Source organism: Humulus lupulus, chromosome 7 (assembly GCF_963169125.1).
Source record: "Humulus lupulus chromosome 7, drHumLupu1.1, whole genome shotgun sequence".
Lineage (NCBI taxonomy): Eukaryota > Viridiplantae > Streptophyta > Magnoliopsida > Rosales > Cannabaceae > Humulus > Humulus lupulus.
In genome coordinates this window covers 172,934,251-173,006,339 of record NC_084799.1, presented here as the reverse complement: position 1 = coordinate 173,006,339, position 72,089 = coordinate 172,934,251, and the positions used below count along the sequence as shown (strand labels likewise).

General features: G+C 37.6%; 1 protein-coding gene across 2 annotated transcripts; it reads left to right on the top strand.

The window, feature by feature from the left end:
- Nucleotides 1-39,406: 39,406 nt before the first annotated feature.
- Nucleotides 39,407-47,165, top strand: LOC133788830 (protein ROLLING AND ERECT LEAF 2). Of its 2 annotated transcripts, none has more exons than XM_062226448.1 (6): nucleotides 39,407-39,600; nucleotides 41,062-42,310; nucleotides 42,753-42,827; nucleotides 43,826-44,040; nucleotides 44,621-44,844; nucleotides 46,041-47,165. In XM_062226448.1, exons 2-6 carry the CDS (start codon nucleotides 41,137-41,139, stop codon nucleotides 46,708-46,710), a joined length of 2,358 nt encoding a protein of 785 aa, XP_062082432.1. In that variant the 5' UTR covers nucleotides 39,407-39,600; nucleotides 41,062-41,136; the 3' UTR covers nucleotides 46,711-47,165. The 2 variants fall into 2 exon arrangements, with proteins under 2 accessions (XP_062082432.1, XP_062082431.1); XM_062226447.1 differs by having other exon boundaries at nucleotides 39,407-39,636.
- The last annotated feature ends 24,924 nt before the right edge of the window (nucleotides 47,166-72,089 follow it).

Here is a 72,089-nt window from a genome sequence, read left to right as displayed (position 1 = left end):
CGGTTGACCAAGAGAAAGGGAAGGCCAAGGCAGCCAACCCAGAGGGAAAACAAACCCCCGGATAAAAATTCCTCCCGTCCAAAAGGCAGGGACCAACCCCCGACCGCTCCCTAGGAAAGATAAAGTGCATCCCATCCCAGGATAGGACCACCCGATCGATCCACAAGGGACGCGCCCGCGAGGTATCAAGCCCAACCTACCCCAGGGAAAACTGGATGGGAACGGTTTTTCTGCCCAAGCGCCACTGTAAGTAAGGACCACCGGGGGCGCTGGCATGATGACGAGCCAAACACCCTTAGCTCCAGGGACGATACGTCCCGGGTAGACATGTGCGCTGGGCTGAACGCTCGAAAGGAACGGGCCCGCAAGGAAAAGATCTGCCATCGAGGAGGAAATTTGAGAAATAATCTGAACGACAGAAGGAACGAAAGAGTTCCCCTGGAGGATGGTATGGCCAAACAGTTCATGGAACCGCTGGCCACCTTAAAAAAAGTCACGGATTACCTGGTCCGCAAGCAAGAGGGAGGAGACTCTAACTCCAATGAAGAAGAAAAGGAGCCATGTGCCAAGCACATCCTGGATGTGGTGCTCCCCAAAGGGTTCAAAATGCTGAATTTGCCCGCCTACACTGGGAACACCGACCCCAGAGATCATCTGTCGCGCTACAATCAGTTAATGACCGTAGCCCGCATCTACGACAACGGCAAGTGCCTCTGCTTTTTGATTACTTTAGGTGGACCTGCAGAGGAATGGTGGAAGAGGCTCAAGCCAGGATCCATCCAATCCTGGTCCGGGCTACAGTCGGCTTTCCGCAAACAGTTCATGGCCGCCATGAGGATGGACATGCAGATCAGTGCCCTCGCCAACATCAAGCAGCTCCCCACGGAGACATTGAGGGCCTACATCCAGCGTTTCACAGAGGAAGCCTCCAAAACCAAGGTGGACGACGGACAGCACCTGGTGGCCCTACAATCTGGAATCTGGGCCGGGTCTCCCCTCTGGGACGACATGTAGCGTAGCAAGGCGGCCACCCTCGAGGAATTCATAAGGAGGGCGCAAGGCTTTATCAACTGGGAGGAGGCCCAAATCCAGGCATTCGGATGGCAGCCGACCCCTCATCCAAATGCCCAAACCTTTCCGGGATACGGGGTGTAGTATTCGGCCCAATAGTACCTAACTCCCCCAATAGCGCTGGGACCGGCAGCTGCGCCTAGAATGACCTTTGCCACGCCTATTGTCTATGGCCCTGCATCTTTGGGGTACGCCCCAGCCCAGACTTTCCCTTTCCCTGGATAAGGACTCGCTCCAGTCGGGTACAGTGTTGCTCCCGGCCAGGGCCCAGCCGTCCCAGATGAGGGGAACTAAGGCAAATGCGAATCCCTCCCGGGGAAAGAGATCCGAGAAGGGAAAAAATTGTTCTGAACCTTCTAAGAAGGGCAAGAGGGGCTACGAGCCCCAGTATTCGAAGTGCACCAACCTAGTGGATACTAGGGAAAAAATCTACCTAGCCACAGAAAGAACGGTTCATTATCGAAAACCAGCCCCCATGTTCAAAGGAGGAAGGAACGCGAGGGATACCAGAAAAAGGTGTGTGTACCATAAGGAGGTGGGCCACACAACTGAAGAATGTCGGCAGCTGAAGGACGAGATCGAAAATTTGATCAAGCTGGGACATCTCCACCAATGGGTCAGGATGCCCGTGGGAGTTCTGGGACTGTCAGCAATCCCCGGTAGTCCACGATCCCGGGCGCACCTGGAGCGTACCCACCTCTCCAGGGAGGATATGCAAAGGGCCTTGGAGCACAGGCCCCTCAGGGGGCCCCCACTGTGCGGGTGCCCGGACCTGGAATTCCTTACCCGGGCGGGCCCCATTTGGGAGGACCGTCCCAAAATGATCAAAAGTGCTACCTCAGCGAACTTGACCACGACCAAGAGGTATGCACCTGGGTCCAAACACCAGCTCAATGCCCGAAGTTGATGAACCTCCCCATCACTTTCACGAAAGACGACGCCTGCAACGTCCATTTCCCGCCTCATGATCCTCTGGTCATTGATGCCCAGATAGCTAACAAGATGGTGTCCCGAGTGTTGGTTGACGACAAGAGCTCCGTCAACATCTTGTTCAAGCCTGCCTTTGTCGCAATTGGCTTGACTGAGGTGGATCTGGCCTCATTCCCAACCTAGATCTATGGCTTTAATGGGGATTCAATACTCCCGATGAGAAAAATCCAGTTGCCCATAACACTGGGGAACGAGACACAAAGCTCGTTCAAATTTTGTATGTTCGTGGTGGTGGACTGCCCCACTGCTTACAACATCATTTTCGATCGACTCGCATTGGTCGACTTCGGGGCTATCACCTCCATCTGCCACCTCTACATGAAATTACCCTGCGATAACGGAGGAGTGGGAACAGTCCGGGGAGATCAGAAGAGCGCCCGGAAGTGTTACCACGTGTCTGCCCGGCCCATTTACATGGTCCGTGAAGAACCTCTCGAGGAGGAAAATCTCGATCCATTCTCGCCCCCTCCGGCAAGACGAGTTTCCTGGGGAGAAGATGATCTGGACCCGTGGATAGGGGAGGACCGCATACTAGAGCCCATGGAGGAAATTAAGGATGTGTGCATCGGCGACACTAACCCGACCAAGATAATCCAAGTCGGGAAGAACCTAAGTGTAGAGGTCCGGGCCGCCATCATCACTCGGGTAAAAGAGAACCAAGATGTACTGGCTTGGTCCCATTCGGATATGACCGAGATTGATCGCAATATCATCTGCCACGCCTTAAATATTGACAAGGATGCGACCCCAGTTCGACAGAAACGGAGAACCCTAGGTGCGAAAAGGTCGGAAGCCCTCAAGCTGGAAGTTGAAAAGCTATACTTGATCAACTTCATCCGAGAAGCTTCGTACCCCGTCTGGTTAGCCAATCCAGTGCTAGTGCCAAAGCCGAACGGGACTTGGAGAACGTGCATCGATTTCACGGACCTCAACAAAGCTTGCCCCAAAGATTGCTTCCCGCTCCCTCGGATCCATCAGATGGTGGACGCAACATCTAGCTACGAAATCTTGAGCTTTATGGACACCTATGCAGGCTACAACCAGATCTCTATGCTAATAGCGGACCAGGAACACACCAGCATCCAAACCGACAAGGGGGTGTACTGCTACGTCGTCATGCCCTTTGGACTCAAAAACGTCAGAGCGACCTATCAGCGGCTAGTCAACAGAATGTTCCAAGCCTAGCTAGGATGGAACATGGAGGTCTATATCGACGACATGCTGGTCAAATCCAAGACCTCCAGGGAACATGCTGACGATCTGGCTGAAGCCTTCACAATCATTCGAAGATATGGGATGAAGTTAAATCCCAAAAAATGCACCTTCAGCGTGGCATCCGGGAAGTTCATGGGGTTCATAGTAAGCTACCGGGGAATAGAGGCCAATTCGGACAAAATCAAGGCACTGATTGAGATGCCCTCGCCACAGAAGCACAAAGATGTTCAGATCTTGACTGGGCGGATAGCCGCTTTGAGTCGTTTTGTCTCGAAAGCCACAAACAAGTGCATCCCATTCCTCAACATCCTTTGGGGAAGCCAAAGGTTCAAATGGTCGGCTGAATGCGAAGAGGCTTTCCAAAGGCTAAAAGAACATCTGGCCCGATCACCAATATTGGCAAAACCGGTGAAGGGAGAACCAGCTCTATTTGGTCGTGACAGAACACGCCATCAGTGCCGCGCTAGTGCAGGAAGACGGGAAGGCCCAGATCCTGGTCTATTTCATAAGCAAAAGGTTAATAGGTGCGGAATCACGATACCCACTAATCGAAAAGTTGACATTTTGCCTGCTAACCACGTCCCGAAAGCTTAGGCCATATTTTCAGGCCCACACGATAAAAGTACTGACTAGCCATCCCATCAGACAAGTGTTGCAAAAACTCGAATCATCGGGAAGGCTCTTGAAGTGGGCCATGGAGTTGAGTCAGTTCGATATTGTGTACGTCCCTAGAATATCAATCAAGGGGCAGGCCCTAGTCGACTTCATCGTGGAATGCTCCGAGATCACTGAAGAGGACGATCTCGCGGATCCCGCAACGCCCTTGTGGAAGGTTTTCGTAGACGGAGCCTCGAATGAAAATGGAGTAGGAGCCGGAGTCATCCTAGTGGCACCACAGGAACATCAGTTGCAAAGTGCCCTGCGTTTCTAGTTCAAGGCTTCGAACAACGAGGCCAAACACGAAGCCATGTTGGCCAAACTACGCCTGGCCCGGGAAGTAGGGGCCGCAAACCTAGAGATCTATAGCGACTCCCAATTGGTTGTCAGAAAAATCTCAGGAGAATACCAAACAAAAAGGGAAAAGGATGGCAACTTACATGACGCAAACGTGGGAGGTACTTCAATCTTTCAAAAAGCACTCCATCCTCCAGATCCCAAGGGAACAAAACGTGTTTGCAGACACATTGGCAAAGCTGGCCACGGATGCTGTGGCAGAACTTTTCGGGCTGGTCCCGATCAACCATCTCCCCACACCAAGTATCCATGCCCCCTCAATCAACACCATAGACTACTCCACGTCATGGATGAGACTCATCATCCAATACCTAACGATCGGGGGGTTGCCCACGAACAGGGGAAGCTTCAGTACCAGGTCCCCAGATACGTCATGATGGATGGAAAACTCTACCGTAGAGGGTTATCCATGTCGTACCTCTGATGCATATCCGGGACCGAAATGAGTGCAATCATGCACGAGGTGCACAAAGGTTTCTGTGGAGATCACACAGTCGGACTTAGCTTGTCCAAGAAAATCCTGCGGCAAGGGTATTTCTGGCCAACCATGAAGAAAGACTGTGTTGATTACGTCAGTAAGTGCAAACAATGCCAAAGGTACGTGAAGATCCCGTGAGCCCCCCCAACGGAAATAACTCTGAAGACGAGTCCCTGGCCTTTCGCGGTATGGGGAATCGACCTGGTAGGATCGCTCCCGACCGGGAAAGGTGGTGTGAAGTATGCAATCATGGCCGTCGACTACTACATCGAGTGGGTCGAAGCGGAACCCATGAACACCATCACCTCAAAGAAGGCCTTGGACTTCGTCATCAACAACATCGTATGCCGGTACAGGCTCCCCTACAAAATCATGTTCGACAACGGGAAGCAGTTTGACAGCATCCATTTCATGGGCTTCTATGAGAGACATGGCATCATCAAAAGTTCTCCACAGTCGCCAGACCCCAAGCAAACGGGCAAACGGAGGCCGTCAACAAAATCTTGAAGGGGACGTTAAAGAAAAAGCTTCAATCTTGCAAGAGCAAATCGCCAGAAGAGTTGCCCCGCGTACTATGGGCATACCAGACCACCGAATGAACATCTACCGGACACACTCCTTACTCCATGGTGTACGGGTGCGAAGCCATCATCCTAGTAGAAACAGTTGTCCCATCCCACAGGAGGGACACATATGATCCCACTCAGAACCGCGCCTTGCTCCAGGAATCCTTAGATCTTATCGAAGAGATCCGGGAAGAATCTCAAGTTCAGTTGAAGATGTATCAAGGCAAGATCACTCGGCATTTTAACTCAAAAGTACAGGGCTGAAGGTTTGAAACCGACAATCTAATCCTAAGGAGAGTCTTCCCTTCAACCCAAGATCCAGGAGTGGGGGTTCTGGGCCCAAATTGGGAAGGACCATACAAAATCCAACAGGAGGTATGTCATGGAACGTACCGATTAAGGCGGCTCGACGGGACCAAAGTCCCAAGGGCCTGGAACATGGAACATCTCCGCAAGTACTATCAGTAAGGAGACCATCTTTCAGATTTTGGTTTTCCTTGTAAACAATGTACGCCTCAAGGCGATTTCATGAATAATAAAATGATGTGTGCAAAACATCAGATATGAAAAAATACACTGGGAAACGATGAAAGTTTTTGTCCACCTCCATAAACAAGTGACCCATGACCAGTCCTTGCTCACTTGGGGGGGGGGGGGGGGGGGGATATGTCCATTCATACAAGCAAATCTGAGAACAAAGTACAAACGGATAGTAAGGGAAGCCCTACTCCTAACGAAAGGACGCAAGGCTAACGCCTAGTCCCAACCCGGACCGACAAGGTCCGGGGGGTACAAAACCAAATAGGACGCAAGGCTCAGGCCTAGTCCCGACCCGGACATACATGGTCTGGGAGTATAAACTCAATAGGACTCAAGGCTCAGGCCTAATCCTAGCCCGAACACGCTTGGCTCGGGGGTTTGAATTACCTAAAAGTCAGTTGACCAAGCGATGTCCCAAATAACCAAATACACATCCACGTCTTCTCTGCAATAGCACAGGACCATTGGAGCGCAAGTCCCAGGTATAAGTTGTCGAAAATTAGTCTTATAAACGGCCCAGGCCGTGGGAACCTAACCCGGGCTTCAAAATAAGCTAATCAACTAATCCCTGATGGTCCAGACCATCAAAACTTGAACACTAGAATCAAGACAAATAAATCTAGTGATAATTATCAACTCCCTAATGGCCCAGGCTGTTGGAACCTGAACAACAAGGTTAAAGTGAGTTAATAAATTAAAACCTAGAAAGAGATTTCTGATGGTCCAGGTCGTTGCAGCCCATATCGTAAAAGTCGGGATAACTCGCTCCAGGCCGTAAGGGTTTGACCACGGGTCATCGAAAGAGAAGCATTTTCTACAACCTTTACCCCCCAATGGCCCCGGCCGTTGGAACCGGGACCAAACATTTGATTCATTCATGCATGGTGGTAAAACACTTTGTGAAAGCTTAATGAATGGAAATGGGAAAATCTTGTGTGAGTAACGAATAAATACAAATATAAATTGTCTCAGACGCATCCGCGTCCATAAAAAAGAGAAAGAAAAACAAATAGAAGACCCAGGCCTAGGCTTCGTCGTGCCCCGATGCCTCCGGGTTGGCTCCATATGCCTTTTCCTCATCCAAGGGTTCCGCGTCAGCTTTCTCCTAGGCCTCAAACTCGACTCTCTTCGTGGCAGGGTCGGGATAAAGTAGGAGGTTCATATTTTTTTCCTGAAGCCAGGCCATGTAGATGGCCTCATCAAAGGTAGCCTCCAGCATGGCGTCCGCTTACTCCTTCCCTTGACGGGTCTCTTCGTGCTTTTTCACCTCCAGTTGGAGCAAATCATCCAAGGTCTGGATCCGGGACTCAAGACCGACGACCCTCTCCCGATCTTGGGATGACTGAGCTTCGGCTACCTCCACGAAAGCTTTAACACGGAGAAGCTCTGCCTCCAAACTGGCCACAAGCTTTCTATGCTCGGCATCTCTCCGCGACAAAGTCTCTTCGAGTTGAAATTTGGTCCGGGCTGCCTCTTCGCGATCCACTTTAGCTTGAGCCACCTCCCTAGCCAGGGCTTCTTTGGCGGCTTCCCGTTGATTCACGGCCGCCTCGAGCTCCAGTTGGCTCGTCTCCAGTTTCATCGCCATCTCGACCACCAATTCAGCATTTCGGTGGGCCAGTAAAGCGTCCTGGAACAAATTGAAGTTAGAAAAATCTGAAGAATTAAAAATACAGAAAACAAAAAGAAGCCTAAAACGGATAACTTACAGCAGTGGCCTGATGGCGGAGGGCCTGAGAGATGAATAGCACGTCCTGGTTGGCTATGGTGGCATATCGCTTCAATTAGAGGTTGGACATAGTAGCCCCCACCTGATCTAGCAAGTCCCCAGCAAATGGAGTCATGCCTGCCCCAGTTTAGGATCAAATCCAGTCTCAGCAACAAGTCGATCCACGATCGGCTGGGGAGCACTGAAGGCTATCGGGCGCTCAGAGAACTTAACCTTGCGACGGATTGTCAAGGCTCGGCAGATCTCCTCCCACTTCTCCCGACCGTTCTCCCACGTCCGGGACACCATTTTGGACCGCTCCTCCCGCAAGATCGCCTCTCCCTCTTCGGGCAAAGCCGGATGGATGGGAAACACGGGCACTTCCGAAAGTTTCTGGGCAGCGAGTTTACTCTCACCGGAGGACTCCTCGGCCAGGCGGGCATCTTTGGTTTTGGCCCTCTTCGCCCCCTTCGTGGACTCACCTGCAGCCGGATCCGCGACTCTCTTCTCGGACCCTCGACTAGTTAGGGGGTCCTCCTCCAGGTCAATCACCGGAGGCCGTGCGGGAAGAGGCGGCACAGTTTCGACAGGGACTGTCGAAGTAGGAAGAGCGAGTGGGGCTTCCCCAACCGATTTTGACTCCCGCACTGAACCCTCAAGTACTGCGTCCAACGCCTTCGCCTTGGACACCCCCTTGGCAGCCTTCTTAGCTGAAGCCCTGGCCTTGGCAGCCCGGGCCTTAAGGGCCTGCTTCATCTTCTCCACCAGGTTTGACATGTCGGAGTCTTCAAAAATGGATAAACAGAAAGGGAAATAGAAAAATAAACAAGCCAGGATAAGTGAGTAAAAAGAAAAACAAAGCTAAAAGCACTCCGGGATGAACCCCTACTTAGAACTCAGATTCGAGTTAGTTCTCCTAAGGCGAAGGAATGGACTCGGTCTTCCATGTCACCGGGTCCAGGAAGTTCCCATATTGAAGGAATCTGGACGAGTACATGAGAGTTTCCTGATCTACAGTGATGGGAGACGAAGGTCTCGTCTCTCCATCAGCCCCGAATAGGGGGCCTCGATAAACTAGTCTGTCCCTAACTAAGTCCCCAACTCGGGGAGCATAAGTCAAAAGCAAAGGTGAATTACCTCGCCCTGATACACTAGCATCGGGGGTCCCCTTGTTTGGTTGGGCCTCATCAAAAAAGGCTTCCAGCTCCTCGAAGGTGGCAATCTCCCTTTGTTGAGCCTAGTCCCTCTTCCTTTTTGCCACATCCGCCAGAGTCGCGGCTTCCACAGCCCTGATGTGCTCAAGGGCCAGGTCCTCCCTTAAGGCCGGATCTTTCTCGCATTGTATGCTAGCATCCCGACCACTCGAAGGTTCTAGGGGCCCTAATCATCTGGTTGGGTGCTAGCATCCCGACCACTCGAAGGTTCTCGGTGTTAACATAGCCCCCTACGTCCAGGTCCTCCACATTCAGCGTGGAGTATAACTTCTTCTGATCCAGGATAAACTGGGTGAGGGGAGTCTTGGGCATAAGGTCCTGTCACCCAAGGCAGTAAGTTGAAAACCGGAAATAGAAAATGAAACCAAGTTAGACTGTGAAATGGGAAGCTACTTACCCACTCGCTGGAAGTCCAACGTCAGAGTGGGGTTCTTATCCAAAAGAAACCCAGACGTCATGAACCAGTAGTGTTTGACATCTGGGGGATGCTTCCATGAGCTGGTGGGGGCCGCGTAGTTGCCACTGGGATTTAGTCTATAGAAGTCGTCCAAGCTCTTGTCCTTAGCATTGAGCTGCGGTTCCAACTTGTAGAAGTACAGCACCTCTATAGGAGTCGGGTCCAGGATTTGCTTCGCTATGCAAAAGATGCGCCATCCCGCAAGAAATCGATATGCTTGAGGCAAGAGCTGGAATGGCGCAATCCCCACGAACTTGAGGAATTGCACTAAGTAATCATGAAGTGGGAGAGTGGCCCCCGCACTGTTGTGGCCCACGCTCCAGGCCCCAAATTCACCCACGGTCGTGTGGGCTTTTTCTTCTTTCCTAGCCAGGCGGTTGTAGAACAGTTCGGGAGTCGATTCCATGCCCAAATGCTTCTCCAGGGCATACAACATTCGGTAGTTTCGAAATAAGTTCTTCACCCCATCCATTTCCCATCTGTTGTCGCTGGGAGCCTTAGATCCTAACAAGGTGAAATGGGATGTTTGGACGTGTTCCTCTGAATGGATGGTGACGCCGAAAGTCATGGATATTGATCTAAGAACAAAAGGAAGCAAAACAAACCAAGCAGTCAGCACCAAAACCCAAAAAGGTCGATTAAGGTATGGGGGCTCTCCTACAAACTGCTTGGAGGAGTCCCATCCGGACCGGATCCAGGATCCGCAGGATCCTGATCGGGAACAAACAGGAAGGGTTCTTGCTAACGTTTTCCTAAGCTGGCCTATTGTCGTTTGTCCCGGGACAGCCCGAACCTAAGAAGATCCAGGATGGCCCAAACAACTTTTTCCTCGCCTACTTTAACGCACCAAGAGCCACCCTAAATAGAGGCACTGGCTCTAGCAACCTTACGGCTATAAAAACAACTTGGCGATATGGTAAATGCGAGAAATTAAAAGCAAAAAGTTAGGCAAACTTACTGAAAAGGACTGGTCACGAAGAACGGTGTGTGTTCGGCGATAGCGACGGCAGAATCACCATTTTGAATAGGTGGAGATGACACAGAAGTTCGTCTAGTGGACAGGCCGAGGTCATCTGTTCAGGCAAAGTTGCGGAGATCAGGCACGTAGGAAACAAATGACGGCAAAGGCGACGCAGCTGGTGGTAAATGTTGTCGGCGAGCTTGGACATAAAAGTCCCTTGTGCAATTTCGTGTCGAGAGTGTAAAGGTTTGAAATGAGAACCTCAAAGATATTTATAAGGACCGAGAGGTTGTTTGTGATCTGACGGTTCGGCGCGATCCCCCCCATCGGACAGTCCTGGATCGTGCAAGGACATTAATTGACATTATATTTGAATGTTATAATTATCGTTTGAATTAATGATATGATAATATCAAGAAAATTTCTTATTCATTCATGAGAATATGATCTTCTATTAGTACGAGAGAATTAAGATCACATATAATGAATAAAATAGTCAATAACATGTTAAAGTATGGAATCTGTAATGAATGGTTACTAGTACGGTTTACTAAGTGTTATCCCCGTTTCTTCCAAAATGTACAGATCCACACTCTAAGTCTATGGGCCGCCTTCTAGGGATTTAAAGCCCAGATCGGGCCTAGCAGATGAAGAGAAAATGAATATTGGCAGCACTAGTCTCAGCAAGGCCCAAGGGGCATCCAGGAGTACAAGCTGGGACAATCGCCGGGGTAGGTTGTATAAGCCCGGGACCGCGTATCGGGATGTCTCCTGAGATGCGATAAAAGAGGTTGCGGCTCCCAAATCCGAGAGTAGGCCAGGATCGCTGTGGATAAACCCAGGTCCTGGTAAACAAACCTGGACTCTGGTAAATGGAGGGGGACATTGGTAAACGGACCTGGATCGGTTGGCCAAGTTCGGCGTGATAAAGTACCCTCGATACTAACATCGTCCCAAGAAGCGTGGAACGTTGTCCCCATAAGTAACCTGCAGAGGAGGCTACCTCAGGATTGTACGCCGTTTGCTCAGAACTGCGCTGCCACTACACTGACCGATCTTGTCCCCCAAATCTTCCTTGTAGCCCATAACACCCAGACTGAAACACCAGTTTGTCGCGTGTCTTATAATAAGATCTTGTTTGGGCTGGCCTAGTGGGCCTTGGTTAATGCATGTTTTATACTTCAATCCTTTGTATTGGGCTTCCATCAGAGAAGCAAATGATAATTACACCCTTATTGGGCCCAGACTAGCTTGGCCCAAGCCCAGTGCACTCGCTTGCCTATAAATATGAATAGTGGTGCATTGATGAGGGGATCCTAGTTTTTTCTTATAAGCAATTACTCTGCTCAAACTTGTAGAAAACTCCATTGTAAAAAGCTCTCTAAGTTCTAATACAACTGACTCGTGGACTAAGGCTCATTAACGCCCCAACCATGTAAAAACCTTGTTTACATTCCTTAACTCCTTTCTTTTAAGCTCTCTAATCTTTTATAATTCTAGTTTCCAAAAAACTCGGTAAACACTAAGCAGAAGGGATGTAAGTGATCTAGATTCAGATTACTGATGTGGATAGACATCTTAGTAAAGGTGTTGTATATAATAGAGATTATATATGATAGGACCGATAAGAATTAATTATCTTTATAAACCTTCCATTTGACGTAAATATTTGATTCTTATCATAATAGATGATTATATGTAGATCAGTCCAAATCTTGAGTATTCACGAACTTCTGTTTGTGTTTATTGGATCTTTTGATTCACTCGTTAAGGTTTCTTAGTATAATGAGGCTAATGATTTTTTTTTTTTTAGATTTAATATCATGAATGGCTAGGAACATGAATTACAATAATGGAATCCATACTTTCCTAACGAATCAAATATTGGTTCCCTTAAGGGTTAATTCTGGAACTGAATAGTTATTGAGCTCAAATATGTAATTTGATTATAGATTAATTATTTGCTAGTGAATCAATGGTACTTAAGGATCAAGATGTAATTAGAATGGTAAAACAGTAATTTTGACCAGCTCTAATTGAACCAATAAATGGAGGACATAACTACATTTATTGATTATATCAATGGACTACAAGAGAAAACTATTTAAATATAATTCTATAAATACTTAGAGTGCAATTCTATATTTATAGTGGAGTAATCATGGAATTAATAAATAAGATTATTGGATTAAAGAGTTTAATTAATAATCTAGTTTATTGGAGCTTCTTATTATAGGTCCATGGTCCCTAGATCACATTTGCCCTACACTGTCAAGGGTAAGGATGTCAAAAGAAATATTAGTAGAGAGAATGACTTAATTGCAAAGGAATTAATTTTCCAGAGCAAGGAAATAATTATGTGATAGTTATGGGTAATTGATTATTATTTAACTATATAGTTTTATTTTGAAAAACTATAAGTTAAAATTAATATTAATCTTTTTTGGATTAATATATAGAGAGAATAATAAATATCTTATTTAGAATATGATATTTATTAATTTATTTAAAATTGATATTTTAAGATAAAGTTAATTTTGAATTAACTGATATTTATTCTAGGATAAATATATTGTTTTAAATATTACATAAATAAACAAATGAGAAAATTGGGGATAACCCTAATGGTGTGGTCGGCACACTCACTGGTGAGTGTGGCGCCACACATAGGGATTTCCTGTCCCTAGGATTTGAATTTCAAATAATTTTTTTATTTAATTATTCTTTTTTAAATATGATTTAAATTAAATAAGTAAATAAGGTTATAACTGATGAGTTTTATTTTAATAAAATAAAGATTAATTAAATTATTTAAGTATCTTTTTAAACCTAAAAAGAAGCGATACTTTTCAAGCAATTGTTTTTAACAGACTATCAGACTCTCTCTCCGAGACAGAAGCGATAGTTTTCCTAAACCTGAAAGCTATTCAATTCATCTTCTCTCTATCAAACCTCTATAGATCTCATGTGTTGAGTACATCTAGAGAGTCATAAATCAACATTTTGAATCCTACGTGCCCACACACATCCTTGTGTGTTTGAGGATTGGTCTGGAAGAACAAGGTGTGAGCTTTCAGAACTTGGATAGGAAGATCGAAGGTTTCTAGACATATTAATACCAAGGTTGGCTTCTTACAAAGATAGGAAGAAGTCATGTCTTTTAGGCTTGATTGATCCTAAGGCGGCACTCTCTAAGTGTAACGCCCTAAACTCCAGGGACCATTACGATGCGCATTATAAACAGTGATAAACTTGCTAATCGAGTCATTTGGCCATAAACGTGTAACTAAGTATGATTAGCGGTTTAGGGATTAAAATTCTTGGTTAAGATATAACGTTTCATTAGAAAATTTACTGTAAACATTGGGATCCCAAAATATAATTTAAAGGTCTATTACAAGAAAATATTTACAACCAGTCGATCTAAGCGGCAAAACAGGGTTTAACCCTAGTTCCTATTTCAACTCTCGACCGTGGTGATCGAGCAGCTGCATATGTACACATCGCGACCTAAGCTCTCCAACTCAACGATGGTCCAGCTTTCTTTTGCCTTTACCTGCACCACATAGCACCCGTGAGCCGAAGCCTAGCAAGAAAACTCAATATGCTCAAGAACAGTAATAACCTGTCATCAGATCATAAAGTGCATGCCTAGCAATAACAACCTTAATCATGCATGCAAATAAGTTCACGTAATGTTGAGTATAAAACATCAACCGATGATCATAATAATCATCTAGGGCTTTTAGCCCTAAATAGAGGAGTGACCGTTGTAAAAGTCACTAAGGTGGGTTCCGTTCCCATTAGCCATGTGACAATAGGGTCACCTGGGCTTTACAAATAAGTGATCATTTCACTAGCTTAAACGAGATAGGTATCTGATGAATAGTCACCAACAAAAACCTACCGAGTGACCATAGAGTCACTAATGTGGGATTCTGTTTCCCTCAGCCATGTGACAAAACAGTCACCTAGGCCTTTGGCCCTGGCTCTGAGTAACTAGTCGTAGACTATACAAGCGCTTATAATTTTCATCGAACTTAGGGTCGGTCCATCATTAATACCCCATATGAGTCATTCAATGCCGATGTCGATTAGATCTAATCTTTTATCGGCTCTACGTTCATGACGCTAATGCCGCTTCTGACTCTTAGGTCAGTAACACCCACACACAAATAAACAATGCTACCATGTATATATCATATGTCAAATATCTGAATACAGGGCATTTAGCATGCTTACTTAACAATTACTAGCATAATTAGGATCATGCACAAACATAGAGACTCAAGCTCTGATCAACCTCATATTTAACATTCATGACATGCCCTAACCACATGTTCCTCGTGCATCTCATGCATCACATTTAAACACTCGACATACCTCAATAATAACCACACATGTCATATATATAGGGTGCAGTTTTCTTACCTGGAGTTCGAGCAAGAATTAGTAAAAGAACGACCCTTGAGAATGATCAATCCTTTGATCCTTTAGTGGTCACCTAGTCATAACCAAATATGGAATCCCATCAATAAAATAAATCATAAAAAGGTTTATAATCTAAAACCTCACTCTCGGGACCAATCCCGCACTCTCGGGACTCCCAAACTACCCAACCAGGGTAAAGGAATCCATCCCCGAGCCTTAAAAGTCATCCCAAGCCCTAAAATAGGCTTGCTGGAAAAAGGACCAGCGCTGGGGCGCTGCTAGGTGGTGCTGGGGTGCTGTCCCAAAACAGAGAGAGTCCCACTCTCTGCCCTGCCTAGTGCTGGGGCGCTAAGAATGGCGCTGGGGCGCCAACTGCAGACCAGAATTTTTTCTGGTTTCCTTCCTTGCGACTTCCCCTGAAAACTAAGCTTCCAAACCAATCCCAAACATCACCCAAACATCAAATTCAACCCCTAAACTTCATTCATACCTAAACCTCATCAAAACCCAAGCAAACTTCTCCCAAAAACCTCATTGAATTCTCAACCTATCACTTCAAAATTCTCAGTGGAAAACTAAATGAAAAACAGAGTATAACCAGAATTCATGGCTGAATTCTTACCTCAAGCTTGAATTGAGTCCTCCTCAACAGTTGAACTAAGGTTCTAAGCTCCAAACCTTAATTTCCTAGCTTGGTTCTTCATGTAGGGTTCAAAAATTAGAAAAGGAAAAGAAGAGAATGAGAGGTACAGGAGAGAGATGAGATAGGATGATGGTGATGCTCTGTTTTTCTTATATTTTCTACAGTTTTCTTGTTTTATATCTATCCTTTGCCAATTGACCATATTGCCCCTAGGTTTAAATAAAGTCTCTCATAGTCTAGCAAGGGCAAAATCATCCTTTCTCCTCTAATCCCGTTAATCATAATTAACGACCTCCAATTCCCGTTATTCTCAATATTGTCAAATACCACTAAAGCATACCCCATTACCCTTTAATTCTCGGCAATGTTCTAATCCTCAAATCACCCCGAGACTCACCCCGAGCCCCGAAACTAACCTCGTTATGACTAGACTGATAAGTTGCATTCCATGATCGTCTCATGTCGAATGGCTCGAACAAATACAAATATAATGTGGTATTATTTATAATTCACCCACATGCATGAAAATATACAATCACGCCCTCAACAGGCCAAATTACCAAAATGCCCTTATAACAAAATGTGAACCCATATGCATGCATTTATCATCATATAATAATATAATTTACATAAACATGCATATAATCATTTAATAACATAATAAATCAATTATGGCTCTCCCAGCCTCCTAATCAAGGTCCTAAACCTTATTATGAAATTTGGGGCATTACACTAAGTTAAGTCGGGAATTCTGAAATAATGGGTTACACTTACAACGATGAAATTAAGTTGTTGCAGTGGATAATTGCATATTAACCAAACTAGTTGTACTTTATTTTTAAAAGAGAAAATAAAGAGTTATTTTAAATCATAAATAATAAAGATAAGATTGTCTTATAAGCTATCTGAATTTAACTTGGCCGACCCTAAGGCGACACTTTATTTGTTGGGTAGTTTTATCGTGGAATAGTAAATGTTTATTTATGTGTTTTAATTGTTGCATTCATGCATCATATTTACTTTCTGAATAATTGATATTTTTCAAATAACAATATTATTGTATTTTATTTCTTTCAGTAATGTCGAACGGTGGCAATCCTATGATTACTTTAATTTCACTTGAAAAAATGAATGGTGATAATTTTATAAGATGGAAATCAAACCTAAATCTTATGTTAATCTGTGAGAACCATAAATTTTTCCTAATTGAGGAATGTCCTGAAGAACCTGTTGCCACTACCCCAAAGAATGTTCGGGACAAGTATGATGCCTAGATTCAATACAACACAAGGCAAAGTGTTACATGCTTGTGAGCATGAATGATGGTCTGAGAACAAAGCATGAAACATTGGAAACTGTGTTTGAGATAATGGATTCTTTGCAGGCCATGTTTGGGCAGCGGTCTGATCAAAGTAGACATGAGGCTACTAGAACCTACATGACTACTAAGATGAAGAAAGGTGTTTCTGTACGCGAACATGTATTGAGCATGATTAATGTGATGCATGAAGCAGAAATATATGGGGCCATCATTGATGAGCGTACACAAGTAAGCATCATACTTAAATTACTCACTCCTGCCTTTTCTGCGTTCACCACAAACTATATTATGAATAAGTTGGAATTCAACACGACCCAGCTGTTGAATAAACTGTTGATATTTGAATCTCTTAACAAATCCATTGCAAAAGAAGCTGAGGAAAATGTGGTAGAGGAGAAACCTTCAACCTCTGAGGATAAATCCAAGAAGAGGAAGAAGAACATTGATAAAGGAAAGGGCAAGAAGTCCAAGAAAAGAAAGAAGGCACCAAAAGCCAAGGAGAACAAGAATGACAATAACTCAAAGAAGAAAGAACCAAAAGAAAAATGTTTCCACTGTGGAGTTGAAGGTCACTGAAAGAGAAACTGTAAAAAGTATCTCTCAGAGTTGAAAAAGAAAGGCAAATCTGATTTACTTGTACTCGAAGATTGTGTAGTGGAAGACGATATGTCATCCTAGGTTTTAGATTCAGGAGCCACTAACTATGTTTGTTGTTCTATGTAGATACTTGAGTCATCAAGGGAGATGGCTGATGGTGAGGTGACCATGCGAGTTGGAAGTGGAGCGCTCGTTTCAGCTAGAGCAAAAGGAACATTCCATTTTCATTTTGGGAACAATTATCTTGTTTTGAACAATGTTTATTTTATTATTGGATTTTCTAGAAACTTAGTTTCTTTATCAATGTTGCATGAACAATCTTTTGATATTTATTTTAATAATAATGCAATTGTTATTTCAAAGAATGCTTTCAAAAAATTTCAAGCAGAACATACAAACAGACTGTATATGCTCAAACTTAATGAATAAACACTTAATAACTCAGAATTATTTAAAGTAGCAAAACAGAAAGGAAAAAAAAAAGACAAAAAGTTTCAAATGAGGATGACACATATCTTTGGCATCTTAGACTTGGTCATATAGGTCTAGACAAGATATACCGGTTAACAAAAGATGGACCTTTGAGAGAACTAAGAGTTGGAACTCTTCTGGTTTGTGAATCTTGTCTAGAAGGCAAAATGACCAAACGTCCTTTCTCAGCGAAGGTCAATAGACCTAAAGAACATTTGGAGCTTGTACACAACAATGTATGTAGTCCAATCAATGTACAAGCAAGAGGTGGGTATGAGTACTTCAACACTTTATTGACGATTACTCAAGATATGGTCATACTTACTTAATGCTTAGGAAATCTGAAACCTTTAGTAAGTTTCAAGAATTCAAAGTTGAGGCTAAGAAGAAATTAGGCAAGACTCTTAAGACACTTCAATTTGATCAAGGTGGAGAATATTTGGATTTAGAATTCAAAGATTTCTTGCTGGAGCATGGTGTTCTATCCCACTCACAACACCAGGAACGCCACAAAAAAATGGTGTTTCTGAAAGAAGAAACAGGACTTTGTTAGACATGGTCAGGTCTATGTTAAGCTACTCTTCACTTCCTCTCTCATTCTGGGGATATGCACTTCAAATGGCGACTTACATTTTGAATGTAGTCCCATCTAAGACCATAAGCAAAATGCCACTGGAACTGTGGAATGGAAACAAACCTAGTTTGCACCATTTCCGTATTTGGGGATGTCATGCTCATGTTCTTAGACCTAAATCAGGGAAACTTGATTCAAGGTCTAAAGTGTGCATTTTTGTGGGCTACGCTCCAGTGACAAGAGACGATTACTTCTATAGTCCCAAGGATCAAAAGGTATTTGTTTCCACAAATGCAACATTCCTTGAACACAAATATATGAATAACTATAAACCTCAGAGTAAGGTAGTATTGGAGGAACTCAGAGTTGATAAGATTCCATCACCATCATTTTCATCATTAAATGATAAACGACAAACCGAGGAAACCACTATTCTTGAAAAGGAAACCCCGGTGCAACGTCGTAATGGAAGGATTGTGAGACAACCTGTTCGCTACGAACATGAGGCACATGTCTTGTTTATGATACAGACAAGGATGATTCATAAAAATTCAAAGAGGCAATGGGTGTTCCTGAAAAGGAGAAATGGCAAGAAGCCATGAACCAAGAAATGGAATCTATGTATTCCAATTCGGTTTGGGAACTTGTAGATCCACCTGTATATGTCAGACTCATTGGGTGTAAATGGATATACAAGAAGAAAAGAGGTGTAGATGGGAAAGTGGAGACTTTCAAAGCAATTCTAGTACCTAAAGGCTACACTCAGAGAGAATGTGTTAATTATAAAGAAACATTTTCTCCTATGGCCATGCTTAAATCCATTCGCATCCTCTTATCCATATCTGCCACCTATGACTATGAGATATGATAAATGGACGTCAAGACAACCTTTCTAAATGGCTATCATGATGAAAGTATCAATATGGTACAACTAGAAGGGTTCATCAAGAATGGGGAAGATCAAAAGGTGTTAAGTTGCTAAAATCCATTTATAGATTAAACCAAGCATCTAGATCTTGAAATATCACCTTTGATGAAATAATTAAAACATATGGCTTAGAACAAAATGTCGATGAAGCATGTGTGTACAAATACATCAAAGGAAAAGTGGTGGTTTTTCTAGTCTTTGCGTGGATGACATCCTCCTCATTGGCAATAATGTAGAGACATTGTCAAACGTGAAGGAGTGGTTAACCGAAAAGTTCCTAATGAAAGATTTGGGCGAGGCGAGCTATGTTATGGGAATTCAAATCCTAAGGGATAGGAAGAACAAACACTTGGCACTTTCTCAAGTTAGTTATATCGATAAGGTGCTTAAAAGATTCTCTACGAAGAATTCCAAGAAAGGTCATTTACTGACCAGACATGGAATTACTCTCTCCAAGGAACAGTGTCCTAAGACACCTCAGGAGGAAGAGGATATGAGAAAGTATCTCTATGCTTCAGTAGTTGGGAGTCTAATGTACGTCATGTTCTGTACTAGACCCGACATATGCTATGTAGTAAGGATTGTGAGTCGTTATCAATCAAATCCTAGTTTGGAACACTAGATTGCAGTAAAGCACATTCTCAAGTATCTTAGAAGAACAAGAGATTATATGCTTGTATATTCATGGGGTGATTTGAACCCTATTGGATACATTGATTATGATTTCAAATCAGACAAAGATAACTGTAAGTCGACGTCTGGGTCAGTGTTCACTCATGGTGAAGGAGTAGTAGTCTGGAGGAGTATTAAATAATCCATCATAGCAAACTCAACCATGGAAGCCAAATACATAGTGGCTTGTGAAGAGACTAAGGAGGCAGTTTGGTTGAGAAAGTTCTCCACTGATTTGGAAGTAGTTCAAGATATGGATAAGCCACTAATCATATACTGTGACAATAGTGGAATAGTAGCTAACTCCAAGGAACCAAGAAGCCACGAGAGAGGAATGAAGGATCTCGGAATTTAAATCTAGATGCATGCTTCCTATTATTTTCCAAACATATAATAGAAACATAGAATAACATGACATACATATGAACATCACATTCGTAAATTAACATAAACACAAAAATGTAGAAACTTACGAATACGCAGCGAAACTGAAACAACTCCTTCCTTCAATCTCGCTAACCCTTGATTCATTTCTGTAGGAGAGCATTATCAAGAGATTGAACTAGATCAGCAACACAGTCTTCCTCACCAAGTCTTTGATCAACCTAGAACTAGTGTGGGCTGGTTCTCAACACATGAGATAGAGATCTAGAAGAGAAGAAGAGATAGCGGCTAAGAAAGGATTAGATTGTCTAGGTTTTCACTTACCCAATGAATCAAATAAGACTGACTTATGAAAACCCTAGATATCATGTTCCTTATATAGGAAATTTAATGGGCTTTATTCAAATTTAAATTAATTAAAAATAATAAACGAAAAATAAAAGCCTTGGGCTCCCACAAAAGGACTTGGGCACAATCTCTTTGTTTTGAATTTAAATCTCAATTGGGCTTAAATTCAAAAAAAATTATTTATTTATTTTTAATTAGTTAATTAAATCATTATTCAAATTAACTAATTATAATTTGAAACTTGATTTAATATTATTTATTTATATTGACACCAATTTATCAATATTAATGAATTTACCCAAAGATTCTCTTTTATTCTCTAAATCTCATATCTCTGTAAATTTTCTAAAATTGACCCAGTCAACTTTAAAAATCTTAATTGATAATTAAACCAATTATTTGATACATTCTAGATGTTTACTTAAATGTGATGTGGGGACCATGGATCCATGAAATCAAGCTCCAATAAGTTATTGTGAATTTATTTACGAATAATTTCAGTACCTCATTAATTCCTCGTGACTCCACTATAGACTCAGAATTGAACTCTTGAATTCATAGAACGTATTTTCCAAACCATAAATACATTATCCATTGTTATAACCATTACAGCCAGTCAATCCTCTATCGATGACTTACTACTGAGCTGGGTGAAAATTACTGTTTTACTTCTCATTAGTATTTTATCCTTAACTCCCACTAAGTTCCTTAAATGATATTTCCGTGAACTTACAAAAATGAGATCTCAATCATTTAACCTTTTGAACAAAGCAATTAAGGAAATCATCTCTTCACTTCTCATACAGAAGTTATAGATTTCATATCTATGAATAATACTCTCACTCAATTACACTACTAAATCTCCAAGATGTAAGTATGAGCTAGTCCATAGGGTAAGCTAGTAACAAACAAGTCAAAAGATTTAAATAATATACTTAGGAGAATATTGTCCCTAAGAATTAAGATCGACTTAACCTATGGTCAACGTTGTGACATTGATTAGATTCGATAACAACGATACTTATTTATCAATCAATAATCAATATCGGTCCTAGTCCGATGTTACCAAATACATCCGATCTTATCTACTTGGTCAATGCCTTGGACAAGACATCACACCCCGAATGTGTAAGTAGATCATATCATAGATTGCTTAATTAGTGAAAATCCAATGCATTGATCTAATCTTAGGACTCGTTCTTTTGAACATATAATTACATCTATAATTCACTGCGACCTTGTCAGTATAATTGTAACTATCCATATGTTCGGGATTTTAAGAATGTTTGTTTTAATTGAATAAACATGTAATAAAACAAGCGAACAATGCGATTGAATAAACAAAATGATTTCTACTTTTTTTTTATTGATAATAATAACGTGTTACATAAGAAATATGGTTTTATTAAGGGCATAAAACCCAACAAACTCACACTTTCCCTTTTAGAACAAATGAGACATGTTTCTCAAACCCATTCCATCTACATGCTTCACAAAAACACTCTCACCCAAATCATCATGGTAAAAGGACCTGTCAGATTGTCTTTCGACGCTATCTTCATAACCTTGACGTCACCCCTTGACACATATTCCCTAATGATGTGGTATTTCCTCTCTATATGCTTTGCTCTTTTATGACTTCGAGGTTATTTCAAATTCGCTATAGCCCCATTATTGTCACAGTGCAATATGAGTGGTTTATCCATTTCTGGAATAACACCGAGATCCGTGTAGAACTTCTTCAGCTAGACTATTTCTTTAGCCGCTTCAGACGCAGCTATGTACTCAGCCTCCATGATGGAATCTGAAATGGAAAACTACTTAACACTATGCCAAATCACAGCTCCACCACCAAGAGTAAACACCATTCCAAAAGTAGACTTCCTGTCATCGACATCCGTCTAAAAATCAGAATCAATGTAGCCTATCGGATCCAGTATACCACCTGAATAGACCAGCATATAATCCTTTGTTCTTCGTAGATACTTCAGTATGTGCCTGACCACTGCCCAATGCTGTCTACCAGGATTCGACTGGTACCTGCTTACAACTCCCACTGCATGGCAGATGTCCGGTCTAGTGCATAACATAGCATACATAAGACTTCCAACTATGGATGCATAGGGAATCTGTTTCATCTCTTCTTCCTCTTGAGGAGTCTGTGGAGACTGCTTCTTAGAAAGATGAACTCCATGTCGGGATGACAACAGTCCCTTCTTCTAGTTCATCATAGAGAAACGTTCAAGTACCTTATCTATGTACGTTGCTTGAGATAGCGCCAACATCTTGTTCTTCCTGTCGCAAATGATCTGGATACCGAGAACGTAACTAGCTTCACCCAAATTTTTCATCTAAAATTTGGTCCCGAGCCAGTTCTTTATGTCTGATACTTTCTTAACATTATTGCCAATGAGAAAAATATTATCTACATAAAGTACCAAGAACACTTTCACATCATTTTCCCTCAGTTGGTAAACACAAGGTTCATCGACGTTTGCTCAAAACCACAGGTCTTAATTATTTCATTAAACCTTAAGTTCTATGAGCACAAAGCTTGTTTAAGACCATAAATGGACCTATTGAGCTTGCAGACTTTCTTTTCCTGTCCAGCTACTATAAATCCTTCTGGTTGATCCATATAAATGGTCTCATCAAGAAAGCCATTTTGAAATGTTGTCTTGACGTCCATTTTCCATATCTCATAATCAAGAGCTGCAGCTATGGATGCGAATGGATTTTAACATGGCCACTGGAGAGAAAGTTTCCTCATAGTCAACTCCATCTCTTTGGGTATAACCCTTTGCCACAAGTCGAGCCTTATATGTCTCAACCTTTCCATCAGCTCCATCTTTTCTTCTTGTTGATCCACTTATCCAATGGGCCTAAAGTCCATCAGCGCTTCTGCAAGATCCCAGACGGAATTGGAGTACATGGGCTCCATTTCCTAGTTCATGGCTTCAAGCCACATATCCATTTCAGAACTAACCATTGCCTGTTTAAAGGACAATGGATCATCCTCACGAGTTTCGGTTACTACCATATTGCTTTCACCATCCATCTGCAGCGTTCCGGGTTTCGAGAAACCCTCCTACTACGACGAGGCACCATAACTGTCTGACTTGGACCAGCTGTCTATTCTTTTTCCATGTTCTCGTTGATTTTCATTGGTATGGGTTGAACATTTCCTCCTGATTGCATTTCTTCCAACAATATTTTACTCCGACATTTGAAGTTTTTCATGTAGTTGTTTTCTAGAAAAGTAGTGTTTGTCTTTCTTATCAATTGGACTATAAAATAGACCACCATGAGTACCTTTAGGATAGCCTACAAACAAGCAACCCTCAGTTCGCGATTCTAGCTTTCCTTCCGACACCCCCAAATTCTATAATGGTGTAGACTAAGTTCACGTCCATTAACACATTTAAAATGTCGTTAGCGGTCTGAATGGCATACCCCCAAAAAGACAGTCATAGATTTGAATAACTAATCATTGACTTAACCATTTCTAACAACGTTCAGTTTCGACGCTGAGCAACGCCATTTTGTTGCGGAGTCCCTGTGGCAATGAGTTGAGACAGAATCCCACATTCAGTAAGATGATCTTGGAACTGATTATCCAAATATTCTTCACCCTATCAGATCTCAAGATATTTAAAGTTTTACCTAAGAGGAGGTTATGAATACTTTGTCACTTTCATTGATGAGTATTCAAGATATGGTTACCTATACTTAATGCAAAGAAAATCTGAAACTTTTGGAAAGTTTAAAGAATTTTGAGCAGAGGCTGAAAAACAATTAGGTAAATCACTGAAAGTTCTTCGATCTGATCGAGGAGGAGAGTACTTGGTTTTGAATTTGATGACCATCTGCGTGAGCATGGTATTCAATCCCAACTCACAACACCTGGAACGCCACAACAAAATGGTGTTTCAGAAAGACGGAACAGAACGCTACTAGATATGGTTAGATCAATGATGAGCTTCTCATCATTACCACTGTCATTCTGGGGCTATGCAATTTAATGTGCTCTGTACATATTGAATGTTGTTCCATCTAAGTCTATCCATAAGACACCCATGGAATTATTGAATGGTTGTAAACCTAGTTTACACCATTTTTGCATCACCTGCTAGTAGGCGACACATTTCCTACCAAGTGATGCACCACCTGCAACATCTCATCTAGATTTCAAGCTTTTGATGATGCATCACCTAAAATAGGCCATGCAACACCAGATAAGCAGATCTAACTTATCAAAAGTGACCTTAAAAACCTCCAAATGCTCCCAAACTTTTTGGGCATGCTTAGATACCTTATTGTATCATCACTTTAGACCCATAAAAGTCAATTATAGATGTATTCAAAAAAATCTCATATTTTCACTTCAACTTAAGTGAAAATTGTTAAGTGTTTTACACCACTTTGTGTAAGAATACTTAACCATTATATTTAACCAATCTCAACACCATCGAGCATACCTAGGTTTATGGTCATACTATGAGCACTGTACTAGTTCTTTTTTCATGGTGGCTAAATTGTCATACTCGAGTAGGAATACATTTTGTGATCAAATTGAATTTTCTCAAACGAAGTGATGCTATTATTTTCTCTTGTGCAAAAAACATGTACAACATTTGCCCCTAAGTTTTTGCTATGCTCACACTAGAGGCCTTCCACTGTAATCCTTTATGACAAATCACATTAAATACTAGAATACGTGTTGAACCCCTGACGTGACGGTCTTTGCAAGGATCCCATCAACCATTCGTGTTTTTTTACTTCCAGCTTATCGATAGCGGATCTGAACCATTGAATGCAAAAAGTCTTCTTTAAAAGTTTGATCCAACGAATAGGGATCGAGAGGCACAATGTATAAAATAAGCTTTGTTCTTACCTTTTTTTTCCTATCACTTTTGCATCTTCAAGTTATCAAAGAGAAAACCAGAAGCTAAACTCAATTGTACATGAGAATCTCAATCGTTCCCAAAACTAAGTCTAGGCTTCTTATCATCGATGCTACCTGCTCTCCATCCTCACGAGTTTATCATGCCCTCACGTTGATCCATTATCGTAAGTTTTCTAGCACGTTTTTCTATTTTTGTTTTTATGGGGTTTTCCATCTTCTTTACGTGATTTTCTGCCTGACAAATCAAGGACCATAGGTATTCCAAAAGAGAATGTGTTGTACCCTAAAAACACAAGCTCAATTATCTTCCTCAGGTATAGCTAGCACGTAATAAGTAAAGGTTGCAAGAGTTCGGAGATGTTTCAATTACTTCAGTCCAAACGACTTAGGGTTGTGTCACTGAGTTTTGGACTTCAAAATCCTCTAGATCGTTAGAGATGCCAATGATAGAGATTGAGATGTCCAGTGTCCATATCGCCCTCATTAGGCCCGAGCAGTATCTAAGTCAAGTCTTCCTATTCCAACCATATCTAGTTCGAGAATGTCATCTAGCTTGAGGTGGTTCAAAGACGCGCATATGGAAGAATCCCTACGGACTCAGATGTCCAATATACGCAATAAATGCACACAATCGTTATATAAATTTATTGATTGATGTAAATGGAAATAGGCTTAATTATGGTATTTACGTATCCATTTATTTTGGATGTTACCCAATCCTGTATTTTACCATTTATAGTACGGTTATCCAATATTGTCCATCATAGTTCCCTATAAATATAAGGGGAATTTGCAGTAAAAGGGACTGACATCTTGTATGCCAAAATTCTGCTAAAATTGTCATAACAGTCTCTTCAATAGTTCCTAAGCAATAATAAGAGTGTCTTGTGGACTAGGTGACTTTTAACCACTGAACCACATTAAAATCTTGTGAGTTTACATTTCTGGTTTATTAACAAGCTTAATCTCTCTAATCGGGTTTCTCAATCTCCTGTTGGTGAAAATTGGCGTTAATAAAATGTATGACAAGAGTAGGCATCTTTAGGTATATCTTGATGTTCTTTAGGTATATCTTGATGTTTGTTGCTATTGTTGATTAGGTGGGAATATTAGGGATGCTTGACTGCTAGTTTTAGGGACGTAGGACTTTTATAAAAAAAATTCAGAAATTATTTGGGTGTATTTATTGTAACAGCCCAAAAAGCTAATAAAGTTTCGAGCCTTGAATAACGTGCTGGGAGGGCATAATTGGATATATGTGTGATTAATTAATTAAATGCGTGACTATGTGGCATGCATGATTTATATGATAATATGAATATATTTATATGCATGTGTTTTTAGTATTAAATATGCATGAGGGCCCGTTCTTGGTTATTAGGGCATATTTGTAATTTTAGCATGTTAAGGGCATAAATGTGGTTATATGCGTTAAATGGTTGGGACCACATTATTAAGTGGATATATTTGCAGTATTCGGCTCGAGGCCATCCTTGTGAGCGGATTAGCGGAATAGTCACAGCGGGGTTTAATACCCGGCTTGGGGTGAGCCTAGGGTATTTTGGGAATTTAGTTAATATTTGGGGATTTATCAAGTAGCGGGTAAGTATTTGGTGATTAGTTTGGTATGTCGGGATTGATTGGGAATTTGTAGGATGACTCGAGGAATTAGCGGGAAACGGGGCAAATGATTGTTTTACCCTTAAGGGCAATTAGGGGGCTCAGTTAATACCAGGGGTTTTTCGGTCTTTTGTAGGGGTTAAGCTGTTGGGTTTTATGCCCGTAATAAAACCATATTTCTTATGTAACACGTTATTATTATCAATAAAAGAAGTATAAATTGTTTTTTTTATTCAATTGCATTGTTCGCTTGTTTTATTACATGCTTATTCAATTAATACAAACATTCATAAAAATCCTGAACATATGGATAGTTACAATTATAGTGACTAGGTCACAGTGGATTATAGTTGTAATTATATGCTCAAAAGAACGAGTCCTAGATTACATCAGTGCATTGGCTTTTCACTGATTAGGAAATCTACGATATGATCTACTTACACATTAGGAGTGTGATGTCTTGTCCAAGGCATGGACCAAGTAGATATGATCGGATGTATTTGGTTACATCGGACTAGGACCGATATTGATTATTGATTGATAAATAAGTATCGTTGTTATCGAATCTAATTAATGTCACAACATTGACCATAGGTTAAGTTGATCTTAATTCTGAGTGATAATATTCTGCTAATTATAATATTTAAATCTTTTGAGTTGTTCGTTACCAGCTTACCCTACGGTCTAGCCCATGCTTACATCTTGGAGATTTAGTAATGTAATTGAGTGGGAGTATTATTCATAGATATGAAATCTATAACTTCTGTATGAGAAGTGAAAATATGATTTCCTTAATTGCTTTGTTCAAAAGGTTAAGTGATTGAGATCTCATTTCTGTGATTAAGTTCACGGAAATATCATTTATAAGGAACTTAGTGGGAGTTAAGGATAAAATACTGATGAGGGGTAAAACGGTAATTTTCACCCAGCTTGTTAGTAAGTCATCGATAGAGGATTGACTAACTGTAATGGCTATAACAATGGATAACGTATTTATGGTTTGGAAAATACGTTCTATGAATTTAAGAGTTCAATTCCAAGTCTATAGTGGAGTCACGAAGAATTAATAAGGTAGTGAAATTATTCATAAATAAATTCACGGTAACTTATTGGAGCTTGATTTCATGGATCCATGGTCCCCGCATCACCTTTCAGTAAATCATCTAGAATGTCTCAATTAATTGATTTAATTATCAATTAGGATTTTTTAAAGTTGAATTGGTCAATTTTGGAAAATTTATAGAGATGTGAGATTTAAATAATAAAAGAGAATCTTTGGGTAAATTTATTAATATTGATAAATTGGTGTCAATTAACAATAAATAAAATTAAATCAAGTTTCAAATTATAATTAGTTAATTTGAATAAGGATTTAATTAATTAAAATAAATAAATAAATAAAATATTTTGAATTTAGGCCCAATTGGGATTTAAATTCAAAATAAAGGTATTGGGCCCAAGTCCATTTGTAGGAGCCCAAGGCTTTTATCTTTTTGTTTATTATTTTAATTAATTCAAAATTTAAATTTAAATAAAGCCCATTAAGTTGTCTATATAAGGAATATGATATCTAGGATTTTCATAAGTCAGTCTCAATTGATTCATTGGGTAAGTGAAAACCTAGACACTCTAATCATTTCTTAGCCACTATCTCTTCTTCCTTTCTAGATCTCTATCTCGTGTGTTGAGAACCAGCCCACACTAGTTCTAGGTTGATCAAAGGCTTGGTGAGGAAGACTGTGTTGCTGATCTAGTTCAATCTCTTGATAATACTCTGCTACATAAAGGAATCAAGGGTTAGAGAGATTGAAGGAAGGAGTTGTTCCAGTTCCGCTGCGTATTCGTAAGTTTCTACATCATTGTGTTTATGTTAATTTACGAATCCAATGTTCATATGTATGTCATGTTATTCTATTTTTCTATTATGTGTTTGGAAAAATAATAGGAAGCATGCATCTAGATTTAAATTCCAAGATCCTACATAAGCTTGAATAAAAACCTTAGGGAGTGATCAAAACCTAACAGAAACTTCTCAAACTCTCTCTCTCTCTCTCTCTCTCTCTCTCTCTCTCTTGCATGTTCTCTCTCTCTCCCTCCTGGGGATTTAGCAGGGAAGTTTGGGAAATTAAGCTAGGATCAGTCAAGGAATTGCTGAAGATCGAGGCTATTAACAGAGGTAAGAATCTTGTCTTGATTCTTCTGGAAATTCAGATTGTTAGGATGAGTTTTGACTGGGTTTTTGAATGTTGATTGATTGCTAATTTGGGATGGTAATTGCAGTAGGATTTTGGGTGATTTTTATGCCTAGGTTGTGTGGTTAAGAGTCCTAGACGCAATTCTGGGTTTGGTTATAGAGTTCAAGGGGGTTTTGTTGAGTTGGGAGAAAATGTAGAGAAACCCAGGGATTTCTGGGTTCATGGGGGTGATTCATGGGCGCCGCGACCCGCGTGATCCAAGGGGGGGGGGGGGGGGGGGGGGGCTTGCTGACTTGTGGGCGCATCGCGGCCCGCCCTCTCTCTGGGACAAGAGGCTGGCACCTCTGACTTGGGGTGCGCCACGACCCTTAGGGCCAGGTCGCGACCAGCCTAGGCAGCCATAGCCAAGATTGGTTTTTAGGTTTGGGGAGGCTCGGGAACTTAAACATAAGCGCTTGGGACGAATTCTACTACCTGGAGACTAGTATTTGATTCCAAAGTATTGAATTGGATTAGATTTTGATAGTTATCCATTGTCGTCTGTGACTAGGGTTACCATTAAGGCTCGAGATTGAGGATCGTGCTCGGGACCGCTCCACATCCTCCGCTCAGGACTCGAGGTAAGAAAACTACACTCAAGTTGTGAATGAGAATGAGATCCCCTGTAAATGAATATATGTGTTATGCAACTTGTATATCTGTTATGTGTGATGTGAAAGTACGGCCTAAGGGAGCTGGGGCTGATGTTGAGTGTACTGAACGTAGCTCGGCCTAAGCGAGCCGGGATTAGCTAAATAACCAGAGGGCTCGGCCTAAGGGCGCCAACACCTAAATATTTGTATTAAGATTGAATTATATGTTTGGAAGTATATGTTTACGGTTGCCTAATTTATGGTCATACTCTGTTGTTGGTTGAACTATTTGATCTAAAGTTCACTATGCACATTCTGTTGTTATCTATGCTTGTTGACTTTGGTTTTCTTGCAGAGTCTTGGCCCACGAGTGCTACGTGGTGCTGGTAAAGAAAAAGAAAAGCTGGATCAACCATGAGTTGGAAAGCTTTGGGGGTAGTGTGTACATTGGCAGCTGCTCGACCGCCACAGCCGAGGGATTTACAGGGACTAGAGCCAAAAATTGTATTTTACTATTTAGGCTACTTATTGTTGTATTTATTTTGAGGGTTGTAACCGCCATGTAAACATTATTTTTAGGATCCCGTGGATCAAACTCTTATTTTAATGAAAATCAACAATTTTACGATCAAAATCTTTTAACCCTAACTTGTTAGTTGACTTTATAAACACATTTTTGTTCAAACGACTTGATTATCAAGTCTTGCACTATCTTAAATACACCGGGCGTTACATTTATTCTCTTGCAAAACTATATTTTTTTTATATAAAAAAGGGAGTTATATTTACTCCTCATAAATGTATGTAAAAGCCCTATTTTCAAAAATAGAAATTATTACATATTTATCATAAGTAAAATGACTCAAATATACATTTTAAAATCTTTAGCTATATTTATAAAAAAATTTACACTTAATAAACCCTTATTTCAAATAAAATTAAAACTATAATTTTTTTTTTCATTTAAATGGAGTCTTTTAAGTCTCTAAAATTTATGAAACTACACTAATAAAAAAAATCACTAGAAAAATTATCTATTATGAGGTAAGTTTATTATATTTTTTAAATTAATTTTTCATAACTTTATGTATGAGATTGTATTAAATTTTTACATTTTTTATTTAGTTATCTATTTTTATTAAGAATTATTTAATTTGTTTTTTAAAAACTTTAATTTCTAATTATGGACGTGCATAATTTTATTTTATTTATACTTTTTTTGTGTGTGAATTGGGTATAGAATTGTAGACCTAATATAAAAAATACATGGGATATAATTATAAATAAATATGTTTTTTATTTATAGAATAGGGTATAATTAACTTGAGTTGTATATTAATGTATTACTAAAGTGTAAATACAACTCTCTTAAAAAAATTGCGTACTGAAGCCTCAATTCCTACCAACACCAATGAGGGTCGGCTCTAATAGTTTAGGGCCAATCGATTTTAATAATATTAATTAAGTAATTTTATTTTATTTATATAAAAAATTGACTAAATTATAATTGAGTGAGGCTCTCCAATTTGAGAGCTCTAAACACAAGTCTAGTTCGACCAATATTTTATCAACAATCATATAAATATATATATATATTTTAATTATTACTCTATTAAATTGCTACTATTTTCATAATTTGATTAAATTATTTTCAGCCTTATTTCTAATTTGATTTCCTAACAAAAAGAACACCTATTGTAAATTCTTGTTGACAATGCATTTAGTGGTGGTCATGATCCTTTTCTCGTAAAAGAATAAAGTAAGAGCTGTCTATTTCACATATTTAATAAAAGGAAAGAAAGAAAAAAAAAAAGAGAAAAAATGGTAAGAGGAAGAGGTAGGAGGCATAACGTACGTAAAGACACATGGTAATAATAATAGTGTCGTTTGGTTATTTGGCTGTTTTTTCAGTAGTTGACAATATAAGAATCCATTTAAAATAGTAGAAGCCAAATATTATAAAGCTGTTTCAGATTTGTTTAGATCTTACTCACATGCATTTCCTAATCTCTTTAACTTTACTTCCTTCCTTTATTTCTTTTATAAATTATTAATACATGTATTTCTAATGGTCAAATCTGCTCCTTTTTAACCTCGATTTTTTCTTTCCACCTAAATCATGCTACTATGTACCTATAGCTTCTGCATTTGCATATATTGATTTTTGCTATTACAGTTGTCTTTTACCAAAAAGGCCAAACTAATCCTAAAGTCACTTTTTAGTCAAAGTAAAAGGAGTAATTAAATGATGACACTTCTTTCCATTGTCTCAAGCCTTGAATAATTTATTACGATAAGGATCCAAAGATTTTTTCTAAAATATGTCCACCTTAATAATGAGCATTCTTATTAATACAAGCATTAATACTTGATTTATTTTTTATTAAGAATAAGAAGACAAACACAAGCATATACCAGGGTCGGCCCGAGCGAATTCGGGTCTATAGGCGAATACAAAAAATGGCGTTTTTTTTTTTCAAATTTTAACAATAATATAATTTAATGCATATTTTTTTAATTAGGAATTTGATGCATATTTTATGTTAGATATTTTTTTTCTACCTCTAAACTATTACCTATAAAACTTAGATGGGCTTATAAAAAATGTCATTTTTTGGCTAATTATTTTTTTATGAATAATAAATTTTGGCATTTAATATAAAATAATCTAATACTAACAATGAGAATTTTAAAACAGAGATAAACAATCTATTATAATTTAATCATCTTGTTTATCATTTTCTTGTGTTTCATTTCCTTTCTTATTTTGTCTTTCTCTTATTATTATTTTTATTATACTTTACAAACATTTATATGTGGTTTTACATTAGTCATTTATTAATATACATTAATTTTATATAAAATGTAATATATACAAACATAGAATAAGACATCTTATGTTAGGACCTTTAGACATCTGCCTCACCGGCCTTAAGATAAGGCGGGACTGGCATATGCATATGATGTCTTTTATTATTAGTAATGTAAATACAAAAAGGAAGAAGGATGAAATAATATATATATAATATTGATGAATTTATTCTTCAATATAATGTACCAGAAGACAAATATGACCAACCCAAGTGAGTGGCTACAAATGGAATACGAACGTTATAAGCTTATTTATTAGTAACATATTTCAGAAATAAATGTTGACCCAAAAAATAATGTAGTTTGGCTACTATAAATATAAGGGGTAATTCTGCTATAATGGTGCTGAAATGGTCTCTACCGAGAGGGTTCTTTTCTTGGCCCTTGATCCTTCATCCAACGGTAGTATTTGTTTTGATTATCGTGAGATTGAATGTATTGGATCCTTTTAAATGACAAAATGCTTGTTCTCTGAGTTGATGGATAATGATGTGTCAAAGTTTTTATTAATATTTTATTTAATTATATATGGGACCATTTACATAAAAAGAAGAGGCATATAATATAAAATAATTACAAAAATTATATTTAAATTTTATTTATAAAATACTTTGCCACATCATCAAAAAAAATATTTAATTATAAAAATAATATATCTGAATTAGAAATATTCCTGAAATTTTAAATTTTCGGTTTTTCTGTCTTCAAAAGTAACATTGGTTACTTATAATGGTGATAAGTTACTAATTAGTCACATTTTTTTATTAAAAATTTTATTTTTATATTGTAGATGCTCAAAATTCTGTACTTATGAAAGGTCCAAAGCACACGCTAAGGTCCCCTAAACGCCTAAATACATGCTTGTGCCACAAGGCCCTTGGGCCACCATCTTCTCGCAAGGAGGCAAGTGATGATATTCTCGGCGTGCCTAGCACCTATGCACCCAGCGAGGCCATGCCTCATGCAAGAGCCTCTCATGAGACCCATCTCGCGACTGCCTCCACTCAGCGCACCCAGCAAGGCCACGGCTCGCACACCAAGCAACGCCCCATGTCATGCGCATCAGCCCCTCGCGAGACCCATCTCGCGACTGCCTCCCCTTGAGTGGGATCCTTAGCATGGCCGCGCGACATGGGATCTGCGCGCGCAGAGCCTCAAGACATGCTGCGCCACCAGGGCCTCGCGGGGGGGCGTCTCGCGCCATCAGGGCCGCGCCACAAAGGCCTCGCGAGGGGGCGTCTCGCGCCATCAGTGCCGCGCCACCAGGGCCTCGCGAGGGGCCGTCTCGCGCACCTATCACCCACGTCTCGTGGGTGGCTTGAGGTGCTTTGGGCGCCTTGCGCCAAGGACCTAAGAGCTCTGTTTCGCGCCACGACCCCTACGTGCACTGGGTGTCTTGCACCCTACACCTCAAGAGGGTGTCTCCTATGAAGACCTATGGAGACCCTAACATTTAGAAGTAAAAGCCCTAGTATAATTCAAAAGGGTCGTACCAGTACGATCTTGTACGAGGTACGACCTTTAAGACCCCGTATGTCTGATCCGAATACTCATGCCATACAAGTAGTGGGAGTACTAGGAGAGGGGACATGACCTGTATGCTTCTAACCAGATGTCAGAGTTGACACCACCACCAGCACCACTACGCCTGGAGCCACTCCTCTAACACTTGTACTAAATAAGTAGTGGAGACATCCCCACAGAACCTGACCATGTACTGGAGCCAACACCACTATCCCTGAGACCACTCTCCTGACAATGTACTTGTGTACTATCTGGTCCCCTGGACCACAATGTATCAGGGGCCATTAGAGCCCACTATAAAGGGAACCCCACTTCCACATGGAAGGGGGTTGGAAAAAACATTGTAGCTTGAGACAACAAAGGAATACAAGTTCTTTTCCCCATTTTTCTTCTGCAACTATTTTCTAAGTTTCTGATTATATAGTTGAAGTTCTTCATTAATAAGCAATAGACTTTGATTTTTCTAACTCAACTTGGTTGACGAGTTCTCACCGTCAACATATTATCATATTATTTCAGTACCTTTTAGTTACCTCCAAGACTTATTTATAAATATCTTAATATACCAATCAATTATTTTTAGGTTATATTATAGTATTTTATTATTTGAGATACATTTTGGTAACCTTCAAACTTATTTCAAAAATTAATAAATTGTCATATAGTATAATAAGTTATCGTAAAGTTTATTAATAAAAATTAATTTAGTATACTACACATTAACTTTTAATAAACTTTTTTAGTCACTTATGTAATTTGCATGTCTTATTATTTAAGATATTTTTACATTACCTTCAAATCTATTTTAGAAACTAATTAGTCATCATATAGTATAAAAAGTTACTATAATTCCAAGTTGATATGAATAACTTATTAGAAAATAATACCAATTAGTTATTTTTTTCATAACATACTTGGAATTACTCTTAAAAAGTTACTTTGCATGTATAACATAAACCAATTAACCAAATTTTGAAAATAATATTAAAGTTAATTAACTAAATATTTTTTTTTATATAAAAAAGTAACTAACCAGAATCTTATTGGTATTTATAAGCAACCAAATGGTTACTTTTGATTCAAATGATGGCTAGGTCGTGATGGTACTAGTCTTGAGCCAAAATGATCAATGGTGTGACAAGTTTTTTTTTTTTTTTTTTTTTTAAAGTTATGGAGAAGAGAGAGAATTAAATAATTATTTTAGTGTTGACAATTCTTATATGAGATATGCATTATTTTTATATGAGGTATAAAAAATGTTATTTTTGTAATTAAAATTTTTGAGGTTAAATTTGAAAATAAATTCAATTATAGATTGTGAAATGTAATTTTTTCAAAAAAGAAATGCACTTGTTATTTCTAGTTCCCGACTTAACTTTTATTACTATTAATATTTGTTTTCTTAGTTGCATATATTTAATAATTTTTTCTTCAATTTTTTTGTATTTTTTTCTACCTGTCCTAGAACATTTTTTTTTCTCTGTCTATATCTTGTTTATATATCAATTCTCTTTCTTTTTCTAATTCATTTTTTTCTTAGTCATATGTGTATATATAATATACCCAATAATGTTTCTTTTTATTTTTTGTTTTGTCTTTTTTTCCTACCATATTTATTTTTATTTTTCTTTATCTTAGTTACATATATATAAATCAACATTATTCTTTTTTTTAGAGAAAAACTATAATTTAAAACATTTTTGTGTCTTTTTTTTATATAAAAAATTATAAAAACAGATTGTTGAGATATGATCATGATCTCTTAACAATATTTTTCTATTGAACATTTTTTTCTATAATTAATAGAGTTTTTTTCTACTTTGTGTTACTATTATTAAATCTATTGTAAAAAATAAATTGAATAAACTTATTAAAATATTTAATTGAAAAATTAAGATAAAATTATATAATTTAATTTTATAAAATAAAAGAACAAAAACCTATTGGTTCTAAGAAAATTAATGAGAAAAAAGAAAATGCTACCTATGGAAATGATTAAAAAAGATATTACAAAATATTGATTTATATATATAAAGAAACAGATAAATGGGAAGAAAAAATAAAAATGATTAAATATACTGAACTTTTTTTATTTTTTTAAAAATGAAATAGAAAAAGAAAAATCTTGATATATAAACAAGATAAAGAAATAGAAGAATTGATGTTGATATACCAAATGCATTTCTCTTTGACACATTTCTTTAATGCCCGATCAGTAAGAAGAAGAAGAAGAAGAAGAATTTTAAAAAAGTTTAAAAAATTATTTTTATTTTCTATATTTTTGTTTTATTACAATTATTTTTTATTAATTTTTAATATATTTAAAATAAAAAATAATTGAACTAATTAGATGTGGACCGGAGACTACCAAGTAGGTCTTGAACATAATAAATAACTCAAGGACCAACGTCTACACCAAATGAGTAACGGTAAGTATTCTTGTCACTAATTTTTTTACATAGATATTTAAGTGCAACAAATCTAACTACATAAATATTTATGTTACAAATTTCCCAAATATAATTAATAAAACAAATAAAGAGACAATACCTATATTACACCCAAAAAGGACAACACGTTGCCAATTTCAATTAGTTAAAAAAGAGTCTTACCGGTTCAGACTAATTCCACATTCGTATAGCAAAATTACCCTATATGTATAGGGGAATTCTCTTATAGGGGTTTCACTTTAAGCCTTACCGGTAGGGCTTTCAGTGTTTACAACCCGTGAATAGTTTTTGGCGCGATTTTTTTTATGACCGTGTATATTGTAGCTATTTAGAGCATCCTGCAAATTTTCAGAAAATTCTGAATAGTTTACAGTACCGAAAACTAGGTTCAAACATGTTGTTGCACGCGTGACTAATTTTTTTTTATGCACGTGGAAAACAACATGTTTGAACATAGTTTTTGGTACTGTAAAATATTCGGAATTTTCTGAAAATTTGCAGGATGCTCTAAATAGCTACAATATATACGGTCATAAAAAAAAGTCGCGCCGAAAACTATTCACGGGTCGAGAAACACTGAAAGCCTTACCGGTAGAGCTTAAAGTGAAGCCCCTATAGAAGAATTGTCATATATATATATATATTGGAAAATTCTACAATAAGAATATGTCTTTTGTCCGTATTGATAGAGACGTCTTTGTTTTTAGTTCGTGAAGAAATTATAATCCAAATTTTTTTATATGACAGTGTACACTGTAGTTATAATATGCATCCTACTAATTTTCAAGAAATTTTGAATAATTTACGGTGAAAAAAAAAACTTCAAAATAATTTGTATTATGCACGTATACAACAGGCTTAAAAACAACATGTGTTTAGTGTTTTTGGTATATGGATAGATTACAATTCAATTTTTATATGATAGTGTACAATATAGATATTTAAAATCATCACAAATTTGTGTGAAATTCTAAATAATTTACAGTGCTGAAAATAATAAATAATTTATTTTGAAACTTTATACATGCGTAAAACAAATTATTTTAAAGTTTATTTTCAATATAATAAATTATTCATAATTTTTTTAAAATTAATAAAATACCTTAAATAACTAAAATGTCCGTCATCGTATAAACAAAAATTAGATTATAATTTTTTCATGCGTTAAAAACAAAGATAACTCTATCGGTAGAGGCAAAACACATATCCCATTTAAATCGTCCCCTTATATATATATATATATATATATATATATATTATACTACCTAGTACTACTGAATATAACCCATTCCTCAATTTCAATTAAAAAATACTTGTTTTATTTAATTAATATTGGAATTTAGTCATGAACTACTTTTAAACTTTATATTATATGTCTATGGATCGGAGCGAAGGGCGCAGCTGTGAAGCTTATTTATATATTAAAAAGTTACCATGAAAGTGACTTTTTTTTTCTTTTTTTCTTTTGAGAGGGAATAAGGTGATTAAGAAGGAATCTACAATTACACTAAAAAATCCAACTTTCCAACGCCATATAAATTAATAATTTAATCAATATAAGCAAATGACTAAAGGGGCAACTAAATGAAAAGTCATTTTGTCCAATAACAACTCTAAAGAATATAAGACTATAGAAGAACCACATATAATAATTTTATTATTCTTTTTAAATTATATATATATATATATACATATCATAAAACATTGTCGTTTACTTCCAACTAAACCGACACAAAACTCACTTTTTTGCTTTGGATCTCTTTCGATCAAATCTTATTATAAGCGACGCTAGAAGGGTCCTAGCTCAAACTTAAAATATTAGTGAATTCTTATTTAAAAAAAAAAAAAAAAACATTTGCTTAATTATTAAGCATCTATCCCTTATATATATGGTCCAAAACGAAGGATTATTAACTTAATAGTATTCAAGTCAAGGTTGTATACATCATTTTTATTATAAAAAAACGAAATGGATGATAAAGATTTCTCAAACAACATTTGAGAACTGTATCTACCAGTTAATTAGTAAACTTAAAACCATTTGAGAACTAAATCAAACGACGTTTTACTTGTTAAGATTTCGAATCAATATAAACTTCTGATTTTAGTTATTCAAGTTGTAATATTTTTAGCAATTAAATCGTTTATACTAACATAAATTAAAAAAATCTGTAAAAAAAAAGTGCTTTTATGTGTTTCCATTCGAATGTATTTTGAATTTTTTTGTTGAATTCCCAAACTATAAATTTGATCTTACTTTATCAATTCATTTGAAATTTAGTTTTAATTTTTTTTAAAAAAAAAAACTTAATTACAAGACAATTAGAAGTTAAAACATTTCTAAAATGAAAACATATGGAAATAATTTCTCCAAAAAAGAAAAACAGGAAAATAATGAATGGAGAAGTGATATAAATATGCTTCAGTTCAGTTCAGTTCAGTTCAGCCGTTAAAATACTATTTCGTCTAACTCCAGTTGATAACTCACTCAGACTAAAGAATCTTTTCTTAAACAAATAAAACAATAAAGCGCGTAGAAGACACGCGTATGATAAATAAGGGAAAGTAGGGTCCAGAGTCCACGCAGACTCAGTGATATGCCTCTTTTGCATGGAAGTGGCCAATTCCAATTCTCTTTCTCTCTCTTCTGTAAATTTATTAATTAAAATAATAAAAGTTGGAAAGTTCTGTGCTTCTCTCTCCTCTCCTTCTCTGAAATTCATACACTGCTCTCAATTCAATGATTTTCATCCATGGAACTTCTCTGAAATCCAAGCTAGCTTCCATTTACACCATTCGCCTCTCTTCACTTCTCGAGGGTAATCACACCATTCGCCTCTCTTCACTTCTCGGGGGTACACCACTCAATTTTACTTTTTCATCATTCTCCTTTGATTTTTTTTCCTGGTTTATTTTTTTAATATTATGTTGAATTTCTGTTCACTTGTTTATGGAGACCTGAGATTGTTCGAGCTGTTGTTCTGTTTTGGATTCGTTCCTTCGTCTTTCGATTGATAGTTTAAATAGTTTTTTTTTTTCTCTCTTTCTCTGTATTTTTAGGTATCTTTCTCGGTTTTGATTGATGGTGATGAAAATTTTGGCAGTTTTATTTTCTTGTTAATTTGTTCATTTGTCAAATTATGGCAGTTTTCAGTGAGTTTTAGACTTTAAGTTGATGAATTTTGACTTTAAGTTATTCTGAACTGGGTTTCTTCTATGTCAGTTCTCTGTCTCTCCCCTTTATGGAATTGTTTGTTTGTTTGTTTGTTCGTTTGGGACTGATCAAGCATAGATAAGAACTTAGATGATGGAAAATATCTTTTGCATTGGGGTTATGAAAGTTGATAGTTTCATAGCTTTTGTTAATGTTTGTTTTGGTTAGTTTCATAGCTTTTTCATTTGCATTTGATTACTCTCTGATGTGATCCAAGGCTAAAAGCTTTCTCATTGGAAGTTTTTAGTTTGTCTACGCTCTATCTGGGTTCTGCATAACTTTGATCTAGATTTTAAAAAGATAATAAAAAGGGGAAAACGAAAAAGATTACAGAAAAAAGAAAAGGAAAACTTGAAGGAGGCAAAAGCCTTTTGCTTTTAGCAGTTTAATTTAACTCTTGTCCATTTCCTTGACTGGCTTTCATTGCTTACATATGTTTCCTTAATTTTTCTTATGTTGTTGGTGGTATTTTTGTACACATATAAATAAAGTAAATTTATAGGTATATATTATTTTCATCATGTCTTTCAAGTGCTGTTCATCCTGGTTGCTAGATTGGATTGGATTTTAAAAACATTGAAAGTTGTAATTTTTTATCATTATTCACCGAATGTTCATTTATCTATGCTTCATTGCTTCATTGTTCCAATATGTGGAGGTTGGTGTTTTTAAACCTCGCTGTTTCTTTCGTTTGCACTGTGGTACATGCTTCATGTCATTTTTTTTAGAATATTGAACTTTTGTCAGCTCAAACTACTTTCTTCGATTTTTTTTTGGGTATAAATTTATTATTTAAAGTCCTTTACGAAGAAGTTAAGTTACGTAGATGCCTTCTAGAGTATATGATATGACAGTGTACATGAGAACTTTAGCAGTTATTTTTATCATCCTTCCCCATGGCCTTCGTTTGAGTGTACTATTAAAGTTCATATGCAAATGCTGAAACTATTTGGAGATAATAAGAAAGAAAAATGTTATCAATTAAACAAGCACTTAGAAGAAGGCTTCTGCTCTGCCACATAAGTTGTAATTCCCTCCCTCTTTCCCTCTTTTAATGTATCTACAGACTACTAAACTTCAAGAAGGAGATTATGTCCTCATCCCATCATAGGAGGAATATATAGCAGCCAGGTATTATAAAATGGGCGTTTCTAGCTCAAGAGTAGAAGAAGATAAAGCCCTGCAGCTATGTCGTGACAGGAAGAAGTTTGTTAGGCAAGCACTTGATGGGAGGTGCGCACTAGCAGCAGCTCATGTTGCATATATTCAGTCACTAAGGAGCACCGGAGTGGCTCTTAAAAAATTTGTAGAGCCCGAAGCTCTAGTTGAATCTTCCTTGTATACTTCCACTACTGCAACGCCCGAACCTCTTGCTCTGACTGAGAAGACCCATTCTCAGTTTTCATTTTCTTCTCCATCTGTCTCCCAACATATAGATGCCACTGAAATTTTTTCTCCAACTCCTTCCCCTCCTAGCTCTAGTCGAATTCACATAAATCATATGAAATTCAGTGGTAACATTTCCAAAAAGGTTGAAGAAAAACCCCCAATACCATTTGTTGGGACAGTGACTACATCAAGTACACCACAAAATACCACTCCACGTTCCACTGAAGTGCCTCAAGGCTCCCCATTTGAAGATACTTCCCTTCCTTCTGAAACTCTTCCATGGGATTTCTTTGGTCTTTTCCATCCAGTTGACCATCAAACTTCTTTCCAAGAAGACAAGGCTATGAGCCATGAGTTCGAGCACTCTGATGATATAAATCGTCTTAGGGAAGAGGAGGGAATTCCTGAGCTGGAAGATGATGAAGAAAGGACATCTTTACGTGGAAAGGAAGATTCTCAAGATTCTGAAGATGAATTTGATGAGCCAGCCACAGTTTCTCTGGTTCGGAGTTTTGAAAATTTCAATAGAGTGCATGATACTGGTGATGTTAATGCTTCAACTTCAGTGCCTTCTGCTGGAACTGCATCTTCAGAAACAAAGTCATTGAATGGGGGAAAAAATACTCTTTTCATGCCTTCCACAGAAACTGCAGCCTCAAGTTCTGAGGTATTGAATGGGGAAAAAAGCAAGTCTCCTGATTTATCACCATTGAGAGCCAAAGAATCAGTAGTAGTCCCAGTTGAGACAAATAAACCTCAAGTAAAAGAAGGTTGCATCGAAAATAAGGTTGTCCCTAAGGATTTATTTTCAAGCATGAAAGATATTGAATTTCTGTTTTCAAAAGCTTCCGATTCTGGTAAAGAAGTTCCAAGAATGCTTGAAGCAAATAAATTGCACTTTCGACCAATGTTGCCTGGGAAACAAAGTAAGATTCTCTATTTCTCTCACTCAACCCCCTTCCCGCTTCTAGTTTCATTATATATTCGTTGATGATTATCAGCTCTTATTATTATTATTAATATATATTTTTTTCATGGAATTTATGTTATTATTTAGTGATATTTGACATACTCTATCTACAATCTGCATTAATATGTCAATGTCGATTTAAAGATGGGTTTGATTAACATCCCATACCAGTCAAATGTAAAAAGAACTGCATAATCTAGCAGATTTGTCCTCTTTTTCTTGGTGGGGCTCATGGCTTCAATCTTGACACCTGTATTCTTCATGCTATAGAATATGTTTGATCCGTAAAATTTTAGAGAAGTTTCGTCTTCAAACTTCTCCTTCTCTGCACAGCTAGAAGTATTTCTTCTTTTGCATATTGGTGAAAGATTAAAACAAAATAATTTTTTCCTTATCAGGTGGCCCAACACCATCTACGTTACTGAAAACCTGTTTCTCTTGTGGAGAAGAAGATCCGAGTCAGGTTCAAGAAGGTAAGTTGTCTATACTTGCTGGTGATCTTGTATGTGTATGTTGTAGATTGTAGAATTTTTTAAATATATATTTTATTTATGTAAAAGGAAGAAGAACTTGTTATGCCGATTACTATGAATATGTTATCAACTTATTCAACCATAAAAGATATGCAGTCTGTCATTGTTATATTGGTTCAAAAGATCAAATGGCATCCTTACGAAAAAGATTTTATTTTTATTTTTTTGTCGGGAAAGAAAAAGAAATATTAAATCACATGGAATGTGTTGGCAAGAATCAGTGTCCTAATTCTCAGAGATAACAAGTCTTTAGACATAGAATTCATTCCCTGCTTCAAAATATTACTCTGTGTTAACCTGCCCTAAATAGGAAGATTAGTTTGCTGATCCTTTCCATTTTAGAAATTTTCCATCATGCCTTTAGGGGTTCCTGCAATTAGTTTTGATGTGTCTCGTAGATGTACTCTTATATAATGTACATTGTGAAATGAGGAATTCAAGTCAGTATTTTCATATTACTTTTAATTTAGTATTAATAGATTTGGTTAAGGTCTTCTTAACTTGTCCTTGGTAGGGCTTGATTCTAAGCCTTTTGATGTTTTTTAAACTATGCCTACAAATTCCAATACCAAGGCTCAGAACATCTGGCTACTCCTCTCACTCAAAATCCTATTGCTACTCACAATGATCACCCAAACATTCGTATCACCACCATCAAACTTGGACCTAATAAAAAGCTAGAATGGTCTCAATCTGTGAGATCATTTCTCAAGGCTAGGGGAAATGGGATACCTTAAAGGGCTGTTTCCTCTTTCAACCAAGGGAATGAAGAAAACTTCATGGTTTTGTCATGGCTCATCAATTTGATTTAAAGCATATCCATGGTGTGTTAAAAAATTGTTTAGGGTGCTAGATTTTAATTGACAAGGCTGTATGACATTGTTCCCTTTACTTTGATTCTAATTTTATAAATCACATAGCATTGTTATTTATTGCAGAACCTGTTCAAACAGATGTTAAGTATATAACTTGGCATAGGACAGCATCATCTCGATCATCTTCATCTAGATATCCTGTAGGAGCAAACTCAAAAGATGACATTGAGGACTTGACTGGTAATGTATTTGAAAATATCGGCATGGTCTCAGGTAGTCATGTCTCAACCTTGGATAGGTTGTATGCTTGGGAGAGAAAACTGTATGATGAAGTGAAGGTACTAGTACACAAGCTTTAGTTTCTGTATTTATTTTGGTCAACAATAAAATTGTTTTCATTTATACAGCTAGTGTGATGAAACGTTTTCATTCTTTTCACAACTTCTTATAATTTGATTTTTTTTTAATTAAAGATGAGTTGTGAGTGATTTTTTTAAAAAAAAATTGTAGTTATTAAAATCATTTATATATGTGTTGCATTAGATTTGTTTTCTGAAGTGTAACATTTAATTTTAACAAATTTGTAAGTATATAATTTAATATATGTATTTATTCAACTTTCTGTATACTAGGTTTTATGTATGTGTTTCGTTTTACATACTTTTTATGCTTACTAGGGTCAAAGGTTTGTTGCATTTGCCTTTTAAAGAATTATTCACTTGCTTATAATGTGTTGGGGATTCAGTGAACAGCCTTCTAATTGTGGATCTTGGTTTGGTATATGGTGGAAGAATATAAAACATCTAAAGCAAATAAACCATACGAAGACCTTTTATGCGTAGTCATTAGGCTGCATAGCAAGGATTTTACTTCTCATCAAATCAATTTTAAATCACACTTTGGGATTTCTTGTTTCAGGCCAGTGAGACTGTCAGGAGGGAGTACGACATAAAGTGTAGGTTTCTGAGGCAGCTAGAATCAAATGCTGAAAGTTCTCAAAAAATTGATAAAACTCGTTCTGATATCAAGGATCTTCATTCGAGAATTAGAGTGGCTATTCATAGAATTTATTCTATATCGAAAAGAATTGAAGAAATAAGGGACAAAGAGCTCCAGCCACAGCTTGAGGAATTGATTGACGGGTATGTGTTTGACGGTTTTTAATTGCTGGTTCTGGTTTTATTTGTTCTTTTTTATACGGACAAGCTCATTGTACCATGCATAAATACTACTAGAAACTTTGGGCATGCATTGTTTTTGTTTTTTGTTTTCACAAAGGAAAACATAAAACAATTTTTGTATTTTTCAAAGAACAATTAGTTAATATTTTCGAAAAATAATTTTTTTGAAAAAAATCTTAAAAAAAAATGAATAAATATATTTACAACGAAAAATCTTTTAATAATTTGTAATAAATAATGAGATAAAGTAATGTGAAAGGAAAAGTGATGAAAAATAAGTAGTGAGAAAGTAAGGTCATAAAATTTGAGGAAAGAGAAATTGGGAAGAGAGAAACTGATGCAAAAAATAAGAAAGTAAAGAGAGAGGAGTGATGAGAGAAAATGACAAGAGAGAAAGTGATAAGAGGAAAAATGAAGATATAGTAAGTGATGATAGAGAAAATAATGAGATAATAAGTGACGAGAGAAAAAATAAGTTAATAGTTAATGATGAGAGAGAATGAAATGATAGAAAGTGAGAAGAGGAAAAACGGTGAGAGAGAAAACATAAGGAGAGAGAAAGTGATGAAAGAGAAAATAAGGAGATAGAAAGTGATGATAGAGAAACTAATGTGAGAATAAATGATGTGAAATAATAATAATTAAAAAGTGATGTGTGAAAAAAAAATGCACAAAAAAAGAATAAAACAACTTTTTGTTGCTCTCAATTTTTTTTTTGTAACTTTGTTTCAAAAATTGTTTTATGAAAACAATGTCAAACACCCCTACTTGTTATGGTTGATTTTTTTGTTCATTAAGGTAAGGATGTTGAGTGATCATATTTTTATGTTGATTACAAGTTAAGAACTAGTTTTTTTTTTCTGTCTTGAATGGCATGGCAATCCACAATTTGCATAATCATTTAGATAACCATTTATCATTATACAGTGTCTTTGATGAAGTTGAGAGTTTACATGTCAATAAGATTGTTATCCCTTGCATTCAAAGTTAGCAACTGATAACAGTTTTGAACGAGTGTCTATGATGATACAATTGCAAAGTTATAGTATATTATGTTATAAACCTTATAGTAAAAATATTGTACCAAGAAACAACATGTGAATTTCTCCTAATAATGTTTTGCATTTCATTTACCCTGTTCTTTGTGCCTATGTTAGGTTAAGTCGGATGTGGGAGGTCATGTTGGAATGCCACAAGCTTCAGTTTGACATCATATCGGTTGCGCTCAACAATGGCAACACCAAGCTCTCAGTACATTCAGAATCACATAGGCAGAGTACTCTCCGTCTTGAAAATGAGCTTAATTCTCTGTCATCAAGTTTCAGTAAGTGGATCATTGCTCAGAAGTCCTATATTGATTCTCTAAATAAATGGCTCTTCAAATGTGTCTCCATAGCAGAAGGCTCCACCAAAAGAAAAAGAAAGTCACAAAGCCGCCCAAACGTAAGAAACTTTGGCCCCCCTATATATGTCGTCTGTGATTTTTGGTTGGAAGAAATGAATCTGTTACAATATAAAGATGTCGTGGATTCTATAAAAAATTTAGCTGCCGAAACCAGCCGCCTTTTACCACGCCAAGAGAAGAAAGATGGTAAGGCTGATAACAAGAGTGATTCTGCAGTTGATGGATTAAGAGACGAGGGTTTGGAGGATTTCATTTCAGGTTTTAATAGTTTCCGATCAAGCTTGGTGGCATTTTTTGGACAGTTAAATAAATTTGCAGATTCTTCTGTTCAAATGTATGGTAAACTAGATAAAGCCATTGAAAATGCTAAGCGTATTTGCGAGAGATCTCAGTCTCAAACTCAATCTCAATTTCAATTCTAATTTCAAGTTGCTTGATTGAAGTGAGATCATCACAAGCAAAGAAGAAGAGAAGCGAGATCATCACGATGGTGTCAAGTTCCATTGAAATTGTTGTCTTGGATACACAAACAACCTCAGATACAATACAAGGTCTATTCAGAATTGCATTTTGTATATTGAGAGTAGAATAAGGAAAAATGGGAAGAATTCAACTATAGAATAAAGGAGATGGTTAAAGTGTCTAACTTGGTCTTTTTTTTTTCTTTTTTTCTTTTTATAGTAGGAGGGGTGGTATTTATAGTTAAAGGCTGTAATTACAGGTGAGAATAAAGATTTTATGCAAAGCAAGCAACGGAACTTGTATAGTGTTTTTCTTTTCTTTTTCTGTAAAACATAGGAACTGAGATAAAGGTCCACGCTTCGTTCTACTGTAATTATTATTAATATATAAAGTATTTCAATTATATTTATTATTATTTTTTTGGCTGCTGGTAGACTATGTATAAGAGGTCCGTTTCCACATCATGAAAGTATGTGTTTGTCAAAGGAGGGGTATGAGATGTTGAAGTTTGTTTTCTTCAAGATCCATTCTTGTGTATGGGGTACGTGACACTGGTATATAGGTAATTCTAAATTCTTGTTGCTGCATAAATTAAAAAAAGAACGAATTTACCGAATGAATTTTTGGGTTGAGTCACAAATTTAGTCGCTCTCTTTAAGGCTTTTTGCAGTTCTGCTCAAATTGTGTAAGGTAGTCTATCAACTGCGTCGTCCCCAGAACAAAACATGCCAGATTTCTTCTGTCTTGGTATCCCTCACTGAAGAACACCGGTCTACACACACCTCATTGATTGCTCGAAAAAACTATGTTTTTTCTTTTTCTAAAAAAAAGAATATATTGTTCTCTCCCTTTGTCTATTTATCGAATAAAAAAGTCAGAGACTATCAAACAGGAAAATAGAAAAAAAGAAAACGTTCATGAAGTGGGAGAAGTCGTGGTACAAGTTTAGAACAAATGGGAGAGAGAATAAGAATGACTCATTCTCACATTGGACCTAAATAAAAACATTTTTAATAACTAAAATATATTATTTTATTAAATAATTTTTCAACAAAAATAATAAGTGTCACACTACACCAACCAACTAGCTCAGGTCGGACAGACAACGGCGCGTGTGGTGGTCAGGTGTGTGTGTTCTCATCCATTCACACAAAACTGGGTACCCCTTGGGGCACATCCCCAAAGGTAGAGCTTCCACTAAATATACACTCATAAAAGAGTGTTCCAAATCCATGTGGAACTCTTTCTCTTTTAGCACACAAAAGACAAAAAGTACTAAAAATCCTCCACTTGAATTTTTAAAAATATTTTCTCGAGCAATATCATAATCTATAAGATTATGCAAAAACAAAGGTATCTTTCGACTTAAACCTTTGCATTGAGTATGATTCATATTACACTAGAGTGATATGAATTCTTGACCTCTATCTCTTACATCAAACCACACACAACCTTTCTAGTGTGTAGTCAAAAGCCCATGCATTAATGGTCACGCACATCTATTCCAATATAGTGAATACTCTATAAATTTTGCCCAAAATTCCATAGAAAGCGTCCCCACTTCCACATTCACATAAATGATCAAGAGTACTCCTATTGCTAGACACTCTACTCTATGTAGAATATAGATCTCATTAAGAGTTTCTATTAACCCATCCTTTTATCGCTTTATGACTTCATGCTTCTATTTACTTTAAGAAAATAACACGATCCAACTCATATCATTTCACAACATGTTATTACCCAATGAACCTAATTCTTGGGATCTTCAGTCTTTAGGTTGAGTTACTATTATGGGTGACTCATCATTCTAAGGGCAATAGTCATATTCCTTTTGAAGTTTTATGGCCTTTCTCTCTAGCTAATCATTTCGACAAAGGATCTGCTAAATTATCATCACTGTGTACATGGTCCACTATAACAACTCATATTGAGAGGAACTCTCTAATAGTGATGTGCTTCCGCTTATATGTCGTCTCTTACCATTGCAATAATGGTTTCGAATTTTTGCAATAGTCGCAGTATTATCGCAGTGGATCAACACAGCTGGTATCGGTCTTTCCCATAAATGGATCTCAACTAGCAAGCTTCTCAACCAACATGCTTCTTCACTAGCAGTAGCTAGTGCTATCATTTCAGACTCCATGGTGGATTGAGCTAAAATAGTATGTTTCTTTTATTTCCATGAAATAGCTCCATCAGCTATGATAAAAATATAGCCACTTGTTGCTTTGGAGTCATCTGACAGAGTGTTCCAGTCTACATCACTGTATCTTTCAAGGACAACAATAAACTTTTGATAATGTAATCCAAGGTTCATCATTCTCTTAAGGTATCTCATGACCCTTTCAATAACATGTAAATGTTCTATACTAGGTCTACTAGTAAACCTGCATAATAATCCCACAACATAGGCAATGTCAAGTCTAGTACAATCAGTGGCATGTCGAAGCCTGCCAATGACGCTCGCATAATCAGCTTGCCTAATATCGTCACCAGTGTTCTTAAATAATTTTACACTTGGATCATATGGTGTGCAAGAAAGTTTACAATCAAAGTAGTTGTTGTTAGGATTATGGCTTATTAACACAATTAGAATATTGTGATTAAGGGTAATCAATCACCATATACTAATATACACAATGGAAGAATAAAACACAAATTAGATAAAAGGAAAGAGATGACATTTCTTGAGAGAAACCCTAGTTACATAAAATCATAAAGTCATGATTTAATGTAATAAATCAACGGAGATGAACATGAAGGTTTGACACAATTGAATTGTTGTCCAAAAAAACTCTATTCCTAGCCTCCCATAAGAGATTTCTTGAAGCTACTACAATGGTGCAATGAGTCTTGGGATTAACAAGCTTGGTCTTCAAACAAGTCAAGCTTTCTTGATGAAGATATTGGAGAAAACTAGTAATCTTTATGAGTTAGAGAGATATAGGGTTTTAGAGAGAGAGAGAGAGAGAGAGTGGAGAGTAATCAATTCACCAAAGTCTCAAATGAACCACGTAAATAGTGTTGAAACTTCCATTAGTGTTAACCAATTAGATTAGTGCATTTTAAACTAAGTTTTGGAGCCAAAACATATAACTATACGGGTCCGTACGGACGACCCACGCGATGCGTCGCCTGCATACAGGCGATGCGTCGCTTGTCTGAAGCTCTCTTAAGCTAGGCGATGCATCGACTCTCAACAAGTGATGCAATGCTTGTTTCACTGACTTTTGATAGGCGGCACCACCTCTAGGTTTACATAGGTGTAATTATTGCAGCATCTTTGCCGCTGTTAGAGATTCTTGTTGCTCTTCAACCAAATTTCATTAAAAGTCTATGATTTAACCCTCATGTCTGGTAGCAACCAACATTAACTATTCTAGATGAGACTTTTTTTCATTAATGTTATCAACTAGTCCCTTATCAACAACTTATTCTTACCCCTTGAACTCTACACTCAATGTATACAGACTTTGAGTTGGGTTGTCATCATTGAGAAATCTATTTGTCAAGGAGTTTTTAGTCTCATCCCTCTATTTGTAGAACTAGCCAAGTCTCTCCCTAGAGGTTTGGTAAATAGATCCGCTAACTTCTCACATGATTTGACATATGAAATTGATATGTCTCCCTTATCAATAATTCTCTTATGTAGTCATGTCTTAGACTTATATATCTAGACTTCCCATTATATATCTTATTGTAGGATCTAATCAAAGTGGCTTGATTATCACAATGTCTTGATATCATCGATACATCAACTGTAGTTTTAGGTATCTCCATCATGAGATCTCTAAGCCACTCGACCTCTTTGTTGGTTGCCACTAGAGCTACAAATTCGAACTCCATGGTTGAGTGACATATACATGTTTATTTCTTAGATCCCCAAGAAATCGTACCCCCACCAAGGGTGAACACCCAACCGGTTGTAGAGAGATTATCTCCTACACTGGATATCCAACTTGCGTCAGAATAACCTTCAAGTATCTTAGGAAACTTCAAATATTGGAGGTATAGTTCTTTGGTACTTTTGAGGTATCCAAAAACTATATCTATGAACTTTCAATGTTTGATACTTGGATTTCTAGTAAACCTACTTAATTTACTAATTGCAAATGCAATATCCATTCTAGTACAATGTGCAACATATATTAGACTTCCTATTGCACTTGCGTACTCTAGTTGAGCCACCGCTCTCCCTTCATTCTTTTTGAGCTTTTGACTTGAATCAAATGGTGTGTTTGCCTCTTTGATATTAAGATGACTAAATTTTTCAAGCATCTTCTAAATGTAGTGAGCTTGACTTAAGGTATATCCATCCACACTTCTTCTAACTTTGATACCTAGTATGTTATCAACCTGTAACACCCCAATTACTTAGAACGTTACATGCATGCACTTTTATATATTTATTTAAATAACAAAACATGTCTTAAATTAAATAGCATAAACTATACTAAAAATTCGGCAACTAATGCCCTTTAAAACAAAAGAAACTCTAGAGTCTCGTCTTTTAAAAGAAAACAAAATAAATCGTTCAATTATTTATACTAAAAACCTTACGAAACTAAACAAAACGTCTTTCATCAATAATAAATGAAAACTAAAATGATAACATAATCCAAGTAGGCCCGACCCCTAAGGTCTTTAAACCCTGAATATGTATGCCCTCCGTCGAAGCTCTCCAACTCATTGTTGCACAACTAACTCTTTACCATTACCTACAACATAGAGTACCCATGAGCTAACGCCCAGTAAGAAGAGCTGTGTAGGACACACCCTCCAACCCAGACTAAGACAACTTATAAGCAAAGCATTTTTTTTCATAATCATTAATCACACATCATCTATTTATAAACAAAACATAAATATACTTAACATACTCACAATCACATTAATCATATCAAAACATAACCAAAACATATAGCATACCATACCAGAATCACTTCAGCCGTAGACCAACACTATTTAGGTCAAGTGTGCAACCGAGCACGATAACGTAACACATGCATTTCAACAATACATAAGCATGGAATTTAACGTAACATAAACATGCAAATTACCATACTATAAGCATGTCACGCAGAACATACAACATACACATACATATCATAAACACCTATATCATATATAGTTCAAAGCATAAATCATACTTATAGCATACATATCTACTTATTCTTAAGTACGTCAAGCGTACACCTTGCGTGCAGGTGTCCACTCTTCTTACCTTAGGTCTAAGTAGCAACAATAATTTTGTTCCCTTCAAGTACCCTTACCGAGCCTTAGTCACAGCATAGAATGCCAAAATCTTAATTTTCACAAGTAGTGCGGTCGCAAATTTGGGTTATTTTGCAGTGTTTTCTATGCAATAAATTTTTATAAATGCTTTATTTGGTGTAAAACAATGTAAAAATTATTTAGAAAATATTTTTGGTTTGAAAAATTACACACAAAAATTTTGAATTTTTTTTTGGGTTGCAAGGCGACCTGCGCGCGTTGCCCCCACCTCGCGCGAGCATCCTGCATGCGTCACTCTTCCTCGTGTGCGCAGCTCCCGGGTGTAGCAGCGTGCCTCCATGCACATCAACAGGCCACCCACGCGCATCCCTCAGCAGCCTAAGCACTTGCGCGCGCATGTCTCCCCTGTACGGCTGCGGTGAACTGATCATCAATATTTTTTTTTTTTATAAAATTAAAGATAATAAAATATGAAGTTGATTTTTTATAACAAACCCAAAAATATCAGATTTATTTTATCATTTAAAAATATTTTTTAAAATAAGATATTTTTGTTGTTTGATATTTAAAAATTAGATTTTTTCTACAAAGATTCAAATTCAAATTTTAAAATAGGTCAACTAATTAATTTAAATTTTTTTAATATATTAAAATATTAGAATTAAGTTATCACATATTAAATATATTTTTTAAATACTTGTTATTTTTGATATCTTTTATTTGAAAACATTAATATCTGATTATTCTATGGATTTTAATATTTAAATTATTTGAAATTTGAAAATTTGTTGACTAGATATTTTTATGGATATTTGAATTTGTTTAACAATTTTAAGATATTTTAGGTTTGTTATAACTATTAATATTTTTTTTATTTTTTAATAAATTGTTAAGATATTTGTTCATAGTTGCAACAACATAAGATATTTTTTAAAAAACAGTTAAATATATTTCTTTTAAAATTTAAAATTGGTTAAATTTTGAAAAATATCACGTTTTGCAAACCAATTGATAATTTTTTTTTATAAATGAGATTTAAATTAACTTTAGGTTAATTGTTGATAAATCATATTTAAATTAAATTAATATTTTTAAAAAATGACCTAAAGTAAGTCAATTGTTGATAAAAGAAATGCATTAAATTTCATTTAAATTGACTTATTTATTTTTTTGCAAAAAATTAATTAATTTGAATTTTGTATAAATTTTAGAAAATTAATTGTGGTATTTTTGCATAAATTCATAGACTTGCTCGTATAGTAACATGATTAGGACCATCCAATTATAACATGTCTGTTTACACTATATGTGGTATTTTTGTAACTGGGCTTAGATACATACAGTGGCCTATATGTTTGCATAATATATGGTATTTTGCTAAATAAAACATTCATAAAACGATAGGTTTTATTTGTGCCCATTAGAAAATGTAAAGTTTAAATTCATTTCTTGTGGGTGATTCCACTTGTGAAAGCTAATTTGTTTTGCATGACTATAATGGGCCTAATAAATTAATAAAAATTAATAAAATGAAGGTTTAAATTCCTGTTTTTTTGACCTTGTATGGAAGTTTGGGGGCCCTAGTAGTGGGAACGACATACTGGACCCAACCCTCCTCCATACAAGCCCAATTGTTAAGGCCCATTTGCCAGAGTTGGACTTAATTGTATAAGTTCATTATAATAGTTAAACCTAAATATTGATTAGCAACAAATTAGTATAATTTAATTGAATTTGTTTCAATGTGAAAATTTAGAATTAATAGAAAATTATAGGACTTTGGTTTTAAAGATTTAATTTTACAATTTTTTTGGAGAACCATGGTCAAAATTAATAATTAAAATACTTTTTTTAATTAAATAATGAGCTTATTTTAAGAATTATATTCAATCTCCACCATTAGTTTAACAAGGTCGATAGCTTAATGGGGCCTCGAGACGTTTCGATTTGTCTCCCTAGGGAAGGTGTTCATTAGTTATTTTGACAAAGTTAGATTTCGAAAGATAAATAATTATAGGTCAAATTCAACTAGACTCACCCCCTACAGTGACTACTAGGACTAAATTTATGATTATCGAAACTGTGGGTCTAGCTCATAAAATAAGAAATTTTTTTTCTTATTTTGATCGAATAGTAGGTTGTTAATAACTGTGTCCATTATTAAATGAGTTTACAACTCTATTTAACTAATGATATTTTTTTGACTCTCGCCAACAGGGAAAACATATCATAGATTAGTTAAAAACTTTAAGAAATAGAGATATGATTATTTTGGTATTTTTTTCCATATCTTACATATATTTATTGTATATGTTTTGATATTTCTTGAAATTTGAATGAATAGAAGTTTTATTGAGCAAATGTGATTGATTTCTATTTTATTAATAATATGTAGTATTATTATGGATGTGTCTACTCCCATCCTTTCTCAAGTTTTAATGGAGAAACTCACTGGGGAAAACTTCATTAAGTAGAAGCATAACATCAACATAGTGTTGATTGGTGACAACTCCAAGTCCATCACGACTGAAGAATCCCCAGAAGTTCTAGCTGAAGGAGCTACCAAGTCTGTAAGAGACAAATATGAGCGTTGGCAGGCGGCTAATAACAAGGCACGATACTACATGTTGACTAGTATGGTCGACATTCTCAACAAAAAGATGGAGAATGTCGAGACGGCCTACCAAATCATGGATCAACTCCAAGACATGTTCGGGGCAAAGTCTGTGCATACTCGTTTTGAGGCCACCAAGAAATACGCCAATGCTCGAATGGCACCGTCTTAGCACGTTCGTGATCACCTGATCAAGATGACCAACTACTTTCAGGAAGCTGAACTGCACGGAGCAATAATAGACGAGGAGACTCAAGTCGGCTTAATCCTCAACAGTCTCTCTCCATCTTTCCTGGCGTTCACCACCAACTATGTGATGAACAAACTCAACTATGGTCTGACGCGACTCATGAACAAGCTTTAGACTTTCGAGTCAATCATGGGTGGACCAATTAAGTGGAATATAAGTTTAATTGCTTATTTGAATTTCCTTGTTTGCTTGATTGATATATGTAGAGCATGATGAGTATATATAATGATAGGGAATGGCCCCTTTGATTGTTATATGATTATGCAGTGTGTGTGCATTGTGTTGGTTTGTTGTTTGTGTTTGATCGGTTGAACTGGGGGCGGGTGGTTTCTTTGGATGTTGTTATCATGCCTGATGTGCGGCGTCATTGATTGTATGCATATTGTAGTTATGCCTCTGCTGGGTCTTATGCCCTTAATAAAACCATATTTCTTATGTAACACGATATTATTATCAATAAAAAAAGTAGAAATCATTTCGTTTATTCAATTGCATTGTTCGCTTGTTTTATTATATGTTTATTCAATTAATATAAACATTCATAAAATATCAAACATATGGATAATTACAATTATACTGACTAGGTCACAGTGTATTATATTTGTGATTATATGTTCAAAAGAACGAGTCCTAAGATTAGATCAGTGCATTGAATTTTCACTGATTAGGAAATCTATGATATGATCTACTTACACATTCGAGGTGTGATGTCTTGTCCAAGGCATTGACCAAGTAGATATGATTAAATGTATTTGGTTACATCAGACTAGGGCTGATATTTATTATTGATTGATAAATAAATATCGTTGTTATCGAATCTAATCAATGTCACAACATTGACCATAGGTTAAGTCGATCTTAATTTTGAGTGATAATATTCTGCTAATTATATTATTTAAATCTTTTGACTTGTTTGTTACTAGCTTACCCTACGGTCTAGCCCATACTTACATTTGGGAGATTTAGTAGTTTAATTGAGTGTGAGTATTATTCATAGATATGAAATCTATAGCTTCTGTATGAGAAGTAAAAAGATGATTTCCTTAATTGCTTTGTTCGAATGGTTAATTGATTGAGATCTCATTTCTGTTATTAAGTTCACAAAAAATATCATTTATAAGGAACTTAGTGGGAGTTAAGGGTAAAATATTGTTGAGGGGTAAAACATTAATTTGCACCCAGCTCGTTAATAAGTCATCGATAGAGGATTGACTGACTGTACTTGTTATAACAATGGATAATGTATTTATTGTTTGGAAAATACGTTTTATGAATTCAAGAGTTCAATTCCGAGTCTATAGTGAAGTCACGAGGAATTAATAAGGTAGTAAAATTATTCGTAAATAATTTCACAGTAACTTATTGGAGCATGATTTCATGGATCCATGGTCCCTGCATCACCTTTGAGTAAATCATCTAGAATGTCTCAATTAATTGATTTAATTATCAATTAGAATTTTTAAAGTTGACTACGTCAATTTTGGAAAATTTACAGAGATATGAGATTTAGAGAATAAAAGAGAATCTTTGGGTGAATTTATTAATATTGATAAATTTGTATCAATATAAATAAATAATATTAAATCAAGTTTCAAATTATTATTAGTTAATTTGAATAAGGATTTAACTAATTAATTAAAAATGAATAAATAAAAGGTTTTGAATTTAGACCCAATTGGGATTTAAATTCAAAATAAAGGTATTGGGTCCAAGTCCATTTGTGGGAGCCCAAGGCTTTTATCTTTTTTTTTTATTATTTTAATTAATTTAAATTCAAATATAGCCCATTAAGTTGCCTATATAAGGAATATGACATCTAGGGTTTTCATAAGTCAGTCTCAGTTGATTCATTGGGTAAATGAAAACCTAGACACTCTAATCCTTTCTTAGCCACTATCTCTTCTTCTCTTCTAGATCTCTATCTCATGTGTTGATAACCAGCCCACAATAGTTCTAGGTTGATCAAAAGCTTGGTGAGGAAGACTGTGTTGTTGATCTAGTTCAATCTCTTGATAATACTCTGGTACAGAAACGAATTAAGGGTTAGAGAGATTGAAGGAAGGAGTTGTTCTAGGTCTGCTGCATATTCATAAGTTTCTACATCTTTGTATTTATGTTAATTTACGAATCTGATGTTCATATGTATGTCATGTTATTCTATGTTTCTATTATGTGTTTGGAAAAATAATAGGAAGCATGAATCTAGATTTAAATTCCAAGATCCTACAGCCTCGATGATCAAACAGATTCCGCAGCAATATGGCAGAAGATAACAACCAAGGTTAGGACCCTCCACCTACCCCACAGAATTGGCAACAAATGTTTGTAGAAACGCAAGCCAGATTTCAGAGAACTGCAGATGAACTCCGAGAGCTGAGACAGTAGGCTCATCCTCGGGATGTTGGATTACAGGCCCCACAGGCTGTGGCACCAGTGCCAGCCCAACCTGTGATGGAGAATAGATGGAAGCCTCTGTATGAGAGGTTTAGAAAGCAGCACCCTCCCACCTTTGAGGGTGGTCCAAACCCAATGCAGGCAGAGTAGTGGATGAACATGATTTCTTCCATACTGGATTTTATGAGGGTGGAAGGAAACAAGAGGGTGGCTTATGCCAGTTATATGTTGAGGGATGATGCCCGCATCTTGTGGGAAGTTGTGTCTCAGGGGAGAGATGTGACTACTATGACTAGGGATGCACATTTTCCCCATGGAGACGGGGCCCCGCGGGGAACCGCCCCTAATGGGGCGGGGAATCCCCGTCTAAATGGGGAACGGGGCGGGGACGTGGATAATTTCCAATCCCCGAATGTTAAATGGGGTGGGAACGGGGATAATACTCCCCGCCCCAACGGGGCCCCGTTTAAATTTTTATATATTTTTGTAATATTTTATATGTATCTTAGATCTTTCTTTATGTGTTATTGTAGTATAGTAGTAACTTTTTTAATATTTTAAATTTTATTTAGGATAATGTTTAATATTTTAATTTACATATAATTTATGATTTTTATTTTAAGATTTTAATTTAAAATTTATTTTTTAAATAAATGGGTTCCCCGTGAGGATTCCCCGCCCCAATAGGGGATTTCCCACCCCACCCTCGATGGGGAATAAGCGTGGATGGGGCGGGGACGGGGGGAACACTCCCCGCCAATTCCCCGCCCCATGTGCATCATTGACTATGACTTAGGATGAATTCATGGATGTTTTTAATGAGAAGTACTATAGTGTGGTAGTTTGAGCTGCAAAGGCGAATGAATTCACCAATCTAACTCATAACAGAATGACTGTAACAGAATAAGCCTTGAAGTTTGACTGGTTGGCTAAGTTCGCATTGGATTTTGTGCCTACTGATATGGCAAGGAGAGACTGCTTTGTATGGGGGTTGAATGTAATGATAGCCCGAGATGTCAAGATAACATTGGATCCAAGGACTACCACTTATGCTCAAGTAGTGGAAAAATCCCTTACTGTTGAGGGTGTTGAAGATCAGGTATGGAAGGAAGGCGCCACAAGGCATGATGCTTGAAAGATGGTGCCTCCCTTCACTGGTTTTGACCGAGGTAGTGGCCCTAGTGAGCAAAAGAGAAAGGCCCCAGATTCTTTTGTTCCTCCTGGTCCAGATAGGAGGGTGCGGGGTGCCTTTGGTGGCCAACAGGGCGAAGGAGAGAACTAGAGAAGCCACCCAGAGTGTGCACGGTGCAAGCAGTGCCATCTAGGAGAGTCCAGAGTCAAAACATGTTTCGTTTGTGGGAGTGTCAGCCATTTGAGGAAAGACTGCCCACAAGTCAAGAACGAGGAACCAAAGAGGAGTGATAGCCTCACTCCAGCCAGAGTGTACACCTTGACCCAGACTGAGGTTGAGGCTAGTCCCTCGGTCGTGATAGGTCAGATCTCTAGTGTTGGTTCTTCGTTTACTGCAGTGATTGATTCAGAAGTTACTCATTCATTTGTATCTGCTAGAGTGATAGACCATTTGTGTAGACCTTGTGATCTGTATGCTAGGGGATTTAGAACTTTTTTTCTAATTGGGGAACAGGTAGTCTCTAGGAGATGGGTTAGAGCGTTACCAGTAGAGATAGACACTAGGGAGTTGTCTATGGATCTGATTGAACTGGTGATGGATGGTTTTTACATGATTCTGGGGATGGATTGGCTGGAAAAGTGTGTGGCAACGATAGACTGCAAGCGAAGGATGGTAACTTTTGAGCAGGAAGGAGAGGAACCCTTCATATTTGTGGGGGCAGTGAGTGGACCACGAGTACCTATGACCTTTGCATTGAGAGCTTGTAACGACCCGAATTTGCTAATCAGGCTTAGGGCCTTGATTAGTGTGCCTGGAGGGCAATAAGTGGTTTAATATGCCTATATGTGAATTTATGTGTATATATGATTATGATGCATGTTTGATTGAGTTAAATGTGCATGTGGGCCCCGTCTGGATATTAGGGGCATAAATGTGATAAATGAGATGTATGTTGTATATGTGTGATATGTCTGTACAGCACGATCCGAGACAGTCCTGGGGAGCGGTTAGCCAGAGAGTCACAACGGGGTTGAGATTCAGACTCGGGGCGAGTCGAGGGGTAATCTGGGTAGTAGATAAGATATGGGGTTATTGGGACATGAAAATAAATATTTGGAGATATATTTGAGGATATAATGTCTAGGTGGGAATATTTGGGGAATTTACCATTTTTGCCCTCGGGGACGTTTTGGTACCCCGAGCCTTAAGGTAACCCTTTAGACTTAAGTTAAATAAAACAAAAAGGGGGAACTGTTTAGAAACATGAGAAACCGACCCACACTCTCTTTGAACTGAAGATAGCTTTTGCTTTTCTCTCTTTTTCACTCTCTAAGACAAAACTCAAGAAGAACCTCAAAGGGAATTCTTGGTGCAAACTAGCATAAGCAAGGGGTTCAGCTGTGATAACTTAGAAGCTTAAGGCTTGAGGATTAAGGTTCAACTTCAGAGGTTAAAATCAGCAAGAGGTAAGCTTTTTCATGGAAGTTATGCTTAAGTTTCAGCTGTGTTTCCAAGCTTTGCATGTGGGTAGGAACTAGGCTGTTTTTGGGTGTTTTAGTTGTATTTTTGGAGCAGATTTCTGTTGGGTTTTAGTGTTGATATTGAGCTGGAATGATGGTGTTATTATCTAGGATTATTAGCTTGGTTTTGGTGGAAATTGGCTTGAAGAAAGGATAAAAAATTGATGAGAAAATCTGGGTTCGATGTCGAGCGCCGCGGCCCTAGGAGGGGTGCACCGCGGCCCGCGTGTGCGCGCGGCCATGGGAGGCCGAGAGATTCATGTGCGCCGCGGCGCCTGGTGGGCGCGCCGTGGCCCGTGTGGGGGTCAGTGAGGTGCTAGCCTCTGTTTCGAGGCTAGCCGCGGCTCTTGTGGGTGGGGCCGCGGCCCTGAGTGTCAGATTGGGTTTTAATGGTATTTTAGGCTTGGGAACTCAAGGGGTAAGGCTCGGGATGGATTTTATCATTCGGATTGATAGAATTCAAGGTCCCGGGGGTTAGGGATTGTGTCTTGGAGTTATTTATTGGGTTAGAATTTGATGGACGAATATTGTTATGTGTTGTGACTAGGATTTCGGCGAGGCTCACGTTAGCGGACTGTGCTCGGGGCATCGGTGCTCAGGAAGCTCGGAACTCAGGTAAGAAAACCCCTGCTTCCATAGAGCTTGTGTGCAGGACTGAGCCCAATGTGCTGAATGGAAATGATATGCAGGGCCGAGCCCTATATGCTAGAATTGCAGAGCGTAGCTCTTTATCTATTTATGCTTGAATTCTGTATTTGTTATTATATCGTGTATGGTATTATGTGTGTGATCGGCAAGAGCCGGGAATGGTGTAGACCGGGAATGGCGTGGGGCCGGGAACGGCGTTAGGCACGTTGAGTGCAAGGCCGAGGACGGCAAGGGGCCGGGAGCAGCGTTGAGCACGTGGGGTGCAAGTTGTCAGGGCGAGTCCCTAAAAGGAATCCTGGGATATCCTTACGGCATGGTCCACGAACCCAGAGCTTGGTAAATGCCTGGGATGGCTAGGCCGTATGTGTTTAGCCATCGGTGGCCTGTTTACATGCTTGACTTGTGTATTGCATATGTTATCTGTTATGGGTTTTCTTGCTGGGCTTCGGCTCACAGATGCTCTGTGGTGCAGGTAAGGGTAAGGAGAAGATCAACCAACCATGAGTACAGCAGGCGTGAGGCGGCGTGTACATGTTCGGCCAGCCTGGCTGCCACAGCTAGGGGATTTTGGGAGATGCTTGTAAATGAGCTTAGACTTTGTCGTTTAGTTGGCTCAGAACAGTTCTGTGTTGTAAATATTTTCTAAACTATGTTTTGGGATCCCAAGTGTAAATTTTTATGATTTGCTATGAAAAACTACTTTCTCTAATGTTTTCCTTTTTAATTATGGCTTAGTTACACGGTTTGACTTAAAACCTCGATTAGCGAGTTGAAAGCACGATTTTAAACTCACTTAGTAACGGCTCTAAGGATGTAGGGCATTACAGAGCTAGAGACCTGTTGCAAGAAGGTTGCATAAGATTCCTAGCAAACGTAGTATATACCTCTAAGGTTGTTTTTGTTGGACCAGGTGAGACTAGGTTGGTGTGTGAGTTTCCTGATGTATTTCCAGTAGACCTGCTAGGATTTCCACCACACCGAGAGATTGAATTTTTCATAGAATTGGCACCAGGAGCAGAACCAGTATCGAGGACACCTTATAGAATGGCTCCAGCAGAGTTAAAGTAATTGGAGATTCAGTTGCAGGAATCACTGGATCTAGGATTCATTAGACCCAACTTTTCATCGTGGGGTGCTCCAACGCTATTTGTCAAGAAGAAGGATGGGTCCTTAAGAATGTGCATCGATTACAAAGAGCTGAATAAGTTGACTATTAAGAATAAGTATCCACTGCCCAGGATAGACGATTTGTTTGACCAGCTACAAGGGAAGATGGTGTTCTCTAAGATTGACCTTTAGTCTGGCTACCATCAGTTGAGGATTAAGGAAGAGGACATACAAAAGACCACATTTCATATGAGGTATGGACACTATGAATTCTTGGTCATGTCTTTTGGGTTAACCAATGCCCCAACAACCTTCATGGATTTGATGAATAATGTCTTTAGGGAGTATCTGGATAAGTTTGTAATCGTATTCATCGATGATATACTGGTGTACTCCCAATCAGAAGCAGAACATGAGCAACACCTTCGTTTGGTACTACAGAGGTTGAGGGAGCACAAGCTGTATGCTAAGTTTAGTAAGTGTGAATTCTAATTACCCTAAGTAACATTTATAGGCTATATTGTGAGTAAGAAAGGGATTCTGGTGGACCCAACCAAGATAGAGGCAGTGAGAGATTGGCCGAGAATGAGCAGTGTACCAGAGGTTAGAAGCTTCCTGGGATAAGCGGGGTACAATTGATGATTCGTTGAAGGACTTTCCAGAATAGCAACACCATTGACTGAACTAATGCGTAAGAAGAAAAAGTATGTCTGGACAGATATATGTGATAATTGTTTCATGGAGTTGAAGCGACGACTGATTACCGCTCCGGTACTAACTCTTCCATCAGATAGGGAAAAGTATGTGGTCTACTGCGACGCTTCGAGGTAGGGTTTGGGTTGTGTGTTGATGCAAGTGGGGAAGGTGATAGCTTATGCATCTAGACAACTAAAGGAGTATGAACAGGGGTACCCTACTCATGATCTAGAGTTGGCAGCGGTGGTATTCGCACTCAAGGTATGGAGGCATTACCTGTATGGAGAGAAGTGTGAAATATACACTGAACATAAAAGTTTGAAGGATTTCTTTACTCAAAAGGATTTGAATATGCGCCAAAGTCGTTGGCTGGAGTTGGTAAAGGACAACGATTGTGAGATTTTATACCATCCAGGAAAGCCCAACGTAGTGGCCGGCGCATTGAGTTGGAGGGGTCCAGGGCAGTTGTTCAGTTCGAGACAGATATCACAAAATCTAACTGAAGAAATGACGAGAGCAGGGATTGAATTAGTGGTTGGTCAGCTAGCCAACATTACTCTTCAGTACACACTCCTTGAGAGAACTAGATAAGCACAAAAGAAGGATCCTGAGTTGAGGAAACATAGGGAGAATGTCTTAGCTGTATTGGCTAGAGACTTTTCTATTTTAAAGGTAGATATGTTGAGGTATAAAATCGGATTTGCATTCCGGTGGATGCTTGTTTCAAGCGAGAGATTTTGGATGAGTTTCATACCACTCCTTATTCTCTACATCTAGGTACGACGAAGATGTACCAAGATCTAAAGACTCTGTATTGGTGGCCAGGAATGAAGAAGGACGTGGTGGATTATGTGGCCAAGTGTTTAATCTATCAGTAGGTGAAGGCTGAACACCAAAGGTCAACAGGGTTGCTGTAACCTTTAGGAATTCTAGAGTGGATGTTGGAGGATATTACCATGGACTTCGTGGTTGGATTATCGAGGACAGTGGGGCAATATGATTCTGTGTGGGTGATTGTGATAGGTACACCAAATCAGCTCACTTTTTGTCTGTTAGAACAAATTTTATGGTGGAGCAGTATGTTGACCTATATGTAAAGGAGATCATGCGTCTTCAAGGGGCTTCGAGATCGATAGTGTCCGACAGGGACCCCACCTTCACCTCTAAGTTTTGGGAAAGCCTGCAGAAGGCTATGGGCACACAGTTGAGATTCATTACAGCTTATCATCCTCAGACGGATGGAGAATTTGAGAGGAAAATTCAAATACTAGAGGATATGTTGCGGGCATATGTGCTGGATTTTGGGGTATCTTGGAGTAAGTATCTCCCTTTGATTGAGTTTTCGTATAATAACAGTTATCATGCGACTATCGGAGAGGCTCTGTATGAAGTGTTGTATTGGAGGATATGCAGATCGCTAATTCATTGGGATGAGATGGGAGAGAGGAAGTACTTAGGTCCTGAGGCGGTTCAGAGGACTAATAAGGAAATTGAAAAGATTAGAGGTCGAATGCTCACCTCCCAGAGTAGACAGAAGAGTTACTAAGACTTGAAACGTAGAAGTGTAGAGTTTCAATTCGATGATCATGTGTTTCTCAGAGTTTCTCCTTTAAGAGGAGTGAAACGATTTGGAGTGAAACACAAGTTAAGTCCTAGATTTGTTGGCCCCTTTGAGATTCTGGAATGAGTTGGAGAGGTGGCCTACTGATAACTCTAGGAATTAGAGTTATTTTTATGATTTTAAACTTATATTTTTATCAAGAAAAGAGTGGTTTAAGGTGTTTTGTAGTGTCTTTATTTTAGTTTTGTCAAATATTAAATCTAATAAGATAATATTAAATATTAGTATAATGCTAGAAAAATATATCCTAAATTGTGGAATTTTATCTTGGCAGGTGGTTGATAGAGTTTTGAATATTTTGAAAGAAATTGAAGCTTGAAATGGATTCAGGAGGAGGGAATGCTGTAGCATTGCAGCAACATTGCGTTCTACCAGCCAGCTATTTGGAAGGCCCACGTGGGAAACTTAAATTTTGTCTTATCCAACTCAGTTTTTTGACTTATTTTGAAATGGAATGGGTGCTACTTAATTAGTATTGGGCTTTGTTTACACTTGGGTCCATTGGTTCACAAAGAGAAGAAATAAAGAAGCAAAATGGAAATGAAAGAGGCCCACGTGGGAGCCATGAAAAAAAAAGGGAAACTACCCAAATGGATATCATCATCCTCACCCTTTTTTTTGGAGAGAGAGACACGAAAAAGAGAGCAGCCACCAAGGATTGAAGAAGCGAATGAAGAAGAAGAAAAGGAAAAAGGAAGAAAATGAAGGAGATTCAAAGATGAGGACAAGAAGAGAACCTCTTGGGGACACCTACAGGGGCTTAATTTTCTAATCCCTCCTTTAGTATTTAATTTATTTTCTTGTATTTCCCATTACAATATTTGGTTTTGTTATGGATAATTTTCGAATTTTATTCATGAGCTAATTTCTTAGTAGTTAGAATTGTTGATGAATTTTATTATGTGAATGAGGTATTTTGTTGCAAGGGTATTATTTATGAATCAATATTTTATTCATTTAAGTCATTATTTTTTAATACTACTTGCTTTTGTTTGACCATCAATTGTGAGTAATTGAGTTAATTCTTAATACCAAAGGGGTTAGCATTAATAGACACAAGACTTGAATGGTGCGAGATTGCTTTCTTTGAATTGTGATATGTGATAGTATAGAAGTATATTACTGCCTTGCATAACTAAATAGAATTGGTGATTGATTTGAATTATTTTATTTGGATTGGCATAGACATATGTTTGGTTCAATTAAAGGATTAAAACCATAAGACTGTTTGTGACTCAGGTAAGAAAATTGTTTGTGCCCGCAGAGTAGGGCATGGCCTGATTATCTATGTTTAGTGTTATGTGTGAATGTGTGTAATTGTTATGTCATATATGTGTTTGTGACTAATTGACAAGGGTCAGAAACGGCGATAAGCATGTTGAATGTAGGATGCCATGACCATCTAGGGTTCTGTACTCACCCGCTCAGTTAGGACCATGAACCTGGTGCCTGGTAATGCACCTTGATCGGCTTAGGCCTTTGTTGTGAATTGTCTGTTGTGATTGTTTAGTCATGCATTTACTGAAAGGAATTGCCATATGATATGTTGGTGGAGTTTTCTTGCTGGGCCTTGGCTCACGGGTTCTCTATGGTGCATGTAAGGGCAAGGGAAAGACCAAGCATGAGTTGGAGGACATGGAGTGCTGCGTACATGTTTGGCCTACCTGGTTGCTACGACTGGGTTAGTTTTGAGGAACGTTGTATGAATGACCGATTTTGTCGCTTAGGTTGACTATGCAAAGACTTTTGAGTTATAAATATGTTTTAAACAACATTTTGGGATTCCATGTAACTTTTTCTATAATTTCAATGATTGCTTAAACCATTTTATGAAATTTTTATTAAATGAATCTTTATTTTGACTTGATCACACTTTTTGGTCTAAAACCTCGATTAGCGAGTTAATTGCACATTTTAAAATCACATGGTAATGGCTCTAGGGTAGAAGGGTGTTACATTTAGCTTGGGTTTTGTGGGTATTCTGGGTATTGAGGTGTTGAGTTGTTTAGGAACATTTTTTTTAGGATTCAGCTATGTTTGGATAGGTTTTTGGTGAGATTTGGCTTGAAGAAAATAGGGAAAAAACTGGGTTTTCATGGCGAGTTGTGGCCCTATTCTTGGGGCGCCGCGACTCTCATGAACTTAGGGAGAAGGACACCCCGAACCTCCATTTGAGTTGTTACGCTAGTAGGGGGCGTCGTGGCACCTGTGGTCCAAAGGAGAGCCTTGGGCTATCTAACTTAGGGTGGGCCGTGGTTCTTTTGCCTTGGGTCGTGGTGCTTGAAGGGTTTTTTAGCCCTAGGATGGTTTTGAGTGTGGGAACTCAAACCTAAGGGCTCGGGATCGATTCTACTACCCGATTTAGTAGAATTCGACATCCTAGAGGCTAGGACTCGGTCTGGAAGCCTTTATTCACTTGTTATTGATGAGATTCTTTATTTGGTTGTGACTAGGTTATCGCTAGGGGCTCAGAACCGGGATCGTGCTTGAGGGTCGTTCTTAATATACATTGCACTTGGACCTAAGGTAAGAAAACTGCACCCAATACGTGATATATGTGGTTAGGGCTTGACTCGATGTTGATTATAACTATGAATAGGGCTTGGGCCTCTAAGAATGAATGTGATTAAGTTATGTTTGTGCTCGTTGTTTAAACATGCTTGAATGCTCCGTGTCTGGATAGTTGTTTAATGATTGTTAGCATTGTCTACGTAGTTAGGGCTCGACCCCATTAAGGAACATGGTTATTACTATGTTTGCATTTAATTGATTGAGATATATGATTAATATGTATGCATACTTGTATTGTCTGAAGTATGCTTATCTGTATCTGCATCTGTATCTAAATATCTAGTTAAGGCCTTGACTTATTAGTCAAGGGCAGCAATAGCGCGCTTCGCACTGGTTGAGAGGCTTAGGCATAATCAAGAAAGTACTATTATGTTGGCCGATCCTATGGTCATTGGAAAATAAAGCACTTGGCTAGCTCTATGGCTAGTTACTCAGATCTAGGGAAAAGGCTCCCCAGGTGACTCTGTGGTCACAAAGCTAGGGCACAGGGCCTCAGATTGACTCTATGGTCATCTATTCAGAGCAGCGACCCCCAGAATGATCCTACGATCATTTAATTATAATTGTATGCATGCATGAGTAGGTTATTACTGCTGGGCATGCTAGATATGCATCTGGAATCTGTATTAACTGTTCATGCATATGATTAAGTTTTCTTGCTGAGCTTTGGCTCATGGATGCTATGTGGTGCAGGTAAGGGAAAAGGAAAGCTGGACCAGCCATGAGTTGGAGAGCTTCGGTGGAGACTTGTACATATGCAGCTGTTCCATCACCACGACTGAAGATATCTCAGAGGAGCTAGGGTTGTAACCCTTATTTTGCCGCTTAGGCCGTTTGGTTGTAACTTTTTACTTGTATATACCCTTTTAAACATCTGTTTGTATCATTTTGGGATCCCATGTATGTACTAAACTTTTAAAGGAAAATTAAACGTTTCCTTTTGACCAAAATTTTTAACCCTAACCCTTGAAATCAACCTTAGTTACACGTTTATAACCAAATGACTTGATTAGCAAGTCTGCCACTATTTAAAGTACAAAGTGTAATGGTCCTGGATTAGGAAGAGGTTACATATTTTTTATGACTTTCGCAAGTTTTAAGATATCTATTTCTCTCAATAGATCACAATTGTGTATTGCATGTTTGGAAAACGGGCTTTATATTTTGTGACCTAACAAACCCTTCGCACTTAATAATGATTTATTTAAAGTAGCTATACCTAGGACCAATAAACGTCAAAAGACCGATAACGATAACATGGCATATTTATGGAATTTGAGAGTAGGTCACATTGGCTGTGATAGAATTCAAGACTTACAGAGGATGGGCCTTTGAGGGAACTCACCTTAGGTGAATTACGTGTCTGTGAATCTTGTCTAGAAGGCAAACTGACCAAGCATCCATTCTCTCCAAAGGGTGATAAGGCCAAAGAACCACTTGTACTTGTTAATTCAGATGTTTGTGGACCTTTTAATTGAAAAGTCATGGGTGGTTTTGAGTATTTCCTCACTTTCATTAACGATGACTCTAGATACTCATGTCTTTACCTAATGCATAGGAAATAAAAAACATTTTCAAAGTTTAAGAAATTCCTAGCTATGGCTCAGAACCAATTAGGTAAAACGTTAAAGATCTTGCGATCTAATAGGGGTGGAGAATATTTGGATATGCAGTTCCAAGATCATTTAACTAAACTTGGGATTTTATCACAACTTACAGCCTCGGGTACTCCACAAGAAAATGGCGTAGCAGAATACCGGAACATAACTTTATTAGATGCATGCTTAGCTACTTAACTTTGCCAAATTCATTATGAGGACATATAATTGAAACTAAAAATGACATTCTAAATGTTGTATTGTCCAAATCAATCCCCAAAACACCTTTAGAACGCTGGAATGGTCGTCAACCTAGTTTACGTCATTAAAGAATCTAAGGGTGTCCCGCCCACGCCCTGAGGAAAAAGGAAGGAAAGCTAGAACTGCAAACAGAAGTTTACATGTTTGTTGGCTATTCTAAAGGAACTCGAGGTGAAATTTTCTATAGTCATTCAGAAAAGAAAGTGTTTACTTCTACAAATGCTACTATTCTGGAAAATGACTTCGTCCAAAACTTTAAACCGCGCAACAAAGTTATTTTAGAGGAGATGGTTGAAGAATTGACTCCAACCAATGTTCCATCGTCATCAACAAAAGTTGATGATGAAATTTTCATTCTTCATGTCCAACCGACGCAAGTCGATTTAAATGAAGAAAGTACCATTATTCCTGAGCTAACAGTCACGGAGCCTCGTCGCAGTGGGAGGGTTTCTAGGAATCGAGTTCACTATGGTTTGGATGGTGAAACCAATATGGTTGTTGATGATACTGGTGACGATGATTCGTTGTCTTTCAAACAGGAAATGGCTAGCCCTAAAAAGGAACTTTAGCTCAAAGCCATGAAACAGGAAATGGAGTCCATGTACTCAAATTCCGTCTGTGATCTTGTGGAAGCACCTAGTGACTTTTGATTCATTTGGTGCAAGTGGATCTATAAGAAGAAACGAGGTGTTGATGGAAAGTTTGGAACTTATAAAGCTCGATTAATGGCAAAGGCTTATATCCAAAGAGAAGGCGTGGACTATGAGGAAAATTTTAGCCCCATAGCCATGCTCAAGTCCATTCGCATCCTCCTATCCATAACAACTGCTCTCGCCTATGAGATCTGAAAAATGGACAACAAGATAACTTTTCTTAATGGGAAGCTTAACAAAGTCATTTATATGGATCAGCGAGAAGGATTTAAAGTAGCTGGAAAAGAAGGAAAAGTTTGCAATTTGAATAGGTCCATTTATGGACTTAAGCAAGCTTCTCGTTCCTGGAACCTTAGGTTTGATGAAATAATCAAAACGTATGGCTTTGAACAAAATATTGATGAGCCTTGTGTTTACCAATTGAAGGAAAATCAAATAGTGGTATTCCTAGTTCTTTATGTAGATGATATCTTACTCATTGGAAACAATGTTAGGAAATTATCAGATGTGAAGAATTGGCTGAGCACTTAATTCCAGATGTAGGATTTGGGTGAACCGAGTTATGTTCTAGGTATCCATATTATTAGGAATAGAAAGAACAAATTCTTAGCTCTATCTCAAGTAGCTTACATTGATAAAGTGCTTGAACGTTTCTCAATGAAAATTCCAAGAAAGGACGTCTACCGTCCCGCCATGAAATTCATCTTTCAAAGAAGCAGTCTCCGCAGACTCCTTAAGAGGAAGATGCAATGAAAAAATTTCCTTACGCATCTGCAATTCGAAGTCTGATGTATGCTATGTTGTGTACTAGACTAGATATCTGCTATGCAGTGGGAGTAGTGAGCAGGTATCAGTCAAACCCAGGACCGGAACATTGGATAATACTTAAGCATATTTTAAAGTATTTAAGGCGGACTAAGGATTATATGTTAGTCTATAAGGGTGGTGTTCTGTACCATGTAGGCTACACCGATTCAAATTTTCAGACTGATGTCGATGACAGGAAGTCTACTTCTGGAATGGTGTTTACTCTTGGGGATGGAGCTGTAATATGGAGAATCATAAAGCAGTATCCGATCTTAGATTTCACCATGAAGGATGAGTACATAGTTGCGTCTGAAGCAGCTAAGGAAATAGTCTGGCTAAAGAAGTTCTATTAAGATCTTGGTGTTATTCAATATATGGATAAATTGCTTGTGTTGTTTTGTGACAACACAGGAGCGATAGCCAACTCGAAAAAACCTCGAAGTCACAAGAGGAGTAAGCATATAGAAAGGAAGTATCACATAATTCAAGAATGTGTGGTCAGGGGAGATGTGAAGGTTATGAAGATTGCATCTGAAGACAATCTTGAGGATCCGTTTACAAAGACACTACCAAAAGCTACATTTGATAAGCATATCATGGAAATGAGATTAGCATAATTAAGGCATTAGTTTCAATGAGTGCAAGCAGGAGTTTGTTGGGGTTTTATGCCCTAATTAAAACTCAATTTCTTTGTAATCTCATTTGATTATTAATAAAAGAATAGAAATAATTTTTGACTTGGTCAATCACTTTGCTCACATGTTTTATTTTCATGTTTATTTGTTTAATATGAACTTCTATTAAATCCTGAGCATATAGCTAATCATATTTATAGTGATGTAGTCATAGTGGAATATAAATATGATTATATGTTCAAAAATAAGTTACTCCTAAGATTAGCAGTGCACATGATTTACACTGACTTGCCAATCTACGATATAATCTACTTACACATTGTAGTGTCATATTCTTTCCAGAACATTAGCAAAGTAGATAAGATCAAATGTATTTTTTACATCGGACTGGACCGATATTCGCAGTAGATAAGATAATTAAACATATTGTTATTATTTATTCTAGTCATATCATATATTTGACCATATGGACTAGCCTATACTTACATCTTGGGAACTCAGTAGTATAATTGAGTGGGAGTGTTAATCATAGATATGAACATCTATAGCTTCTAATGAAGAGGTAAAATGATGGTTTCCTTTTAGTTTGGTTCGAGGTGCTAAATGATAGAGATCTCATTTCAGTAATTAATATTAGTTTACTGAAATATCATTTATAAGAACTAAGTGTTTTATGGATAAAATACAATGAGGGGTAAAACAATACTTTAGTTCCATCTCATTGCAGATCGTCTGTAGAGGATTGAGTGATAATTATGGTTGTAACAATGGATAACTAATAACATATCAATATTGCTTATAGAGCGCTCTATGAATTCAAGAGTGCAATTATGAGTCTTTAGTAGAGTCACGAGGAACTATTAAGTTAGTAAATTTATTTGTTAACTTTATGATAACTTATTGGAGCTTGCTGTCATAGGCCCATGGTCCCCATAGTACCTTGGATAAAATCATCTAGATAGTCTTAATTAATTGATTTAATCATCAATTATAATTATCAAAGTGGACCTGGTCAATTTTGGATAATTTCACAGAGTTATGCAATTTAGTGAAGAAAAGAGATTTTAGGGAAAATTTACTAATTAAGAAAAATTGGTGTCTAAATTAATACATAAGTTTAAATCAATGTTAAAATTATAAATAATTAAATTGATGAAGGATTTAAATAATTATTTAATTAATTAATCAATAGAAAATAATACGGGCCTTGAATTTAAATTCAACTGGCTTATAATTAAATGGGAAATTTTACGGGCCTAAAGGCCATGATAATTTCGACCTAAGGGCTGATATTCCCTATTATTTTATTTATTTTTTAATTAAATAAGTGACCTAATTGAGCATATACAAGGAATGTTAAGTGAGAGTTGAAAAAAGATGATCAGAAGATCTAGTTTAGATGCTTTAGGGTTTTAGACTCTCTCTATAACAAAAGTCATTTTCTAAGCATCTATATTCTCTTCTCTTCTTCTCTTTGTATCTATCTCATGTGTTGAGAATTACCCACTCTAGTCTAGATGATTCTAAGGATATTGTGGAAGGCTATGAAGAAATTAGAAGATTGGTTCAGTTTCTTGGTGATGCCCTGTGACAG

Excerpts from the sequence above, each read along its gene's own strand:
- LOC133788830 (XM_062226448.1), top strand. The coding sequence starts at position 41,137 with ATGGGCGTTTCTAGCTCAAGAGTAGAAGAAGATAAAGCCCTGCAGCTA. Across the intron at positions 42,311-42,752 it reads AATGTTGCCTGGGAAACAAA|GTGGCCCAACACCATCTACG; the intron begins GTAAGATTCTCT and ends TTTCCTTATCAG. Across the intron at positions 44,041-44,620 it reads AACTGTATGATGAAGTGAAG|GCCAGTGAGACTGTCAGGAG; the intron begins GTACTAGTACAC and ends TTCTTGTTTCAG.